At 40.1% G+C, this 72,089-nt stretch overlaps 1 protein-coding gene across 1 annotated transcript; it reads right to left on the bottom strand.

Annotated features, from left to right (window-relative positions):
* Nucleotides 1-2,846: 2,846 nt before the first annotated feature.
* On the bottom strand, nucleotides 2,847-40,014 carry LOC140370981 (GTPase IMAP family member 8-like). The gene is made up of 6 exons (XM_072458262.1): nucleotides 39,689-40,014; nucleotides 39,442-39,504; nucleotides 15,770-15,876; nucleotides 12,638-12,802; nucleotides 6,718-7,686; nucleotides 2,847-3,631 (listed from the first exon to the last, which is right to left on the bottom strand). The coding sequence occupies exons 1-6, from the start codon at nucleotides 40,012-40,014 to the stop codon at nucleotides 2,847-2,849; spliced, it is 2,415 nt and encodes an 804-aa protein (XP_072314363.1).
* Between the last annotated feature and the right edge of the window lie 32,075 nt (nucleotides 40,015-72,089).

Raw genomic sequence — 72,089 nt, forward strand, 5'->3', positions numbered from 1 at the left:
GTAGATGATGTATGGATGATGTGTAGATGATGTATGGATGATGTATGGATGATGTGTAGATGATGTATGGATGATGTATGGATGATGTATGGATGATGTGTAGATGATGTATGGATGATGTGTAGATGATGTATAGATGATGTGTAGATGAAGTGTAGATGATGTATGGATGATGTATGGATGATGTGTAGATGATGTATGGATGATGTGTAGATGATGTATGGATGATGTATGGATGATGTATGGATGATGTGTAGATGATGTATGGATGATGTGTAGATGATGTGTAGATGATGTGTAGATGATGTGTAGATGATGTGTAGATGATGTATGGATGATGTGTAGATGATGTGTAGATGATGTATAGATGATGTGTAGATGAAGTGTAGATGATGTATGGATGATGTATGGATGATGTGTAGATGATGTATGGATGATGTGTAGATGATGTATGGATGATGTATGGATGATGTATGGATGATGTGTAGATGATGTATGGATGATGTGTAGATGATGTGTAGATGATGTATGGATGATGTGTAGATGATGTGTAGATGATGTATGGATGATGTGTAGATGATGTGTAGATGATGTGTAGATGATGTGTAGATGATGTGTAGATGATGTATGGATGATGTATGGATGATGTGTAGATGATGTATAGATGATGTGTAGATGAAGTGTAGATGATGTATGGATGATGTATGGATGATGTGTAGATGATGTATGGATGATGTGTAGATGATGTATGGATGATGTATGGATGATGTATGGATGATGTGTAGATGATGTATGGATGATGTGTAGATGATGTGTAGATGATGTATGGATGATGTGTAGATGATGTGTAGATGATGTATGGATGATGTGTAGATGATGTGTAGATGATGTATGGATGATGTGTAGATGATGTATGGATGATGTGTAGATGATGTATGGATGATGTATGGATGGTGGCGTGTGCATAAAACATCGCTTTTTGGCTGTGCCAAACACGATCCGGGCGTCAGGAGGAGCTGAGTGGAAGTGCAGACGGATGTGTTGTGTTCTGTGTGTTTTACTGAGTTTGTCTAAGGATGACAAAAGGTTAGAATCCGGGCATAAAACTTAAGTGCACACAATGAGCACGTGAGAATAGTGACTGTGCACAAAGTGCCCACGTAGACAAACAACACTATAGAGGAGCAGAGAACGTGTGAATATAACAGCGAGGCTCCTCCTCCTGTCTGCAGGCTCCTCCTCCTGTCTCCGGGCTCCTCCTCCTGTCTGCGGGCTCCTCCTCCTGTCTGCGGGCTCCTCCTCCTGTCTGCGGGCTCCTCCTCCTGTCTGCGGGCTCCTCCTCCTGTCTCCGGGCTCCTCCTCCTGTCTGCGGGCTGCTCCTCCTGTCTGCGGGCTCCTCCTCCTGTCTGCGGGCTCCTCCTCCTGTCTCCGGGCTCCTCCTCCTGTCTGCGGGCTCCTCCTCCTGTCTGCGGGCTCCTCCTCCTGTCTCCGGGCTCCTCCTCCTGTCTGCGGGCTCCTCCTCCTGTCTGCGGGCTCCTCCTCCTGTCTCCGGGCTCCTCCTCCTGTCTGCGGGCTCCTCCTCCTGTCTCCGGGCTCCTCCTCCTGTCTCCGGGCTCCTCCTCCTGTCTCCGGGCTCCTCCTCCTGTCTCCGGGCTCCTCCTCCTGTCTGCGGGCTCCTCCTCCTGTCTGCGGGCTCCTCCTCCTGTCTGCGGGCTCCTCCTCCTGTCTCCGGGCGGCTGTGGCACGGAGCACGGCTGCTGTTTGAGCCCATGATGCACTACGGCTACATCATGGAGAAAGTAAAGGGTTTATCCTACAGTTTGTGAATGTTGTGTAACGGGAAAGGTGCTGCTAAACGCAGTGTCTTGTCTTGTAATAAACACACGTAAGACATCGTTTTAAAGACCAGGAAATACATCCAAGCCCGTTCTTTTGAGTCCTGACCGTGGTGCTGAAAGGGAACCGCTCACGTCACTTTGAATCGGCCCCTAAACTACGACTTTTTTCTCGTTAATTAAGGAGTTTTTTTCTTATTAATTAAGGAGTTTTTTATCATTAATTAATGACTTTTTTTCTCGTTATTTAATGACTTTTTTCTCGTTATTTAATGAGTTTATTGTCGTTAATTTACGACTTTTTTCTGACTTCGACTTTTTTCTCATTAATTAACGTCTTTTTTTCTCATTAATTAATGACTTTATTCTCGTAGTGCAGCGCTTTTTTTTTTTCTTGGTTGGCCCTTATACTCCGTCGTAAATTAATGTTTAGAGGGTCAAAAAAGTTGTTTCTGTTTGTAATTGATGCATAAACTTTGACTGGAATAGATCTGGTATATACTCTGGTCATACGAGTAATTTTGGGCTATCGCTACGGCCACGCCCACTTTTGTGTGAAAACAAAAATTAAAATATTCCCCAACTTCTCTGTCCAAGGCTGCTGTGTCGCCAGTATCAATATTTAGTTTCAGAAGAAAACTATAACATTTTAACAACCTGTTTCTCCCACTTGGCTCTTAACACTGTTTCTTTTCACCCAATAGGGGGCGGGGACGTTCTGATGGCACAGGAAGTGACATATGAACTTGGCCATCTATGAGTGTCCCTTGTGTGATGTCACTTCCTATCACTGTCTACAGATTTTTCAACGTTTTCTCCACAAATACATATTCAATTGGTGTAAAACCACAATTTATACGTACAACAGGTAAAAAAAAACACCCAAGTAAGTCCAAGTTGGAAGATCGTAAAAACCTGTCGCGCACACTTTAAGTAAAGTTAGAAAGTTAGAAAGTCTTAGGGTTTTAGAAAGTCTTGTAAACGTCTCAAAATTAACCCCTTCTCTTCCACTCACTGCACCGCACACGGCTTCTTCTTTGCCCTCGCCAGATCGCCCTGCGACGCAAACGCCATCTCTCGCTCCACCTCCGCCCTCACCCCATCCTTCCTGTGCTGCTCCTCATCCTTTTGCTCTTTGGCCAAATACTTCTTCTCCCTTTTGGACATCTTCGTCGCCGCCTTGAACATCTTCACCGTGTAATACCGCCCCTCGTTCTCCGTCACCATCCTGTCGATCTTGTCCAGCAGCTCGAGCGTCTGCCGCGGGCCACTCTCCTGGTTGTCGAAGACGTGGTACCTCCCGTAGCACGTCTCCACCAGCCCCTCCAGGTCGGCGCTCTTCCCGATGAACTGCTCGATCGTCATCTTCTTCAGCTTGTCGCCGTGCGTGAACAGGACCAGCGAAAACCGGGCGGCGTCCATCCCGAACGTGCTCTGTATCAGCCTCACCGTCGCCTTCTCCTCCTCGGTGAACCGGCCCAGTCTCAGCACCAGCAGGAAGGCGTGCGGGCCCGGCGCCGACATGGCAACGCACGTGGCGATCTTCTTCAACACCTCCTCCTCGGTGAAGTTGGTGTCGAACAGTCCCGGCGTGTCGATCACGGCCACGTCGCGTCCCCCGATGGTCGCTTCCGATCGCTGGCACTGGTACGTCCAGGATGCGGACGACAGTTCCGACTCGAACTCTTGGCGTCCGAGGATGGTGTTTCCCGCCGCGCTCTTCCCGGCGCCGGTTTTGCCGACCAGGATCATCCGCAGCTGTTGGGTTTTCTTCTTTTGCTTCTTGGAGCCTAAATGTGAATAAAGCAGGTTGTTTTATATCATAGCGTACGCAGGTTTTTATATCGTTAAGTGTAACCAGTGTGACTTTTCTGGTGAAGTGTCCGCCACATGTTTGCTTTTCATGGAGATGTTTTTGGTTTGACTGGCGGGCGCCAAAATGAAACAAAAGTTGATTAGAAGTAACTAATTTGCACTCAGGAAGTGACGGGAGCCGGGGCGGGGCGGAGAAAACAAGGCCAAGGGGGGGATTATGTGTGGGAAAGTGCGTTAGAAATTAAATTAAAGTTGATTATAAGTGACTTTTACAATCAGGAAGTCAGCAAAGCAGGGGCGGAGAAAACATGGCTTTGGTGGATTAAGATAAGATAAGATAACCTCTCATTTCTTAATGAGGAATGGAGGGGGAAATAAAGTGTGCTAAAATGTGTCCTAAAATGAATGAAATGAAAAGTGTGCTAAAATGAAATAAAACTTGATTATTAGTGACTATTTTACAATCAGGAAGTCAGCAAAGCAGGGGCGGGGCGGACAAAACTTGGCCATGGCGGATTACGTGGGGGGAAGTGTGCCAAAGCAAAATAAAAGTTGATTATAAGTAACAAATTTACAATCAGGAAGTGACCGGAGCAGGGGCGGTGCGAAGAAAACACGACCAGTGGGGATTATGTCGGGGAAAGTGTGCTAAAATAACATAAAAGTTGATTATTAGTGACTATTTTACAATCAGGAAGTGACTAGAACAGGGGCGGTGCCAACAAAGGTTCCACTGTATGGCAGTTATCTAGCTCCATGGTTACAAGTCAGATAAGTCAAGATTTGAGCCCACTCACAGTAAAATATATAAGGTATTTTAACAGAATAAAAACATCTCATTGTAAGTTTAGTTGTCATACAGAGCCATCCCTTGCCCCACTTATAATGTCACACTTTTTCATTGATGCCCCTGGAAAAAAGTGATTTATAGGTGAAAAAAACAATAAACTGTCATTTTTCTTGCAATTAAATCAAGATTTTTTGGGGTGTATCGGCTTCAGGCTTGTACTATGTTGACACCGATTGCTATTCCAAACTCTCTTTGTGCGTTGACATTGATAAAAAACTAAAAATCAAATGGTGTCATTGGAGATATTATCTATGAGTGCATCAAACCGTGTCCAACCACATTCAACAACTTTGAGCTGGTCGCCCAACGCACAGTGGAACATTCCAGGCAAGGTAAACGATCAGTTTGTTGCGTATGTATTAATGACATCCTTATTGAACTCACATCACATAGAGTATACATGTATTTTGTATGTATTTTGACCGCTAGTTGTGTTAAATGAGGCTTATATTGTAGTTTCAAGCGGCGTTATCGATCAATCTTGGCATCAGAAAGTCTCCAAAACAGCAACACAAGTTTGACGCATCAACTCAAATATATCAGTAGAAATTTAAAGTATGCGCAGTGGATACTTTCGATGAGATTATGAGAAAATGTTCCTGTTTATAATAATATCGGGAAGAATACAAGTCGGTGTTACTTTCCGCTTTTTATTTGAATACAGCTTTACATTTAGCCGTGACGACAGTATTTACAGGAAAGTACAGAAAAAATCACTACTTTTCTAACGATAATAATCAATTAGATTAGAATGTGATTTGTGATGACAGCAGTCGTACTGTAACCGCTTAATATAGTTAAATACATATGTAATTACATAACTGCAAGACAAATCACGTATTCAACAAATAAAAGTAAATGTAATGAGAGGAGTGCATTCAGTAATTTAAAGTGGCACTGTCTTATGTACATATTATTATTAATAAATGCTACATAAAAGGATGTTTCAAAAAGCTGTGTGAAAGTGTGAAAATCATTTTGTTTGCAAACAATTATACAGTGTGTAGTTGTAATACAAAATATTAGTTTATGAACAAAAGATGGCACTACATATTCAGAATAGATCTGATATAATGTGGATGTCACAAAATAACATTTAAAACATCATGATTTAATGATTATCCAAAATGAATTTTCTTTCACACGTTTCCACAAGTTTGTGACCAGCTTTATGGAATTAATGAAACATATTTTCATTTTAATTTATTTTTATGACTCTATCTTGAATCAAACAGATTAAATGTTTCTAAAATTAATCTGATTATTATGTTTCATTTCTTGTGTTTCTATGGTGACCTGAATAATCACGACTGTCAATCAACACAATAATCTTGACATCCCGTCACAACAAGCCTAAATGTTCAAATATTAGGAAATAAAAAAGTAGTTAGTAATTATGTCTTAAAGTTGACCATCAACCACCAGCTCATGGTTTTTAGCTTTCTGTTTCATGTGACAGTTTCAAGACTTTTCACCACTCAAAAGACATCATATTTTGTTTAAGATTGTTAATCGCTGTTGCAACAATCCTAATTCTTCATCATAAATATTACGTTCACGTTCTAGAATTCGATGATGTCAGAATATCAGAATGGTCAAGGGACTGCACTGATCTCTCTCTTTCTTTTTATTTCTCTCTCTTTCTTCCTTTTCCCTCTCTCTTCCTCTTTATTTATTTATTTTAATATTTATTTTTTGTTTTACGATGTGGCGTGGAAGACGTACAACTACAGTAGGGGGCGATAATGTAACACTTGGATTCAAGTAACACTTGAAGAAGAAGAAGAAGAAGAAGAAGAAGAAGAAGAAGAAGAAGAAGAAGAAGAAGAAGAAGAAGAAGAAGAAGAAGAAGAAGAAGAAGAAGAAGAAGAAGAAGAAGAAGAAGAAGAAATAGAGATTGATTGTTTTCGAATAAATATCCAAAATAGAATTGCTCATTAATTGTTTAAGAATGGCTCCTCAAACCTCTGATATTATCCTCACGCTTTAAAATCCTTTCAAATGACAACAATCGCACCTTCGGGTTCGAACAATGGCACCACTATTTGAGGCTATTGCGAAAAAGAATCCGTACCGTTTGTTCACTTATACGGACAGAGAAGACGTAGAACTTTGTGCCGTTTTTTTTGTTTCACGTGCACAGGCCCAGTAATTATAAACCGGGACAGCAAAAATCTGGAATCCGACAGTCAAACAGCGAATGTCCACCGTCTCCTCACTGGATCCGACATCCCTTGGACACGTGTATGGACAGCGCCCCGACCGCCGCCCCGATCGCCGCTCCAGCCGCCACTCCCACCGCCACCCCGATCGGACCCCCCGCCAAGCCCAGGACCCCACCGATGGCCGCCCCGCACCCCGCCGCCACGGCAATAGCTGGCGCCGCCGTGAACTCGTTGGACCTCTCCGCCCTCGTCCTGGCCTCGTTGTGGTACCGGATGTTGATGTTGCTTTCCTCTTTGTAGTAGACTTTTTGGTTCTTGGCATACTTGGTGCGCGCCTCCGCCAACTCCTTGACGCGCTGCTCTTCCAGCTCCTTCAAAAGCCGTTCCTTCTCCTTCTCGATGGCCTCCTCCGCCTTCCTGAACATCTCGTTGGTGTAATATCCACCCCCGTTCCGCTCGATCATCTTCTCGATTTTATCCAGAAGCTGGTACGTCTGCTTCTCGTCTTTGATTTCGTTGTTGAAGACGTGGAAGCGGTTGTGGCATCGCTGGATCAGCTCCAGGAGATCGGCGCTCTCGGCGATGAAGGACTCGATGCTCTGCCTCTTCAGCTGGTCGCCGTGCGTGAACAGAACCATGGTGTAGTCGGCCGCCTCCGCCCCGAACGTCGTCTGGATCATCTCGACGGTGTCCTTCTCCTCCTTGGTGAACCTCCCGAGCTGGAGGCAGATCAAAAAGGCGTGCGGGCCGGGCGCCGAGAGGGAAATGCACATCTTGATCCGCTTCAGGACTTCCTCTTGGGTGTAGTTGGTGTCGAAGAGGCCGGGCGTGTCGATCACGGCGATGTCGCGGCCGCCGATGAACCCTTTGGCTTTGTGGCATTCGGACGTCATGGAGGAGGGGGACAGCTCCGACTCGAAGGCCTCCCGCGCCAGGATGGTGTTCCCGGCCGCGCTCTTCCCCACTCCGGTTTTGCCGACCAGAACGAGCCTCCATTCGCCCTGGTCGTAGCCCTTATAGCCTGTCGGACACAAATATCGGTGGTTTTCAGAGGATGCAACACTCTCGGACGAGGACGGAGATAGCACAGAAAGCGGTTTGCACTACGTAACTTTTCTGGCGTGGAGGCCGACACGTGTTTGTCTCCATGGAGATGGTTTTGTTTTGCCCAGAACGGGGGTGTCCACACTTTTCTCACCAAAGGCCGCAATTTGACTCGGAGCGAGGAAGGCAAGACAATGACAATGACGAATTTTCCCAATTTTACAGTAAAAAAATTCAAATTTAGCAGGAAACTTGAGAGATGCATTAGTTTCGACACTTTGAAAATTCTCACAAGCGTTTGTATAATAAAAATACTTGCCTCGCCACAGATCTGACCTGTAACCTGGTCTGGTACATTCACGTGCTTGTCTCCACGGAGATAGATCAGTTAAATTTCAATTGATGTATTTATTTATTGGGGCAATGTACAATTTATGCTTTATGCAATTGCACGTTGTCCTAATAAATAAAGAAAGTTAATTAAATGGAACTTGTCTTTCTCCACGGAGACAAGCAGGTGACTGTGACGCGGCAGTGTTCAGATTAAATGCCACACTGCGGAACATTCCAGATAAAGACATGACAAGTCCACGGGGACAAGCAAGCGGAGAGACCAGAAAAGTTACATAGTGTACATTAGTGTTTGTGGAGGTGAGAATCAGGAATTTCTCTGGTAAAAATGCAGTTTTTTTACCGATGAGATTGTGGTCAGTATTTGTTGGTTTATTTTAATTAGTTTTAAGAATAAAAAATTCCTGCTTCACCTGGAAAATGAACCCTCACATTCACACACATGAGGTCCTTTCCACTGCTTTATTAATCTAACCACACCAACATCTGTAGATTGTGTTTTATCTTTGGCTCGATGTCAAAACTACAAAACAAGTGAATATTGTGTCGTCATCTTGAATCCATCTTTAGTGCATTCTTCACAGTCATGAGACCAAGAGCTTTGACGGAAACAAATGAAAGAATTTCCGTTTGGATGAATAATACAGGTTTTGATTCTGATTCTCTCTTGTCCTCCTGGTGGTTTGGGCAACGCAAAATAAAAAAATAAAAAAAATAATTAACAGGTAAAGTAGACACAACACAAACATACTTACACATTTTAACAAAAAAGCTCTAAAAGTGAAAGTGAAAAAAAAAAATAGAATAAATAAAAACAAATAAATGAACATGCATTTGATTTTTTCGCGTAATTTTTCATTCATTTTTTTTAGAAAATAAGAACATTTGCTTGCATTAATAGTAATGTTATTCAAGACTTATACTTTGTTTAGTCATACCTGTTGCAAAAGAGTTATTTATAGAACAGCCAAAGCACATTGTTGAATCCTACAGGTTTGTCCTGTTTCCTGCTCGAACTCTTTATTTACATAGTTGAATTCTGCATCACATCAACAATCATTAACTATTCAAACTGTATTATAATGCATGTCGCTTTAATTAAATAGCATACGCATTGAGCTGTAATAAGTACAGTTGAAAATATATACTTTTTTTTTTTTTGCATTTGTTATTCTTGTTTACTTTGTTCTTTTCTTCAACACAATTTACACGTATTGGTAGATTTATTCATAGTTTTGTCAATAAAAAACAACAAAAACCCCACTTTTTGCCAATTTACAAATCTAAATGAGACTTTCACACCCGAGACGTCATTAACAGTATGAAATATGACATTTAAATCCAAGTCTGACCTGCATATCCGCTCATGTTGTTCTTCTCTGTTCTCCTCTTCTCTCCTTTGCTCTTCCTTCTCCTTCTCTTCTCTGACTTGACCTGGCTCTGGGCGTTTCCTCGGCTCTCTGACAAACCAGTATTTCAGATCCACAAACTAGAACATGAGCCACACAAGAGATGACACTGCAAAACTATACGCACACCAGATAAACTACCAATACATAAAATAAACACAATTTCCACTTGTACGTGTAGATACAAAGGACGATAATTCAATGAAAACTGACCACAGACCACAATCTTGACTGATCTGATTGTTTCTGGCTTCAATGTTTAATCTTCAGTTCTATTATTTTGTTATTAGAGCTGTACATCACCATTTTTAATTGATTTATCCAGCACTTGTTGTTTTGATTTATTGCGTCATTGTTTAGAGTGTAAAAGGCCTGTGAATATGAATTTGTTAATGAATTTTTGGCTAAATTTGATTGAAATGAAGCTAAATTGACGCCATTTTAGAACATCATCGCAGCACATTTGTTTTTCGTTAAAAGCACAGATTTTACATGTTTAATTTGGATATTTCCTGCTCTATTTACTAAAGTATTAAAATGTATGAGGTGTTCCAGCTTTTAAACATCTGTCTCCTCCAGTTTTTAAGTGTTTAACAAGTTCTGACTCAAAGACCTCATTTCAATGACAGAAACTCTTCTTTCGGGATTCAGAAAACGATTTACTTAATTAGTTGGGATTAATCAAGATCAGCCCTATTTGTTATTTTACCATACGAATGATCTTGAAACCATTTAGTCAAGATGAATAATGTGCATTTCACTCATTTGTTTAGCAGTGTACTGTGAGGGCCCTGTAACACAAGGGCCCTCACAGTACACTGCTAAACAAATGGATGATGTAACTCAGAGTGTAAAACTGCATATTTCTGAACTGGTTTTGTTTTTACGGCAAAGACTGGTTAGTGACAGGAAATCATGACTAAAGGAAATACAATTTAGTTTTGTTTTTCAGCTCAGTTGGTGGATGAACTGTTTGAATAAAATGTCTTTAAATAAGTAAACAAAAACCTGCAAAAAAACAACAAAAAATGGCATAAATGTAAAATATAAGGTATCTTTTCTTTCTTTCTTTTTTCTAAGTTAACCCTCACTGCAGTCCTGCCATTACATGCATTATCATTATCAACATTATTATTTATATTATTATGATGATTATTATATAAAACCACGATCGTCTCCCTAAGTCCTTTTTTGGCCTCATATCATTTTGATTTGCCACTGTTAATGGAACTTCTTTGGCAAATAAATAGAAATTAGCATCTCTCTCTCGCTCTCTCTGCTTTTAAAGGTAAATTAAAAGACTAAGAAATATTTTAATTTAGCTGTGTATTCATTCAAAGATACAAATACATGTAATTGCTATGTAGCCTATACAAATTAACACCATTAAACTCTTTGCTGCTTGATCCCCTTGACAATAATAGCTAAACTAAAAATAAAGATAATAATAGACCACAACATAACTATAGTCACTGATTGTTTAACAGTGTTAAAACGCGATGTTCCTATTGCGCCATCCACAGGGGAGTAGTGCAAACAGCGAGTTCAGAGGGTGTTGTGTTTTTTGTAACTACGTGATTGTGTTGTCCCTGTCAAATAAATGAAATAAACAAAACATATAAAATGAAATAAATGAAATAAATGAAATAAATGAAATAAATGAAATAAATGAAATAAATGAAATGAATAAAATGAATAAAATGAATACAATGAAATACATAAAATAAATGAAATAAATAAAATGAATAAAATGAATACAATGAATAAATTAATTAATAAATGCAAGAAATAAAAGAAAATAAATATTTCACTTCAGTTTTTTTGCAATAACAACTCATTATTGTTTTTTCTACACTGAATTCTGAGAAAATCCAAATACCCATAAATACGCTGACCGGAGAACTTCACACTTGCCTTAGAGTCACAAAAAAAAACATGGGCAAACTATTTAGATTGACAGTGAGAAATGGAATAATGACTCCCTACTTTCCATTTTGTTTTGAGACATCGACTTCAAATCCAAGGGAGGTTTTGTGTATGTGCAAATAATTCAAATTCAAAAAGTTCAAATACAGCTCAGCATTTTGTAAATAATACTTTGCTTTTTGATGTGACTTTAAAAAACAATACATTATATATGTCATCACACAGTCCCGTAATGCACCACTAAAGGGATGAACTCACCACAGCAAGAATGGGATTTTAAACTAAAAAAATCAAATGCGAAACAACTCACATCGAAGCAAATCATGTTCAATACTAATGAATCCTGGACGTGACACTAAGAATAAGAAACCAGAATAAAAACTTTTTATTCGTTTTTTTTTTAACTTTAAATGTAAATTACACAATGTCTGCAGACAAATTACAGATCAGATTAAAATGAAATAAAATGCACAATGAAAATCAATATGTTTACTTGTCATTATTTTATTTCAATATAATCAAATGTTTTATATTTAAAACAAAAGGAGAAAAATCACACGGTTGAAAAAAAAAACTTTATTTCAGACTTTTTCAGGGAGATGTTTGTTCAGTTGGACAATAGGGGGAAAAATACACTTGACAAACACAAATATATAAGAGCAGGGCTATAAAAAAAAAAAGAACAGATCGTGTAAATGATTTTATATAATTTATGAAATGACGAAAAAAAACAGCCCCCGATGAAAAAAAAGTTTGAGACATTTATTCTAGTTTTAATTTTTTAAATGTGTTCATTTCCAGTCTGTGTGTGATATTTTCCATTGTCAGTTACAGTGTCGGTCGTTCATCATCGGTGCAGTTTGTGTCAACCATTTTTCTTGTGATGGCCTTTTTGCCTCCAGAAGTATGTCCCAAAAGTATCCATCTATATTTCCCATGGCAGGGGTTTAGAGGCCCAGGTCCAGGGTGGGAGGGTGGAGTCAAAAACAGTCCCGACACACATGATAATGGTCAGACTCGTGGAAAACTGTTGGACTTTGCGTCATCGGCGTCGCCTGTGCAGAGATCACACCGTGCGACTTCAGGACGAGTTCACGTGTATGCACAGTGTATGATCGTGGTAGTGGTGAAAGAAGTACTCAGTGTTGTCACATGAAGTACAAATACAGAAAAGCAAAGCAATGACAGAAAATCTACTCTACTAGATTTGTTTCGTTTGTTGTGTCTTGTCTTATTACTCGCTAGCTTTCTCGAGTATCCGAACCGCTCTCCCGAAAACCGCCCCGCCAATCCATCCCGCTAGGGCCCCGGATGGACCCCCAATGACGCTGCCGGCCATCGCCCCGGTGACGGCGGCGCCCACGATGTCCTTTGCGCTATCTTTGACCTCATTCACGACTTCTTTGGCTGCAACACAGAACAACACGACCATTCAGGGCATCCATGTCTCTTTTCTTTACATTGTATTTGAGACGTCCATGTTATAATTTTCTCTTGATTTTGATTTCTTGATACAAAAAAGTCATGCGTATTGAGTCATAGTGAGTAAGAGTTTGTTGCCCAGTCGTCTTTTGTGAAGAAATGACTTAGGCCGCAGTCAAAACGTCTAAAGACCACCTTTGTGTTCAACCATGGACCATGATAATTAATTTAAAAGAATATTTAACAGGAGCAACTTACATTCACAAACGTTTCTGCAAATGTTGGATTAGAATTAATGTCTCCCTAAAACAAGCACATTAAAAGTTAAATACAAATGAGTGACTAGAATAAAAACGGTTTAATTTTAAGATAAGATAAGATAAGATATTCCTTTATTGTCCCACATGGGGAAATTTCATTGGTGCAACGCAGGTAGATACAGAGGTAGATCCAGAAGAACAGATCACTTATAGGAAGTCTGAAAAACACTTTCAGTAGAAGATCTCCTATAAATAAATAAAAACTCCCATAGACAAATAAATAAATACATAAATACCATTGCATGTGATCCCGACAGTAATTGCACATGAATATGTGTCACGACAGCACATAGATTGCACATTAATTTCACAGTAATTGCACATATGACAGAATTGCACATCAGTATTAGGTTAGGTCAGTATTGCGACGGGATAACGTGACGATCTCCGGGTAAGACGACTGTTCTCCGCAGTTTCATGAGTTCCTCCTTTGTGGAAACGCGGTACGGCGCCGGGCGGGGGGCGGGGCCGGAGCCGGGGGGCGGGGCCGGAGCCGGGGGACTCAGAGCCAAGACACATCGCAACGACACGACGAAAACACTCAATCCAGCCGAACAGGGCCCAGCCTATAAGCGAACTAAGCAGCCGCGTAGGGCCCCGAGGCGTTAATAGGGCCCCCAATCTGGCAACCCGTCTAATGCGAAGTGCAAGCGCAGCGTGCGCCACTAGTGTAGTAGCGCTGCTGGCGCGGCAGCGCACACAGCGGTAACATATAACGCACAAACCGCATTTATTTGTAATGACAATCTGGCAACCAAGACACCAAACCTGCGCTGATTGGGCAACTTCATTGTGCGCGAGGAGCTCGAGAGCAAAACATAAACACAACAGAACGTGGTCCCTGCGTGGTCCTCATGTCCAGAGGAATATATCCCCCCGATGCCGAAAAACGAAAGAAGAAACTTCTTGACGATGTAAAGAAACTGCAAACTCAACAACACTCTCCAGGTATTGAACTTCTCTTACAAAGAGACGGTTAATGCTGCTGTTTGAAACAACACGATTCTGTCACGTTAGTTCGCTCAGGCTGGAGGCGACGAGAGCTCTGCCCCGCGCACAATAATATGTCTGAATGAAAGATAATAAGCTTAACATTTACACCAGCCCGGGAGTGTTAGCTGCAGGTGAGGCCGGTGAGGGGCGTCTATGCCCCGGGTCACTAAGAGGCGGAGATCCGGTCCAGACGAGCGCCGTCTCGTCCAGAACCTCTGACGTGAAACTTTGGAGTGAACAGTGTGCGGCCCCTGTCCCGGGCCGGGCCCCTGTCCCGGGCCGGGCCCCTGTCCCGGGCCCCTGTGCAGCCTCAGTTAGAGATGAGCGGGTTTGAGTTTGCGTCCCTCTCTCTCACATCACCATGTGTGAGATCAATCGTGACTCGTGATGTCTGTTTTACTTTGACTTCTTAACGTGCAATGAGAGGAACGTAAAGGTGCAGGAGTCCAGTGTGTGGTGTTCTGATCAGAACAAACATTTATATTGTAATTCACTTTTAATAGAGCAATAAAACATTTCAATTTATTTAAAAAGCATCATTAGACTATTTGTTATAAATTATAATAAATTGATAGTGAAAAATAACCAGACATATTATGATTACGTCTGTTATAGAATAATACTATATATTTTTATACAAAAGTGGCAAAGCTGCAGAAACACAGTCTCTTCACTATAGCGAGGTTTGGACCTTCACTTCTAGTTCTGGTCATTCTCTGGGAATAATATGTTTGCACTGTTTTATCAGTGTTAATTGTTAATCAAGCAACGCTTATGCCATTTGTTTAATTTAATATAACTTGTTTTGTCACTTTGGCAAGAAGGAACAGTTGGGAGCTGTAAAAGATAAATTAGTAAGGATAACTATTACTTTTACATTTTCAGTTAAAATGAATCAATTTGATCATAATTATTTTTCATAGCCAATATTGTATTGAGTAATTAAGTACACTAATGTATTAATAACTGGCTTTAGTCATTTTCTCCTGGCACAGTTTCATCACATCATCATTTTATAGCATTACAACCTCAACATTTTACTCTTACTTTAGCCGGCTGGACCACATTAAAATGCACCAGAATACCCAAAAAAGGTCTGAAAATTTCTGGGGGAGAGCCCCCAGACCCCCCTGTTCATTTGTTTAAACTGCTAATCTGGCTGTCGACCCTTAACGCCCACAAATACGCCCAAAAACATATCTGGGACGTGTGTTATTTGTACAGGGAGTAGAGGTGATGTCAGCGGAATACCAAGTTGCATTGTGGGATTTAAGTTATCAATATTTGAGCTTGTGAGGTGTTGAGAATAAACTAACTGGCAAACAGATGCCCTGGAGTTTTGGTGCGCTTTGTTTGCGTTGAAGAAAGTTCCCATATGTGAATTGTTTACTGACAATGGCAATAAAACTGATTCTGATGACGTGGTGAGGGGCCCCCAAAAATGTTTTCGCTTAGGGCCCCCTGAAGGCTTGGGCCGGCCCTGACCAGCGCCTTATGACCCAAGTATTGTAAATGTGACTGTTTGGTTTTGTATATTGTATTTAAACTGAGGATTAAAATCACACACTCTTGTATCACAAGTACAAATCCAGACATTTTAAATGTGCAGTTTAGTCACACATTCATGTTAAACTCTGACCTGGCATGTTGAAATAGTCTTCAGTCGACAGCTCGTCCCCTGCTCTGGTCTGGATCAGTGTCTCCTGCTTCTCACTTTCTCTCTTATAAAGTGGCACTGGGTGTTTCCTATGACCATATAAGGGCCTCATGAAAGTAGACCAAAGTTTATGTATTATCTATAATGTTTATTACTCTTATCTCCTCGTGGACAATTCAGTTATTCAATAAGAAGACAAGACATTTTAAATAAACAGGATTAAAGCCAAAGCCAAAAAGTAATAATTTTACAAGAATAGGAGATGAATTTTGCATTATTTCAAAACTAAAGAATAAAGTTGAAGAGCTAAGATTTTATAATACAATATGTTTTGCCCCATATTGAAAAGAGCTGTTAGGACCCTCTTAGGACGCTCCTCATCTTCCTTGAGGCTCCTCATCTTCCTTGAGGCTCCTCATCTTCCTTGAGGCTCCTCATCTTCCTTGAGGCTCTTCATCTCCCTAGACCAGAGGTGGGTAATTATTTTCCTCCGAGGGCCATATTCGAATGCAGGCAAGTAGCAGAGGGCCGGCCCGCGATCATTGGTGTGAAAAAAAAAAAATATCCGAAAAATTAAATATCAAATAAAATATCACTTTTCTGTCAAATATAGGCTATTTAATATATTATTTAATTAATTTCACAACATATTTATTAAGGATACAATTGCAGACAGATGCCTGAGGCCAAAAAAGAAAAAAAACATACACATTTTTTTTTTATTAAAAAAAAAGATATATATATATATTACTTGTATTATCACAAGCTTGGCAGGCCGGATTGAAAGGCCCTGCGGGCCGGATGTGGCCCGCGGGCCGTAGTTTGCCCACCTCTGCCCTAGATGCTCCTAATATGCATGGACGCTCCTCATCTTCCTGACGCTCCTCATCTCCCTGGACGCTCCTCATCTCCCTGGACGCTCCTCATCTTCCTGGACGCTCCTCAACTTCCTGGACGCTCCTCATCTCCCTGGACGCTCCTCATCTTCCTGGACGCTCCTCATCTCCCTGGACGCTCCTCATCTCCCTGGACGCTCCTCATCTTCCTGGACGCTCCTCATCTCCCTGGACGCTCCTCATCTCCCTGGACGCTCCTCATCTCCCTGGACGCTCCTCATCTTCCTGGACGCTCCTCATCTCCCTGGACGCTCCTCATCTCCCTGGACGCTCCTCATCTCCCTGGACGCTCCTCATCTTCCTGGACGCTCCTCATCTCCCTGGACGCTCCTCATCTTCCTGGACGCTACTCATCTTCCTGGACGCTCCTCATCTCCCTGGACGCTCCTCATCTTCCTGAACGCTCCTCATCTTCCTGGACGCTCCTCATCTCCCTGGACGCTCCTCATCTTCCTGAACGCTCCTCATCTTCCTGTCATAAACACTGGATTGAGACGAATGAAGCTCTGACTGTTTTAAACGACTTTATTCCATTTGACTTTAAAACTGTGAATCTCGTACGTAAAACTATGAGAAATCTGCAGTGAAAAGGCACGAACGAGATGGAGCCGACTGAAATAACATTGGACAAAAGGGAAAGACTGATTTTGCACTGAATTTGAATATATCTATGTAGCTAAAACATCTTAAAAAGGAAGAAAAAGTACGCCGTAATTATAAAAAACTTGTGGGAGACCGGATCAAACAGGCGCATAATGGAACATACCGTATTTTCCAGACTATAAGTCACACCTTTTTTCATAGTTTTGGCCGGGGTGCGACTTATACTTATATTTATACTTATATACTTATACTCCGGAGCGACTTATATGTGATATTATTTTTTATTTTCACACTTGCAACCGCATTTCATACTCCAGTGCGACTTATCTATGTTTTTTTCTTTTCTATTATGCATTTTTTGTCTGGTGCGACTTATACTCCGGTGTGACTTATAGTCCAGAAAATACGGTATTTTAGAAATGTTATGGGGTTTTTGATTTGTTTTTTTACATTCAGATTTAGATATAATACAAAATTTACACATGGAACTGTTGTAGAAATGATTCAAGCTCGAAAGTGGGAGGAGACCGGCTGTCTAACACATATTATATTTACTATATTTAAAATTTTTTAAAGTCATATAGTCACTAACTTATAAATGTATAGTAAACAAAAATAATGAAAATAGTAAAAATATACCAGAGACTAAGAATTATGGGGTTCAAAATGGTTTAATAAAATAAAACTAAATCAAATAATAATAAACCGTATAAGTAACAAGATACTTATTTTATTTTTTGTGAGTGTGTTGTGCATTTATTGCCATCACTATTATATAAGAGTGATTTATACTGCAACATGACTTCAGGGTGAAGGTCATAGAACATTGTGTAAGTGGGGATAAGCTTTAGTTTTTCTTTCAGTTCTGTTTTGTGTCATGGGGTTTCATGTTATCAATGTCCAGCTCACCACCTTTGAAAACCTCGTAAATATTATAATTATAACTATGACACAAACGGTTGTTAAACATTACCCTCATGGCCTGTTCTTCTCTATCTGCACGACAAAGAGATAAAGTGAACAAATACTTTATAAAGTATATGTTGGCTGAGAAACATAACTGGCAAAACACAAATAAATCATTATTATGGTGAACAACATATATAGATTAACATAGGGCAGAATCTTAAAATTAAGATTGTATTATTTTATCTTTTATTATTATTTTATTTCATGGAACATTGTAACATCAGCGTGTATTTTTTTAACCCACATACGGACATGAAGATGATTGCTTAAAGTCGTGTCCAAATAGACCGCTGCATGCTGTCTGCAGTAAATAATACTGTATTTTATGTCGAGTCCAGGAAATAACAGATGAACGCTGCGCTCTGATTGGCTGTGCTTGCGGCGGTCTGCACAGGTTTCAGTCCGTCGTCTGAAAAAGCTGCTCTAAAGCCAAATCTGACCTGAAAATGAATTCTTGTGGATATTAACAATGAGCCAAAGGGTTTGTGACAGCGACACATTGACCTACTCCTGGTTTTACTGTGTCAACATTAGATACACCAGCTTTAACAATATTTTAATGGATTTTACCAACATTTTCAATCTATTCTCCAAAGCCTGATTCATCAATGATTTCAAATTTGCCTATTTTTTACTTTTTTATCTGATTTTTCAACAACAAAAAGAAGCAAGACAATGAAAACCTGGCTCTATTAATGTTTCAGATTAATATATCCACAAAAAGCTTTATCTTGAGCCTATAAAAACATTCCACGCATATATATTTTTCCCGTCGTCTGAAAAAGCTGCTCTAAAATCAAATCAGACCTGAAAATGAAATATTGTGGATATTAACAATGTGCCAAAGGGTTTGTGACAGCGTTAAGAGTTAAGACACATTGACCTACTCCTGGTTTTACTGTGTCAACATTAGATACACCAGCTTTAACAATATTTTAATGGATTTTACCAACATTTTCAATCTATTCTCCAAAGCCTGATTCATCAATGATTTTAAATTTGCCTATTTTTTACTTTTTAATCTGATTTTTCAACTACACAAAGAAGCAAGACAATGAAAACCTGGCTCTATTAATGTTTCAGATTAATATATCCACAAAAAGCTTTATCTTGAGCCTATAAAAACATTCCACGCATACATATTTTTCCCATCATTAAATGTAAGTAAGATTAGATCAGTACTTTATTGATCCTGTATGAAGTTCAGCAGCAGTGACACAATAAAAGACATTTTGGGTTGATCTTGTGGCTCTGTCAGACTCTGTAGAGACGAGACAAGAGCCCAGAGGTGTTCTTGTCTGAAGGTGCAGGGGTCAGTGTTTGTCCAGAGGAATGAAACTGCTCTCACACAGCTCTACGTCCACTAGATGGCAGCATTGACCATACATTTCTCCATTATGTGCACCATCTCCATAACCTGCTAACAGCCTCTCACTGCCCCGCTGCTCATTCAAGTGTCCAATATTTACATTTGGTAATTGTGCCCCTGTCGCCTGATTGGCCTCTTCATGGACTCCAGCCTCTGCATCACAAATTAATTTCTCTCTCTCTCGGTCACGGGGTTATTTACTCAGTCTGTTGTGCACTCAGCTCTAAACGGCCTAAAACACTCCGGTCTATTACCTGCCAGTCAAAGATAAAGGCTGGAATGACTGCGTGGCCGAAATGAAATTGCGTTGTCGAAGTACATTTTTATTTTTATTTTCTTATTTTTTTTTTAAACCACGCTGCAAATATTTGGCCAAAAACATAATAAATAAAAAAGTAAAAAAATAAATAAAAAACAAATGAAAAATAATTAAGAAAGAAAGAAAGAAAGAAATAATAAATAAAGAATAAAATAAATAAGCCTTTTAGCCCTTCTTTTTGATTTTAGAAAATGTCTGAAAAAAATAAAAAAGTTAAACAAATGAAAAATTAATAAAATACAAATGAAAAATAAATAATAAATAAATGAAGAATAAATTAAAAATAAATAAATAACAAATAAATCAAGAATAAAATAAATCAGCCTTTTCCCCCTTCTTTTTGATTTTAGAAAATGTCTGAAAAAAATAAAAACAAATGAAAAATAAATGAAATACAAATGAAAAATAAATAATAAATAAATGAAAAATAAATAAATAAAGAATAAATAAAGAATAAAATAAATCAGCCTTCTCCCCTTTCTTTTTGATTTTAGAACATTTCTGAAATTTTTTTAAAAATATAAGCCTGCGTCCTTGCTGTGAGCCAGGCGTTTCCTCTGTTACTTCTGTACAACTCCTTTTAAAACTTACATGTAAATGAAAAGTATATAATAGTCTCTGCAGAAGTTTTCATTTTAAATCTTCATTCAAAGTTTGTATTTAGTAGTAGAGGAATCAAACGGTACTTAAAAATCTGTGTAAAAGTAACATGACTTCCATCGCTCATATAGCCTCATTTGAGACCGTGTGTGACATGTGTACGTATCAAAGGGCGTCAGAAAGTTTGAAGTTTGATCAGATTTTGAGCAGAAACGGTTCTCATGGTGCGACTGGCAGTTGCTATTCACCAGGTCTCGGTGTTTGAAACCCACCTCTGTATTCAGTCTGTCCTGTCAGAGGCTTGAGCCGTTAAGTGGAGCGGCTTTTATTCACAAACCATCAACTCGCACGCAATTGTTTCTTGTCTTGAATTTGTCACATTTCGCCGATTTTCTTCCCCAGCAAAAGAACGGATCAAATAATATCGATGGTGAAGTGAAGAACGTAAAAGCTCACTCACACCGGGGATGAAACGCTATAAATGCATGTTAAAAATTCATATGGTTTTATCGTTTTGAATTGAAAGAAAAAAATCTGAAGCGCAATAACTGACTTTAGAAGCTGGAGGAGGATGTTTGAATGACTTGTCGAGATGGAGAACAGAAAGATAATAAAAGCTTAGAGTTGGAAGGTTTAATTAACTGCCACGCAAAGATAAAACTTGTCCTTTGAGGTTTAATCATCAGTATCTGTGAAATGAATAAGGAAAGTGTAAAAATGTCATCTTAGTTTACAACATATACAAGAAAAACAGTTTTTTTTGTTAGTTTTTTTATGTTTTTTTTTTTTTATAAAGAAAATACTGAATATTCAAATGTTGCATATCTTCCATACAACATTCACAATATGATCTCAATTTTAAAACTGTCCTTTAATGTCTATGAATTAATAAGAAAATATAATCTTATGTATAACCTAAAAAAACAGATCGGATTTATTTTTTATCAGCATATTTTGTAGCATTTTTCTAAAAATAAACTCTAATAAGTAGTGTCTATGAAATGAATAAGAAAATATCATCTTATACACTTATTTGAACGCTAACAACATAAACAAGAAAAACAGATACGATTTTTTGTTTGTTTTCTTTGTTTTTTATCAGCATTTTTTTTAGCATTAAAAAATAAATAAATAAAGCAATATACTCAATATTCAAATGTTGCATTTCTTCCAAACAATATTCACAATCGTTAAATTTCAATATTGCCCGCCTCTATTTCTAACTGGATATTCAATCTACTTTCATGTAGTTTTAGTTAGTTAGTATAGTTTAGTTTAGTTAGTATTCCGTTAAGAGCAATATAGATCCTGTCACTGCCACAACTTTAGACTCGAACGATGGAAATGAAGCCGTAAAGAAAGAGGATATCTCTATTTAACGTTGAAAGACACTTGCAGGACTGGTTTAACCCCGCCGTCCTTGAGGCTAAATCTCCTCTGCGTTTAATTAACCCATCACGGTGCCCAGGGCAAGTGTACTTAATGGTGGTCAGCGCCGCAGCCAAGGGCGCCGGGTCACAGCCATTAGCCGAGCGCAGACCGACACCAGGCGCTAATTAGGATTCACATGTTTGTGCGGGAAAAGGCTTCGAAAACAATTGCGTCTTGTGCGTTTGTATAATGAACTTTATGTATAGCTTTAAGTTGATTTCGATTATTGCTTTTACAGGAAGTGACGTCACACTAAGGACACTCATTCCAGCCAACGTTGATGCATAAATTACACAAAGAAACAACTTTTTGGACTCTTTAAACATTAATTAAACACAATAAAGTTGCTCTCATATGTTTTTATGTGTCAAGTTTTAATTAGGCCGACTGAAAAAAATATCAGCATTTTGTCAAAACAATGCCAATTTTTTTTTGTCTTTCTTATATCTCGCTGACTCACCGACAGTTAAAAAAAAAAAAAAAACGCCGTGTTGAATAATTTTGTACTACTGGAACTCAATAGACATATTTTAAAGCCGAAAATGAAATGAAAATGAAACTTAACACAAACTGAAAACGTCTCATTGACTGTTGAAGCCTGACCCCTGGCGGTCACTGCGGGTCACTGGCAGAATCAAAAAATGGCAACAAGCGTGTTCAGTGTGGTTCAGTGTGTCAGCGAGGAAACAGAGTGAGAATGAAGAATAAGTTGATGGTTTTAAGACGGACTGATACGTGGCGGGATGTGCTAGTGGACTTGGTAGGTGAAAAGATGATATTGATCGCTATTCTGTGACGCTGAGTGCCAACAAAGCATCCGAACATTCAAACGGAGTGGAGCTGATTATCATTAAATGGGTGGATTGTATATACAAATTAGGATTTTTTTATGCATTCAAAGTTTAAAAAAAAAAAAACTACCTACCTACCCACTTGAAAAATGTTACAGCAAACATACAATTAATTTGCCTTATTAGGCTGAGCAAAATAATTATGTCTGTTTGCCGTAACCCAACCGACCCGCTATGAAACTAGCCGACTGGAAAAAAAATATCAGCATTTTGTTGAAAAAACGTCAAAATCTTTTATTTTTCGATTATTTCGCCGACTCACCACCAGTCTTCCCTGAACCACCGTGTCGAATATTTATATTACGATTGTTAACCTATCTTTCATCTCTAAGAACTGATAACGCACTGCGCACCGCATCGCGCATAGGAATCGTCTTATTGCTTTTTCAAGTTGGTTTGCCACTGTCGGCGCCACTGACGTATCCATAGTAATGCCAGGCTCTGTCAGGGTGTGAAATTTGACTTACGCAAATGCATTCTGGGATTGAAACACCCCCAGCAGCGTCATCACAACAAACATGGCGGCGCCCGTGTCCCCCGCGTGAATATTTTTTTCGTAGTTGAGTTGGGAACTCAGCCAATCAGAAGGCGAGCAGCTTCTGGGAGGGAGTTGACTTAAAATCTGGTCTCCTCCCAGGAGATCGCAGCGTCACAGAACCTGAACACGTGAATGAACTTAATAGAGAATGACAATGGACATGATAGCCAGTGTTTGACCATAAAATAAATAACCATAACCCCTAAACCTAACCCCTAACCCCTAACCCCTAACCCTAAACCTAACCCCTAACCCTAGCCTCTAACCCTAACCCTAGCCCCTAAACCTAACCCCTAACCCCTAAACCTAACCCTAAACCTAACCCCTAACCCTAGCCTCTAACCCTAACCCTAGCCCCTAAACCTAACCCCTAACTCTAACCCCTAAACCTAACCCTAAACCTAACCCCTAACCCTAGCCCCTACCCTAAACTTAACCCCTAACCCTAGCCCCTAAACCTAACCCCTAACGCTAAACCTAACCCCTAAACCTCTAACCCTAAGTTTTTGTAGTAGTTAGGGTGGATGAAGGGGGAACAAAATTAAACTTAATTAAACTATAAATTAGAGGTGGGAGCGGGAGTCGAACTCAGAATCTCAAGGGTCTTGACTGCGCGAGACAATAAATTACCTCACATGTGATCTGGGCTGCCAATGGGAGTAGACCAGATTTAGGTCAACGCCCACCTTCAACGCCCACCTAGAAGCTGCTCGCCTTCTGATTGGCTGAGAAATCTGCCCTGTTCCCAACCCATTTACGGAAAAAAATATTCGCGTCCCCCGCATGTTCCCCCCGCTCGCCTTCGCTACCAAAATAAAGGATAGCGCTTGATTGAAATATCTTAAAATCGTGAGATTTAGTCTCCCGATCGGGTTGATAGAGACGTTTTCCGTCATTGACTGTTGAAGCCTGACCCCTGGTGGTCACTCCGACTCAAAAAATGACAAAACATTTTTGCCTTCAAAGTAAAAAAAATAAGAATTTGCCTACTGTCCGACCCACTTAAAAAATGTTGACTCGGGTTACAGCAAACAGACAATTTATTTGGGGTAGCCTTATTCTTTTTTTGTTATTTAGATGAGTTTTTGCTGGGTGATTTCCTAGTGTGATGTCATAAATTACAAACAAGAAGTGAAATTGTAAAACTAAAAAAATGTGCTATTCTGTGATAACATTTGTATACTTTTTTAGCTAAATTCAAAATATATTTATCTTAACTGCATTTCAGTTCAATGAGTCGTGCGACCTGTAGGGGGCACTTTAATTGGTACAAAAACACGATAAATACTTCCAGAGCCATAATTGAGCTCTCAAAATGCCCTTTGCCATTAGTTAACTTTTATTTATTAATGTTTCCACAAAATGAATAATGTCTTACAAAAAAAAATAAAAAAAAATACAAAGCTTTCGCAGCACAATATCTACAGTTACGGTCCACAATAATTCCTCTGTCAGACCAGCAGGGCCGGTGTATAGCATCTCATCGTTAGGGGGTTGTCCGGCGGCGTCTCGTGCCTCCCGTTATCATCATCATCATCCCATGTTGGCGCGGGTCCGGTGGCAGCGCCCTGATGCCAGTAATGATAAATGCGGGGCCGGCGGGGAAAGTGACATCCCCGTGTGAGAGTCTGTCATCCAGCCTCACCGTGGCCTCAAAATAGTCAAACCTATAATAAGAGAAAAGTCCCAGGGAGAAATGACAAATTAGCTGTGGCGGAGCTGTTTGGGGGCCACGGAGGTCCACAATTCCCCTGGGGTACGAGCGGAACGGGTAACGGGGGGGGGGGGGGGGCGCTGCTCCCGCTGGGACGGGGAATAGCGGAGGAGACACCCTTAATTTAAAGATGGACGTACTCCAGTTGTACGAGCTGGAAAATAGGAGCTGCCGCTGTTAACGGAGTGTTTTTGGGCAAAGCTTCAGCTCAAGTGACACGGTAAAGTTGTCCTCAAGGGCTAAACAAGACACAGCTTGAATATAAAAGAAAGTAGAGGTGCAAATACGCAGTAGATTTAGATTATTACAAAAAGTACATGGGAATTTTTTTTGTAAATGCATAAAAAAAAAAAACTGTGTAATATTTGTCATGCCTCAAATGTTTCCACTTAAAGATTAGGGTGAAAGGGTGTTAAAATGTGTCTGTAAATGTGTCTGTAAATGTATTGCACAAAACATGAACGGACCATCAAATATAAATACTTTACCCTTGTTTGGAAGATGTTTGTTTCCTTTTTGCGGTTATTTTTACTACCGTATATTCCGCACTATAAGGCCCACTTAAAAGCCTTCAATTTTCTCAAAAAACAGCAGTGTGCCTTATAATCCAGTGCGCCTTATATATGGATTGATTTTGGTTGTGCTTACTGTGTTTTGTTTTGCTTAATGTGCCTTATTGTTCGGTGCGCCTTATATATGAAAAATGTTTTAGAAAAATATAGAATTCATTGACAGTGCGCCTTATAGTGCGAGAAATACGGTATCTTAAATTATAGATTATAGACATTCGATCTTCAAAACAAAAAAATTCAAAAAACAATGGACAAAATGGGACAATTATTTTGAACCAGATAGGCTATTCATATTAGTATTATTTATTTTACTTTGATGCCACTACTTTCACCTATGTTCTCCCTGGTCCAACTCACTCTTTTTTGTATATAGATGCAGGTCCATTCAATATTTAAATTATAGATTACACATGTCATTTCTTTTTCATTTGAAGCCCGTGGCTTATTTAATCATCAGCGGGGATATGCACGGTCGAAACGAATATGTTCGCTTACCAGGGATGAAAAAAGAAGAAAGGAGACCAAATATCACAGGGGGACAGAAAAACAAAACGGATTTTTGCGGTATGAATGAAAAAACTGCTCATCTGAGGTCACAAAAAGACACAACCTGATTGCACACTTCTGATTGAGTTTGTCCCGAGCAGAGTCGTGTTGACCAAAACTGAGGCCGCGAGCCAATCTGCCACAGCGCCCCCCATTTAGCATTTATGTTGAGTACGCGAAGCAACAAAATCATTAAATTGATCAAATGTTATATATTCAGAAGTCCACTCAGAGCAGTTCAATTTGCGTGGTGAAGACAATGGCGCCGCTTTCAGGCACCGCTCCCCACCGTGTTATTATTCTGCTCTGTCTGATTATTAAAGCCATTCTGCTGACAGGCCGGCTGGGGGCTGTCAAGCAAGTTTGAATAAAATAAATTGTAATTTGCGGAAAAACAAACAGACAAGGAGGGGGTCATTTAAAAAAGATCCTCTGGGGGGGAAAAAAATAAAGAAAAGAAAAGGTTACAAAATGAATTATAATTTACGTTGCTGCTCTTTAGCAATAAACATATGGTGGAGCCTTGAGGAGGAAGTGTAATAAAGTGTATTTTTTTGTACATATTATTAAAATGTACATACCGTATTTTCCGGACTATAAGTTGCACCAGCCAAAAAATGCATAATAGAGAAGAAAACATATATAAGTCGCACTGGAGTATAAGTCGCATTTTGGGGGGAAATTTATTTGATAAAATCCAAGAACAAGAACAGACATTTAAACTTGAAATACAATTTAAAATAAAAACAGTAGAGAACATGGTGAATAGGTGTACGTATGCTAACGCAAAATCCTTGAAAAAGTTGTAGTAAAACAGCTTTGTCGCCACCTGCAGGACAATAGCTTATTTGAAGTTTTCCAGTCAGGGTTCAGAGCCCACCACAGCACTGAAACTGCACTAGTTAAAGTCACAAATGATTTGTTATTAGTTGCTGACGATGGACTGGTCTCAATCCTGGTTCTGTTGGACCTCAGCGCAGCGTTTGACACCATCGACCACAACATTCTACTGCAGAGGTTAGAATGTGATGTAGGTGTTGGAGGAACAGCCCTCAGCTGGTTTAAATCCTATCTATCTGATAGGTTCCAATTTGTTAATGTAAACCAGAGCTCCTCACCAATCTCTAAAGTAATTTACGGTGTGCCACAGGGTTCGGTACTCGGTCCAATTCTGTTTACTCTTTATATGCTGCCATTAGGCAACATTATCAGGTCACATGGCATTAACTTCCACTGCTATGCAGACGACACTCAGCTGTATTTATCAATGAAACCTGATCAGAGCGATCAAGTAGACAGACTTAGTACTTGTGTGAAGGAGATAAAAACCTGGATGACACTAAACTACCTGCTTCTTAACCCTGAAAAAACCGAGGTCATTGTGCTTGGCCCTAAGCATCTACGAGACGCTCTATCTGAGCAGATAGTCACACTGGACAATGTCAGTGTAGCCTCTAGTTCTACTGTAAGAAACCTTGGAGTCTTATTTGACCAGGAGCTCTCATTTAAAGCTCATATAAATCAAGCTTGTAAAACAGCCTATTTCCATTTGCGCAACATCGCCAAAATCAGAAGAATTCTGCCTAAAAGTGATGCCGAAAAACTTATCCATGCATTTGTAACGACTAGATTAGACTACTGTAACTCCCTGCTTGCAGCGTGTCCTAAAAGCTCCATAAAAAGCTTTCAACTGGTTCAAAATGCAGCAGCAAGATTACTAACAGGAACAAAAAGAAGAGAGCACATTACGCCAGTGCTGAAGTCTCTTCACTGGCTCCCCGTCGAGTCTAGAATCAAATTCAAAATTCTACTCTTGACCTACAAAGCCATAAATGACATGGCCCCATCCTACCTCAAAGATGCTGTAGAACCATATCATCCAAACAGAGCTCTTCGCTCTCAGAATGCTGGCCTTCTGGTGGTGCCAAGAGTCTCTAAAAGTACTGTAGGAGGTAGAGCGTTTAGCTACCAAGCTCCTGTGTTATGGAATCAGCTCCCGACCCATGTTAAATATGCTGACACAGTCTCTTCATTTAAGTCCAGGCTTAAAATGTTCCTCTTCAAAATCGCTTATGGTCAGACTAGTTAGGAACAGAAACATAAACCCACAGCTTTAGCTACGCTGCCCTAGGAGTAACTATGCTGGGGGAAGTATGACAGCTTGAGCACTATCCTCTTCTTCTGACTACTTATGCTATCAAACAATATTTATTTTTTGATTCCACTTGCAAACTGTTCACCGCCTTCTTTTCTTTCTCTCACTCCTGAGGACCTGTGGACCCAGATGCCCCTCCCCTGGTGAAGTGGTCCCTGCCCTGTGTGGACGGTCCCTCATCTGCCTGAAGAGTGGCTCCAGCTCGCTTCCGACGGTCCCTCATCTGCCTGAGGAGTGGGTCCAGCTCGCCTCCGACGGTCCCTCATCTGCCTGAAGAGTGGGTCCAGCTCGACTCAGACGGTCCCTCTTCTGCCTGAAGAGTGGGTCCAGTTCGCCTCAGTCGGTCCCTCATCTGCCTGAGGAGTGGGTCCAGCTCGACTCAGACGGTCCCTCTTCTGCCTGAAGAGTGGGTCCAGCTCCAGTCTCCTTGTGTCCGTCTGTCCGTCTGTGAGAGTCGGATCTCTCCTTCACTGGAACTCCTCCAGGTTTCTACGCTTTTTTCCCAAAGAGGTTTTTTTGTAGTTTTTCCTGGCCGAGAAGGAGAGTCTAAGGACAGAGGACCCTGGGACATCGTCCCTCGCCACCACAGACATTGTCTGACTTCATCGCCACCACAGACATTGTTGATTCATTTCTCCCTGTGGCCCTCAGAGGCAACTGTTGTTGTGATTTTGGGCCTTACAAAAATAAATTGATTTGATTTGATTTGATAACGCTAACACCTTCAGCTACATGACGCACAGACAGAACTGTGGTAAGTGTCTGGTATGTTAACGTAACATATGAACAGTTATTCAGGAAGTGCTGATTCTTCTTCTGCGTCGCTTAGAGCCTTGAGCGCCCTCTTGTGGTTGCCAGTGTGAAAATAAACAACATGTGAAATGCAGTTGTCAGTGTGAAAATAACTAATAATATCACATATAAGTCGCTCTTGAGTATAAGTCGCACCCCGGCCAAAACTATGAAAAAAGTCCGGAAAATACGGCAGTCATAAAAAATGAGGAGAGATTGTTAATTCTGTGCCACCTACTTTTCCACACTCACTTTTCCTATTGGTTTAGCCTGTGTTATGATTTGAGCGGATTTAACCAATTGCAGGTTTGGTTTTTGAGCAGGAAAGCAATTAAATCTATGTAACTCATTCAAAGCTCTCACGAACTCTTTGGCGCGTCCCGTAGCAGGCCAGACCGCCATCACGGCCACCATCAGTCACCATCAGCCACCATCAGCCGTACAGGGAGCTCCTAAAGCCTGTAAAGCAGCACGTTTGTCCGGCGTTAGAGCGAACGCTCCGTGCCCAGGAGGAGATGGGCCTAAGCGCACGGCTCAGTCGCTCGTGCATTTGCACAACTTAACTTTACGAGCCCATTGAACGCACGCTGACGGTCCTCTTGAAGCAAAACGAAGACGCTTTAGTCACAGAGAACTCCCCCTGCAGGTCCTTTGAGGAAATACACAGTCAGAGAACATAAATAAATTGTATTTATTTTATTTAAACACATTTTACGTTGCCAAATATACTAAAAAAAAGAGCCAGGGTTTCCCAGCAGAGTTATCGGATGCTTCAAACATCCCAGAAATACATATTTAACCATCACAGGACTTAAAAAATATGTTTAATGAGGTGGAAAATGCTGCGCTTCCCTTGAAACAGTGACATGTTTTGCAGTCTCCAATAGATGCAGCCGTCTGTCTGTCTGTTTGTCTGTGTGTACATTTAATCAATTACAAGAATAAAGTCAGGTAAACTGTGACCTTGGTAATCGTGATATTATTTGCTGCACAAAAGGGGCTGATGATGTGCTGTTTTGGTCTGTATCTGAGGTGAGTGCTTTGCCTCGTGCAGCACAAACACAAACATTCAATAGACAGATGAGGCCATGGTCATTTCCTTTTATAGCTGTCGCCGAATAACATCCGTCACTCACTTGTATTTATTGTCAAATGTTGTAGACATATTTGTTATGCTTGAACATGTTACTTTTAAGCATCCTGAGGTGATACATACGCGTTACATTCACGTATATGTATTATCTTGGCTTGCATCATTTTGAATTTACAACATTTTCATTCATATTCAAATAAACCTGATTCGCTGTGCCTAATCTGTTATAATTGTGTGATAGATCATTAGATTTGTACTGCAGGAGGAGCGCCGCTTTCTTCACCTCGCTAATTAACCAAAGGCCTTTTTCCGATGTGGCATGAAATTAACTGCTTAATGTTTATTATTTACATCACCGCCAAGCGCACCCTCCACCTCTGTAATTACTAGGTCTTATTTTATGTTGCTCTTGATCCAACGTAAAGCATTAAATTAATGACTGAAATAAACAAGGAGGTACAGGTTCAGTGAGGTTTTTCACATAGTACAGTTTATTCGTCATTATATTTCATTTCATTGCCAATAGTCGTGAGTGTTTTGACAGAAATTAACGAGTTGCTTCTCCGTATTACTGTTTTATGCGACTCATTTGAATATTTGCGGCCGGTAATGGAATCGAAAATGCTTTGGCTTGTCGGTGTTAATTGGCAATAATCGTTTTAATGGCAGCGGTAAAAGCATCTCAGTGTTATGTGTGAAATGATGCGTGAGTATTTGAATAGCATCCAATGGCAAGGTATAAAAAATAAAGTATTAAAAAAAACAAAAAAACTGATAATGCTTCAAAATATGAAAAGAAGGTATGGCTAGAAAATTAGGCAATATTTTCAATTATTTTTTTTATTGTTTTATCACAACAAGAAGGACATTGAGGTTTTCCTTTGTTAGATTGTATATTGAATTGTACTGACTTTTTTTTGCATATATAAAATACAGGGTTGACTGCTTGCGTTGTATAATTTTTTTTGCAATTTGTAACTTGGTTTATGGACAATACATGCAATATTTTACACAATGAGATTATGTATTCACACCTTAAATCAAACTGTTATATTTTTAATCATACTGTATCTCTTATTGATATTGTCTTGTTGAATGAGATTCGAAAGTTAAGCCTAACCCATGTTTTTGTATTTTTTTCATTCAAGTTGTAAGTTGACTGGGTAAACATGTTGCTCTATTATTGGATAAAAACAACTTTAAATATCCCCAGGCAATTGATATACACTGCTTTGACCATAAACAGTTCTCTTTTGCTGGCTAACATCCTTGTGCTCGCAAAATAACATGCATCGAGCCGTTGAAGTTGTGAAAACAGGATACATGAGCTCGGTTTGGACATAAATTGCGGGGGAAACGGACAGAATGAGCAGGTTGTGTTCACAGACGGCGATTTTAGGCCCACTCGATGGAGACGTGCGACAATCCAGAAACAACGGCAATTTGGACACAACACGGCGCGACTTGAGCCTGTCACAGTCCCACGTTTCAGGGTTCAACCACGATCAGGTTTAAATCACTTTATTAAAACAAAAAAAAACACTGTATTATTCTGTGTGTCATTTGTTAGTGAAGTTTGTAGGAGTATTTGAGACTGTGCAGTATTACAATGTGTTATTCTATTACAATTAGCTGTGTGTAGGTAATGTTAATTCTTGTGTATTATTAGGGGCACCAGCTGGGTAATGGTAGTGACGTTTGTAGGAGTATTTGAGACTGCGCAGTATTAAAATGTGTTATTCTATTACAATTAGCTGTGTGTAGGTAATGTTAATTCTTGTGTATCATTAGGGGCACCAGCTGGGTAATGGTAGTGAAGTTTGTAGGAGTATTTGAGACTGCGCAGTATTAAAATGTGTTATTCTATTACAATTAGCTGTGTGTAGGTAATGTTAATTCTTGTGTATTATTAGGGGCACCAGCTGGGTAATGGTAGTGCAGTTTGTAGGAAAACTAGAGAATCGTCACGCAAGGGAGCTCCAATCTGTTGTGGCTCGAGACATCCTCGCACGGCGGCACCAGATGTTGGATTTTCGAATTGCTCGGAGGAAAACCTGTAGTATTTGAGACTGCGCAGTGTTACAATGTGTTATTCTATTACAATTGGCTGTGTGTAAGTAATGTTAATTATTGTGTATTATTAGGGGCACCAGCTGGGTAATGGTAGTAAAGTTTGTAGGAGTATTTGAGACTGCGCAGTATTAAAATGTGTTATTCTATTACAATTAGCTGTGTGTAGGTAATGTTAATTCTTGTGTATTATTAGGGGCACCAGCTGGGTAATGGTAGTGAAGTTTGTAGGAAAACTAGAGAATCGTCACGCAAGGGAGCTCTAATCTGTTGTGGCTCGAGACATCCTCGCACGGCGGCACCAGATGTTGGATTTTCGAATTGCTCGGAGGAAAACCTGTAGTATTTCAGACTGCGCAGTGTTACAATGTGTTATTCTATTACAATTGGCTGTGTGTAGGTAATGTTCATTCTTGTGTATTATTAGGGGCACCAGCTGGGTAATGGTAGTGAAGTTTGTAGGAGTATTTGAGACTACGCAGTATTACAATGTGTTATTCTATTACAATTGGCTGTGTGTAGGTAATGTTAATTTGTATGTATAATTAGGGGCACCAGCTGGTCATCGACAAAAAAACAAAATAAAAAACAAAAACATATTAATAAATCTACTCATTTTCAGATGGGAAATTCTCGATCTATTGATTAACTCCAAACAAAGTGTCAAGACAATTATACATTTGGGAAACAGCGCCTCCTTTGGACAATTAGAGCTGTCCGGAGCGTGCCAAACTTCAGCCACTAAAAGCAGACTTTTTAAAATATATTTTTTGGTAATAATTTGATACAAAAAGTAAGGAAATACAGAATTGTATGCATTTTTTTTTAAGGATAATGTCATACAACTGTCCTTCTTGGCTTTTTGCTGAACTTATTTTTAGAAAATGACTAGTCTATTGTTCTGTAGTTCTTAAAAGCCACATTGTTCTGTGTCTTATGCATCCAACATGTGAAATAACGTACATTGTAATCCTGTGGGTCTTCTTTGTTCTGGATGCTGTTTTTGTGCCTGGAGCAAAGCTGAAAATAAACCCTTAACGTTGAACTCAAAGCAGCGAGTTAACACGTTTCGTCGTAGAGGTTTTAGATGTCACTGCCTCGTCGCTGCGTCGGAGTTTTCCCCTTCGTAAACACGAGCGCGGTGCGGTGTGCGCCGCGACAAATGGAAAGTAAGGAGTGGAAAACAAAGTATTTGAGATGCAGCCACACTCGAAAGTCTCTTCTTTCTTTAGGAAACACGGAGCGGCAACTTTTCAGACATCGCCGCGGAAGATGGGAAACACAGATTGGGTATTGTGTTCAATTGGAGTTCTTTCAGCAAAGCATTCAGAATATACATCAGCTATGAGGCAAGCAATTCTGCTCTGCATGTCAGCCACTATCCATATATAGGGCTACACACTATACGGGGGAAATAGTATTCGTATGCATACATATTTATTGATCTATTTGGTAGAAGCAGCTTTGGTTAAAGTGGTCTTTTTATTCAAAGGTTGGGGGTTGTGATCCCAGCCCTCACCACATTGAGCAGGACACACACATTTTTCCGTCGGACATTGTGAGACTTCGACATACCGTTTTTATGAGTAATTGAGTTAAAGTGCATGTCATTTTGAGTAACAAAAATAGACTAACTCAACTGATTAGCACTTTATCTTTGACCAAAACACTGCCTTTTCCGATTTGTACTCAAAAAAAACAATGAACATGACACAGGAATCATACAATTTACATAAAACATCCAAATAGTCCTGTACGTTTAGTCTATAGCGTGCCAATTAGTCCAAAGTCTTTGTCCATTTTCAAATTGAGTCAGATTCCATTTCGCAAAAGTCCTTGATCATTTCAGCCCAGCCATTAATCGTCTAACATTTTGTGTCATAAATGTTTTCGTGAGGGCCTTTTTCCCCTTCCGCTAAGAGTATAGTCCATGGCAGGAGCTGATTGTTTCCATGGCAGGCGCTAACCGTCTCTAATGCCAAGGGAGAAATGATCAATACCAAGAAAAAATAAAATGGACCAACTAAAACAAAACATGGGGGCGTCCACAGCAGTGTTTGGATTGCTAGAAACGAGCAAAGAAAATGAGGTGGGAGAAGCATTTATTTGTATTTTACAGTTAAGTTAAGCTTCCACTGTGCTCACTACTGTCCCCAGTGGCCAGCACATGCACAGCTCCGCATACTAATCTATAAGCTGTAACACATTATGGACAGAACAATGGATAGGATGAAGAAAAGCTTCTGTGCGTTTGGAATATCGCACATAAATGAGCCTTTTGACAGTTAAAATTGCCATTATAATTACTCTTGACAGCTCCCTCACAGAATATTATCAGCTTTCAACAATACTATCAGCATTAAACCTTCCACCAGTCCGAGGCATTTCGACACAGTTTAAACAGGATTGATGGATCTTCCGTTGTCCACTTGTTACAGAGGCCACGGGGCAGTATTCAGACCCGCCCACAGGGGGCAATCTCAGCGTGGTACAAGCTTAGCCCCCGGAGATGTCTTTAACAGCACGGCCTGTCCTCCGCAGGCTTTGGAGATAAACTGAGTGTGCACCGCTACTTCAGGCAGCAAGCGGAGGTTTTCAGAACAGGATACGTTTTTTTTGTTTTTTTTCAAGCATTGTTACGTTGTCCCGGATGAAGTTGGTTAGAATATTTATTTCAAACCTTGGCACAGATACACAGACGCGTGGTTTGACAAAAGGGCGGATGCATTTGACTTCTAAACAATGTATCTCGGATGTAAAACGGCAACAATGGAAGCGGTAAATGGACCTGTGGAATGTACTTTTGGCTGCAGCGGGAAAAAAGAACAAAAAAAAAAGAAGCAATAACAAGGAGATGGATGACAGGAAGAGAGTCGACTGTCAAGGACTGGGCTAAAAGAAGATTGGACAGTTAGAAAATGGAAAGACTAACTTTTGCAGTGAATTTGAACATGGATAAATTTGCCAGACATTAGGACAAATTGGACATGTACAAAATGCCAGTCTGACTACTTTTTTAGTTTTTGACTTTGTTTTATTTTCTACTAGGCCTATATAAAAGACCAATATTTAAAAGAAAAAAAGGAGAGTGATGATGTGACACGTACACATTTCCAATCCCCTCCTGCCCGTATCGATACACATAATTACGTAAAAGCAATTAACTGTTAACTTTAAATGTAGTTAACAGTTAAATGTAGTATCGGTCTCCGTGGGGACCAGGGTGAGACACCATCAGACCGTGACAGGTCAGATCTGTGGACTAATACGTGGCGATCTCTCAGAATGCGTGTCTAACATGGAGGGGCGCTGTAACCGACTATTACTGATGAATCACGTCGTGGCCACATTTGTAAAACACGTCACATTGATTGAACAGAAGACGGACAGAAACTATTTGTTTTCCCAATGACAGATTTTTATAGCACAGCACTTGGGTCCAGCGGTAATTGTTGGATGTGTCGTGTGGACGGGATGTACATTTTGTCGTGGAGTGAAACAATAAGATCAGTCATTCGTAACAAGGTGGCAGTGGTGACGACATCTAAGGGGCACTGTTTTATAATATAATGCTGATAATAATGAAACTGTCTTTAAAAATGGGAGTGTCTACAGAGCCGCGGCGCGCGGCCGAAACTGCCATGTTATTTTGTGCTGCGGCTCCTGAAACTGCTGCGCTGGATTAAGGTTAAGGTTAGGGTCAGGGTTATGGTTAGGGTTGAGGTTAGGGTCAGGGTTAGGGTTGAGGTTAGGGTCAGGGTTAGGGTTGAGGTTAGGGTCAGGGTTGGGGTTGACGTTAGGGTCAGGGTTATGGTTAGGGTTGAGGTTAGGGTCAGGGTTGAGGTTAGGGTCAGGGTTGGAGTTAGGATTAAGGTTAGGGTTAAGGTTAGGGTCAGGGTTATGGTTAGGGTTGAGGTTAGGGTCAGGGTTGAGGTTAGGGTCAGGGTTGGAGTTAGGATTAAGGTTAGGGTTAAGGTTAGGGTCAGGGTTATGGTTAGGGTTGAGGTTAGGGTCAGGGTTGGGGTTGAGGTTAAGGTTAGCCATGAGGCTATAATATAGCCTCATGGCCGTGCCACGTTTCCTGAAACTGCTGGGCCATTTGACCGCGCCGCGGCTCTGCAGCATCGGCCTTAAAAAATAAGGCATGTTGTGTAAAAATGAGTCAAAATATTTTCGACAAATAATTTTTACTTCATTTTGGTGACATTAAAGATACAAAACCATTTGAGGATTTTGGATTTCTCATTTTATATTGATCTTGGACTAGAAGTGGATGTCAACATTTAAATCTTATATACATATTTTGTTATCTTATGGTTTATATTTATTTAACTTAATTACCTTCCTTATTTACATAGTCCATCATTATTTTCTCTTTGTAGTAAAAAAAAAAAAAGTTATAAACATTGGTGCAACATTTAAAGTCATTATATATTTCACTTCCTATTTATACTTGATGACATCACACTAGGAAATTACCCAGCAACCATCAGGCAAAAACTCATCAAATGTCACATGTATTTTTGTTCGACATATAAATATACCAGAGAGCGACTTGCATTAATGTTTAGAGCGTCAAAAAGTTGTTTCTTTGTGTAAATTCTGCATAAACTTCGACTAGAGTGAGCATCCCTGGTGTGATGTCACTTCCTGTCATTTTCAACAGATTTTTCTACATTTTCTCCACAAATACCTACTCGATTGGTGTAAAACTATCATTTATATGTACAACAGGCATGAATACACCAAATAAAGTCAAAATTTGAAAACCGTACAAACCTGTCACGGGCCCTTTAAATCTCTACCTAATAATAGCTCCTCAACTGCACTGACCAACAACTAAGTATGTCAGGTCGAAGCGGGGCCACAAATGTTCCTGCCAGTCCCTTTTCCAAATCCAATACATGGACGAAAGCTGGCTCCAACTCCTACGGAGACAGTTATTGTGAGTTATACCATTTCACAGCTATGCACTGAGAAATATTTGGCCCGGGGCGGACCCGAGCACGGAGCAATGAGAATGAAATAACAGTCAGGGTTTTATGAATGGATGGCCAAGTCGCGGCAGAGTTGATTTCATATTTTTTATTTTTTCCCAGATTATAATGGGCCCCTTCGCTGACACGTACTGATGGCTTTGATAAACGGATGGGACTATAGCGATGTGGGATTGGGCCAATTGTGAGGGTTTTTTGTCATTGGGGGAAGAATAAGAGGTGAGTGTGAGGCGAAGATAGTGGGAGAGGGAGAGAAGAGCGATGGGTGCAGAGGAAATCGGGGATATGAATCTGTAAAATGTAGATGGATTTTTCCTCTACACCTTAAACTGGAGGAAAGAGAGATGTATTAGTGTTAAAGGTATGGTTGGAATAGTGGTACTTTGGTGTGTCATAGTAAAAGAATTGTTTGTGACGTACCGTATTTTCCGGACTATAAGTCGCACCTTTTTTACATAGTTTTGGCCGGGGTGCGACTTACACTCCAGAGCGACTTATGTTCAATATTATTCGTTATTTTCACACTGACAGCCACAAGAGGGCGACGCAGAAGAAGAATCTGCACTTCCTCTACTTCTGGAGTTTGTGGAGTTGTTTAGAAGTGACACAGAGGAAGAAGAATTCAGTGGTTTTAGTGATTTGGGGTAATACTGATGCTTTGGTAAACTTCTTAGCATGTTCTTTATGCTATAGTTATCTGAATAACTGTTAACCCTAACCCTAACCCTACTCCAGAGCGACTTATATATTTTAGTTTTTTTCTTCTCTATTATGCATTTTTTGGCTGGTGCAATTTATACTCCGGTGCAACTTAAAGTCCCAGAAAATATACTATGTTCTAATTATAATTGTAGTAAAAATACAACCTGACAAATGTACAGTATGGAGACAAACCTTAATTAAAGAGGCATATTCTACTGTTTAACGCTGTATTTTGATTGATTGGTGTATGTTTGATCAATCCTGCACGGTCCTGCTTTCGAGGCTTGTACGCTCATAACATTTTTACATTCCTAGCCTTTAATCGTGCAGTCGATTAATTGATCGATGACGTTTTAGTGGATCAAAATGAGCTTCCGTCTACAGATTTCCTTTAGGTTATAATGATCTATATGAGACAACAGCAGAATGAGACGACATGGAGCGAGCTAGCAAACGATTTGGTATTGACTCTGCCTTTTTCGATGTAAATGCACTGTTTCCGAGTCAAAATGAATGGTTTGAATAAATAGTAGATTGTAGATACTGAAAGGTTTTGAGAGCGTTCTGCCCTGGGAGTTCTTATATCAATTTGCTGCATGTCCTTCCCTCCTTCATCCCCATTTCCTGCAGTGTTCAGAATCAGAATCAGAAAGGGTTTATTGTCAATGAACAGAATTCACAAATATAGGAACTTGTCTTGGTGATTTGATGCAACATAAAACAATGAATATGTCAAAAAGAAACAGTTTGAATCTGCTATGGAATAAAAATAACAAACTATAAGATAAAGGCTTAATATGAACACAAATTTAGAGTTGAGTTTACATATCACAGGTCTTGCGAAGTGCTGTTAAGGTAAAAAAAATACGTGCAGAAGAAAAGGTTAGTGTCAAATGAAAGTCCAGTATCTGAGGATTCTCAAGAAATTGCATTTTGAAGATTTTCACCCAAAAAATGTGATTTCTTAGATCTTTGCAAAAGCACAGTATTGCAAATTTTGGAATCAAAGGACATTTAAGACATAAAAATTTATGTTTTAAGGGCCACTTTGTATAAATATTCTCAAAAGTTTTTAGTTCAGAGGAGTTACACACCTCCTGAAGCCCATCTACCACATCAAGGGACCAATCACGGACAGGTTTTTTATAATTATTATTTTTTTCTTTAAAAAACTTTTTTATGTATGTTATTCATTCTGAAACATGAAAGAAACAAGCTTAAAATTCTAACAGACAATGAAAAATCACAGAAAGACATGAGAAATGAGGCTAGAAACAATGACTGGTGCCGTGAGTTGTAGGTTACTTGTGCAGCTGACATAGTCCTTATGCCTCATGGTTCTTTTGGAACTGCTTCCAACCCAGAGACTATCAAAGGCTGTCAGTCTTGGACAACAAAGTCCTGCACTGGTTGAACTGCCCTCCATAGTGGGCTGACCTGGCCAGTCTCAGGGAAGCTGCCCAATCTTTTGCAGTGATGGAACTTCCCTTACTCTTGAGTCTTCCATCAAGACAATCATAAAGATTGTTGACAACACCTAGCATTAGGCGCAGTTCCATCGGTGGCATCAAGTCAAGCACAAAACAGAGTCATTGTCGAGATCACAGAGGGGCATTTGCTCACAGCCGTAAAAATTAGCCGAACTTCTTGCCCCTGTGATTAGCTGCTGCAGCTTCATACATACAAGAGGTCGCAGTCCGCCACCATCAAGCAGAAGGTTTGGTCTGGTAAAGTCTGATTTGGGCAGCTCACACCAGGGGCATGGATATGTCGAAGCAGCTGTGCCCAATCCCAAGAATACATTTGCCTGTAACTGGTAACTTCTGATCTCAAGGCTGTGTTCAGTTCAATAAGATCCAACAGAGACTTGAGATTACTGCAGCTCTCACTAGCCTCCTCAACCATGGCCACAATCATGAGCTTACAGACCCCTGAGTCTTTGAACTTGTCAGAGCCCCTGCTGCAGAGGACCACTGAGCCTTTTGGCAAGCTGGGCTGGTAACTTATCATCTTGTCTCTCAAGGTTGAGACAATCCTTGAGGAATGAGCTTCCGCCATCAATGCCAACCTTGACAAAGAATCTGGCCAGAGTTGGCGGAGATGGGCAATAAGACCAATAAGGTTGTTGCAATGGACAACAGTTCTTTTGACCTGTCGGCCTCCAGCTCTCTCCTCCAGAGGAATCCATTCCACCTGCCCTCAAAGTGAAAGAGAAGAAAAAAATAATAATTGAAAAAAAACCTGTCCGTGATTGGTCCCTTGATGTGGTAGATGGGCTTCAGGAGGTGTGTAACTCCTCTGAACTAAAAACCTTTGAGAATATTTACACAAAGTGGCCCTTAAAACATACATTTTTATGTCTTAAATGTCCTTTGATTCCAAAATTTGCAATACTGTGCTTTTGCAAAGATCTCAAAATCCCGTTTTTTTGGGTGAAAATCTTAAAAATGCAATTTCTTGAGAATCCCTCATCAAAAGATTTATTGTTTTAAATTTTTCTAATCCTCAGATACTGGACTTTCATTTGACACTAACCCTTTCTTCTGCACTTTTTTCTTTTTACCTTAACAGCACTTCACAAGACCTGTGATATGTAGTGCAGAAAGTGAACAGTGCAGTGAGTAGGGATGTGTACCGTTCCACAGGACCGGATCCAGACTTGTAAAAACTTTTCGGTTCAGGTCCAAAAAAAAACGAAACCCCGGTGATTCAGTTCTGGACTCATAAGCAATCTAGCGCTCACAAACTATATCCATAGATGGCGAAATTCGCGCTGGAAAAGACATCGCTGTCAATGGCGCACCCGGAGCCATCAGCGATGTTCGCGTCTTCCGCGCGGCAGAAGTTGAAGCCGGCGAAATGAGTTTAAAGACACGAGAGACCGAAGATTGAGGCGGCAGCTGTAAGATCACTGACTTTATTTGAACCTTTTAAAGCCGCCGCCTGTGTCGTCGCTTGTGCCGCTCCGTGTGTTAGTTTAAGACGCTTGTTAAAGGAGCGGGTTGTGCTTTGGTTTGGGTGTAAATATTGTAACTTCTCGCTCAGGTCAGTAATGCTGGTTTAGTGCTCACAAGTTGTCACTTTATTTCTTGAACAGAATTGGTTAATGTTGATCGCAACCCAGAGACCGCACACACAAACACATAATATGTAATGACCTGGACTCCACACAATAACAATGCATTAACAACAGTGTGAAAGGAACATTTAACCAGATAATGCTTAACATTAGGGTCGCTACAAAATGAATAAAATAACTGTTATGTTGTGGTGTGATGTAGCATTTATTTTAGTGGTTTAATGTGCAATATACATATTTATACATCTAAGTAAATACTAAGTCAAAGTAATATTGTTTAATTGCTGGATTCATTAATTGGAGCTTATATTTTGTAACAGTATTTTGTATTCTACAGTTGTTAAATATGGGCTGGTGTTTATTGCTGCTAATATGATGTATTGTGTGTTGTGTAAAATATTTTCATATTCTATTTTTGATACTGCTAAGTTGACTGTTGACTGTTCAAGGTTTTTACCTGACTTTGATGCCACTTGATTTGCAAAATTAAAGAGTGGAAATGTATCTAAAGCATTAAACTTCATGTGTGGGGAACAGCCCAGTCAAACCAGTAACACACTTGACAAACATAGTATCAGCTGAAATGGCCTGGTTTCAGGTCCGGACTCATTAGGTCCGGACCTGAACCTGAACGTGGGTTTAGGTATGCATCCACAGCAGTGAGTGATTCAATTATGGTTAAAGTAATTGATTGATTCTCATGTCTAATGAAGCCTACGGGCCCAAAATGTCTTTAAAAAAAACATTTTTTCGAGCTTTTGCTAGTTTCATGCTCTTTTAGTCGACTAATCCATCGGCTCCAAGTCTTTAATTGATCCATTTTTTCCTTTCGTCAACTTGAGCCGTAGACATGGCTGTGTTCACTTACTCCCCCATCCCTGCTCACAGCCCTGTATAAAGTCGTGATTATTTTGTATGACATGTTTCGTTCCAAAATGTCACGCCACTTTAAAAAAAAAACACATGTAAATGACATGTTACGGTGAAATGTCACAACAACTTCCTGTTCTGTGAGAAGTTCATTTCTATTTCCAAGCCATTTTAAATTACAATACACAAAATGGAAAATTATTATGTCCTTATATTATATTTCATACCTGAAGAAAGCATAATATCTTCTTTAATGCTGCTTTGTACCTTTTGGGTGAAGGGTCTGCCGCCTGATTGTCTCCATGGAGATGCTTAAATGTACCACAGTATTGCTAGTAGTGCTGGGTAGAATACTTTGCACATTTAGTCAGTTACAGAATACTGAATACCTCCTTTAAAAAGTATTTTGTAACATATTCGGGCCCAATCAGAGTACTGTGGTCCAAATACTAGGACACATTTACATTGACAATAATGAAAATCAACACGAGATTGAAACAATGTCATATTTTTATTGCACTGATTGTTCTGCATTTATTTACCACTGATTAGAGATGGAGACGAACACACACACACACACACACACACACCTCACGAGCAGCGCTTTCTATTTTTTCTCAAGTACTGCAATGTATTCTTGTATTTTCGGTATATGTATTTAGCAACATCCCAATACGGGCGGAAACTTACAGGTCCGATCTACAGTGAAGAGTTTGCGAAATCTATACGGCGCCTACAAAAAACTGCTCCCAAACTTTTCTAGACAACACGTAATTAATTCAAGACCCAATCACAGAGGGACGAGTGCACCTGGCCCCTCTCATTTCCATACACGGGGACACGACGACTACAGCCTCGCCGCGCTTCAACCCAGTCTGCGCGCGGCAATATCAAAAATATATGAGGGCTTTTGAAACTAGAAGTCGCGTATTCCCACATACTCGGCCCGCCGCTGTTTACTTATTCATCAGAGCAAATAAAAGCAACTCAGCGCAGTCGGATTCAAGCTTGACAGCGTTTGCAGGTTGTCAGTCTTGTACTCGCGGCGAGCCAGACACGGATTCCTCATTGAGTGAACGACGGCGAAACGTCTAATAAAACTAGATGAGACGCACATCACTCACGGATACTTAATTTCACAATATTTGCAAGCGGAAAGCCGACCTACTTGTTTACGCGCTTCGGTGTGGAGTGTGTTTCGTGCCTTTCAAGTGCATGGGGAGAATGTACCGGGGTAATAAGAGGCTTGGTGTGCGCTGGATCGGCCTGAAATGTTGCACGGTATGGCATTAAAGGTGTTTGTCTCGTGTTATTATGTCTTTATTTCTCAAAAGATACTGTGAAAATCATGCACTGTTACTGTGAGATCTGAGCTGTATCTGTCCTGGGGGTGTTTCCACGGATTAACGTGTTTTTGTTGTATTGTTTACTTGATAGCGACAGATTCAAATGTAGTAATTGGATGCAGATATGACGGTGTTTACGGCCTCGGCTACATCACAACGCAAGTCCCTACGGAAGCTTTCATCAGATGGAATTTCACTAAATGCAATGCTAAATGGGTTTAGTAACAATAACAAGCAATACATGTCAGATTGTTAATAGTTAATATGTCAAAGGTATCCAACTTAAGCGTATTACAAGAGCCTAAAAATGGTATATGATGCTTTAATTTTATTGTTATTAGCTTTTAAACATGGTCTTGAGTACTTTTAGTTTAGCATCATGTTTTAGAAGTAAAAAACTGAGAAAAGTTTTAAAACAAACAAAATTCCCCTGAGATCTTTGGCTATTTCCAAAACTTCAAATGGTGTGATTTCCCCTCGCAGCTACTAGATGGCGCCACCACTCAACAGTGCAAGTGTGAGCTTTCCCTCCTGGTCTCAGCACATAGTTGTAGTGAACATGTGACCGAAAAGCACGGAGTGAGTCTGGAAATGATTTATGGACTTAAAAACAGCAGAAAAGATTCTCAGTGCCATGTCAAGAGCCGTGTCAGAGCCACGCCAGAGCCGCGTCAAGATCCATGTCAGAGCCACGCCAGATTCACAACAGGGCCACGTCAAGAGCCACAACAGAGCCACGTCAAGAGCCATGTCAAGAGCCACGCCAGAGCCACGCCAGAGCCATGTCAGATTCACGCAAGAGCCACGTCAAGAGCCACGCCAGAGCCACGTCAAGAGCCATGTCAAGAACCACGCCAGAGCCATGTCAGATCTACGCAAGAGCCACGTCAAGAGCAATGTCAGAGTCACGCCAGAGCCATGTAAAGAGCCACACCAGTGCCACGCCAGAGCCATGTCAAATCTATGCAAGAGCCACGCCAGAGCCACGCCAAGGGCCATGTCAAGAGCCATGTCAAGAGCCACGCCAGAGCCACGTCAAGAGCCATGTCAAGAGCCATGTCAAGAGCCACGCCAGAGCCACGTCAAGAGCCATGTCAAGAGCCATGTCAAGAGCCACGCCAGAGCCACGTCAAGAGCCATGTCAAGAGCCACGCCAGAGCCACGTCAAGAGCCACGCCAGAGCCACGTCAAGAGCCATGTCAAGAGCCACGCCAGAGCCAAATACAACATCGACAATCAACATCAAGTCCAATTATTTTGTAATTAAAAACAAATTAGCATGACGATTGGGCTCAGCAAAAGCATTATCTGATTTGAACAAATATGACTCTCCCTACAGCTCCCACATGCTCACACTGCTGTTGCTGTATAAGCCCGGACTTAGTGTGCCTTTTGAACGTGGTGTGCCTTTTGAACATAGACTGTCTGGTTTTATTCTACAGGTTAGCTCCTTTCACTGAAAAGGAAGTCCGAGCTAATAAGATTTTCCACAAAGGAACTCTGCAGTCCTCATATGTGGTGACCCTTTGGACAGTCTATTCACAAACCGACCGAACGGCATCGCGTGCGTAGAAATAGTAAAATCCCATATCTATTATTGTTGTTCGAGACAGGATTTTCATCCTCAAACGCCCCCAGAAAATGTGAGGACAATATCGCTGCCGTCTGTTTTGGAGTCCATACAAAATGCATTCTGATGTCTGTCATCCTGAGGCTATTTGAGCTCAACTGTCAGACCTGGTCAGTCCTTTGTTATTGGAAGACAGGTAAGGGACTTTTCTGCTTTTTTAACTTGTTCTCTTCGTATGAAACCATGTATTAAGCCTCTAAAAAACTAAAGTCCCTGCATGCATTTCCTACTTTTTAAACATTGGATCAAGGATGATATGATTTGGCTGTTTGACAAGGTTAAACAATGTTTCAAAATGAAAAACGGAGATGTCTAAATTGCTGCCAGAATTGTACATGCTGTAAAAATCAGGGTTATTTAAGTACAGTCCACCACAGGCGTACAGAAAAAGCATCTGCAAAGTTGATGGATTAGTTCCACCAATTACTGGCACAACAATCTGATTCAAAATGGCCAGTAATTTAATGAAACGCGAAAAAAGATCCAACAGCTACGCCACAATGATAAAACCAGCCAACGCTGCAAAACGATTTTGTACGTTCCACATGTTAAGACTTCGGATGATTGAGTGTCTCTTGGAGCAGTGTCTATGTAAATGGTACAATATGACACATACTAGGCCCTTTGTAACTGAAAACCTGTGGGAAATAAGTGGATGTCTAACTGTTAAAACCACAATCAAGATCCCATTCTGTGGTAATAAATCATTTTGAAGAACATGTCCAAGACGCCTTCATGGCAATTTGGGGTATCGTTTTATCTGTGCTGCTCGCGGTAACACGCACAGAAAAGGTAAAAGTAAAACATGACAATACAGCAGTGTTTTGATGGGACACATTTCTACTATATTCCTTCAGTACAAGGACATGAAGGTTAAGTTTAGGGTACACTTTATGCCCTAAACTTATTCAGCTTTGTCAGGACTATATTAGCAGAATATTTTTACCTATTGTTCATGTTTTTGGTTGATGAGAGACCATGCGGAACATTTTCAACAAAATCACAATTTTTGGAAATATAAAAAAACTAATCCATTGTTGACAAACATTACTTTCAAAAGATTTTAATGGGGCAAATGGAGCATGCATGCAGAATTATGAACTGGAGGTAATGAAATGCAACTTAAGGTTCTATTTTTTCAATATGGCTTTCTGTCGACCCCTTTTTTTTTTTTAATTCACAAAAGGCAGTTTGAAAAGGACGGAGAGAGTGTTTGGGTAATATTTGGGAACAATCTGACAAAGTCACAATGTTCTAGCTTTTATCGTTTACGAGTAGGCACACAATTAGGGCTCAAATTGAAGTTACATAAAGTTGAAAAGAATTCGCAAAACGGCTCAGTGGCGCCCTCTTGAAAACAAAAATACATTATGCCAATGGAGAGGGCGGAGTCATTAGAAATGACTCTCCAGTGCCCCCTACGCATTTAAAGTTGGAAAACAAAAATGTGTTTGTTGTGCACACAAACACATTTGTGATTCGGAACAAAAAGCCACACCTTAGCACCACCCACATTTGCATGGCCACACCTCAAAAAAGGCGTTTGTGTATTTTGATGAGCAGGACATATTGATTTGTAAATGTTACAACTATTTTTAAAAATGGCTCACCAGCACCCTCTGCAATGTTATGTTACATAATGGAACGAAAACTTGACACCTGCCATTTTTCAAATCATGTAAAGCCAGGGATGGTGGGCACCCCTCCCACTGAAACGCCCTCCCACTGAAACGCCCTCCCACTGAAACGCCCTCCCACTGAAACGCCCTCCCACTGACGCGCCCTTCCGCTGAAACGCCCTCCCACTGAAACGCCCTCCCACTGAAGCGCCCTCCCATTGAAGCGCCCTCCCACTGAAACGCCCTCCCACTGAAACGCCCTCCCACTGAAACGCCCTCCCACTGACGCGCCCTTCCGCTGAAACGCCCTCCCACTGAAACGCCCTCCCACTGAAGCGCCCTCCCATTGAAGCGCCCTCCCACTGAAACGCCCTCCCACTGAAACGCCCTCCCACTGAAGCGCCCTTCCATTGAAGCGCCCTCCCACTGAAACGCCCTCCCACTGAAGCGCCCTCCCATTGAAGCGCCCTCCCACTAAAACGCCCTAGCACTGAAACGCCCTCCCACTGAAGCGCCCTCCCACTGAAGCGCCCTCCCACTGAAACGCCCTCCCACTGAAGCGCCCTCCCACTGAAGCGCCCTCCCACTGAAACGCCCTCCCACTGAAGCGCCCTCCCATTGAAGCGCCCTCCCACTGAAACGCCCTCCCACTGAAGCGCCCTCCCATTGAAGCGCCCTCCCACTGAAGCGCCCTCCCACTGAAACGCCCTCCCACTGAAGCGCCCTCCCATTGAAGCGCCCTCCCATTGAAGCGCCCTCCCACTGAAACGCCCTCCCACTGAAGCGCCCTCCCATTGAAGCGCCCTCCCACTGAAACGCCCTCCCACTGAAGCGCCCTCCCACTGAAGCGCCCTCCCATTGAAACGCCCTCCCACTGAAGCGCCCTCCCATTGAAGCGCCCTCCCATTGAAGCGCCCTCCCATTAAAACGCCCTCCCACTGAAGCGCCCTCCCATTGAAACGCCCTCCCATTGAAACGCCCTCCCACTGAAACGCCCTCCCACTGAAAATGCAGTTGCCAAGAGAGCTGGAATTGCATGTAAATATAGTAAATGTCAGCTATAAAAATAAAAGACTTCAAAGGGCAAACGTCTTAACTAAGAAGACCACTGTGATATTTAAGAAGCCTGCTCTCACACAGGATTCAAGCCTCGAAAAGAAATAAAAGTATAAACCTGGAGTATGTTTCCAGTACCTGAGGCAAAGCTGCAGGGTAGAGGATCATCACTGTAGTTCTGCTTTCAAATAGTAAAAGCTGTGAAGTATTTTCAGACTTGTGCTGTAAATTCTTGTCGATTTTATGTCTCACAGAGTTTTGAATCTTTCTGTATAACCAGATCCTCTTGTACTTTTATGATGACTCCAAAGCCTTCTCCATTTTAATATTGCTAAAATCCTCAGCAGCCCAATGTTTTTGCAAGTTTATATTAAGTTTACCTACTTCTTTTCTCGCCTGTTCTTTTTTTAGATGAGGGTATAACTGGCTTAATACCTCAAATCCATCGTGGTCAATACAACAGAACGGTACCATTGCTCTATTACTATCACGCTCTGTCACTACAGGATGGAGATAACTTGCAGAGGAATCGATGCCAAACAAACAAACTCTCAACTTCCATCCAAAAGTAATTTTCTATCAATTTTGGATGGATGTTGAAACGTCTTGATTTTAAGAACACAGTCCAGATGTCAACCTTTGAAGCTTTTACCACTTCAGACCACTCATAGTTAATGATGAGGGAGCACCAGCACAGTTTTTTGTGCCTGAAAAGCCAATAAAATGTATTTGGAGAGAGCTTATAGCAGTTGTTCTCAAACTTTTTACATAAACTTAAGAAAATAGTTGGCCCTCCAATTCTGTCCAGATCTAAACCTGGATTAAATTAGGGCAAAAAACTACAAAAATAAGGGAATTAGATGCCAGAAACATGAATGGATTTGCTTCTAAATAAAGCAACCCTCCACAGAGCCGCTAGTACGAGAAACACTGGCTTGTACAGAACATTCTTTATCCAAAAACAGGTAGTACAACATACCAATCACGAAAGGCGTCACCTCCGAAGTTCCCGCTCCTGCCTTCACCAACATTTCCCTGACCTTCACAGACACTTCTTCTCACCCGATCCTCGTCCGGTCGCTCCAATCCCGCGGTGACCTTTCCGTTTCCCCCTCTGCCGCGGACACTACCACCCTTCCACTTCACCAGGGTGGCACTCTCCGGCTCAGGCCTCATGTCGCCTCTATGATTGTGGGCAACCTTTTAAACCCCTGACATTTCCACAGCGCGCTCAGAACATGTTCCCGGGAGCCGATGGAGAGCTGACCCTAAGTGTGGACGGAAAGTGTTTGCATTCATTGAAATTCGTTTAACATATTGCGATGGTCTCTGCTCTTCATGTTTTAACGCTAATTACACAGGTTAAGCGTTCGGCGACAGAAAGGACTATTTAAAATGAGAGTTAACCCCGAGAGAGATCGTGTCTGGAAGCACTAATGGAGGTAAATTGTTCCACCAAGAGAGAGGGACATTCAACAGTTATTTATATGCTAAATTATGCATATGTCACATTAAAAACAAAAACTGTGTGACTTTAAGCATAAATCGGTGGAAATACATTTAAATTCCTTTGGCACGTATTAATTCATAAATACTTTTTTTACAATTCTTTTCTATTTGTGCTCGCAAATATCTTAAATTTTAAGAAGTATTCATCCGTACATAGTCACATCAATGTACTCACACATGGTTTTGTGTGGTATGTGAAAACAATAGAAAACATTGGGTGTCTTGACAAAAAAAACAGTATCAATCAATCAATCAATCAATCAATCAATCAATTAATTACATTTATTTATAGAGCACAATTTGTACAAAGCGCAATTCAAAGTGCTTTACAATGTTAAAAGTGCAATAAAAAACAACACAATACACTTTTCTAAAAATATAAAAACAGTGTATGTCAAGATAAACAAATAAAAACATAAAAGCAAATTAATATGGAATTATCCCCAGAACCACTAAATTATGCAAACATATTGATTGATTTTTTTTTTTTTTTAATATCAAGCAGTGCAAATATGAAGAATGAATGTGACAATCCTCAGCTGATAACATGAGGTGATCACATTACATTTTCTTTGGATGAACTAAAACAACACACATCCTGCAGTTGTGACATCCCTTGATGCCCACACACGTTTTTATTCACTGATCTGTCCAAATTTGGTCTGGACAACTTGATTAGAATCCTAAATTCCCCATTTCTCTGTAATTTCAAGCCGACTAGACAGGGTTGTGCTCGGTCACCTCTTTAGTTCACATTTTGTTTTCGAACCTCTGGTTAGTAAACACAGAAAAAAAAACTAGAATCAAAGGTGTGTACGCAGGAGGTATCACAAACCATTCTTTAACACAAATTATTTTATGGTATTGACTCAAGACCAAGCCAATATCACAACAATGATGGTTGGTGAGGTTATTGAGAAATATTCAAAATTTTCTGGATATAAAATTAATTGGCACAAATCAGAAGCATATCCAATATCCCTGATGTACAATTCTAGACAATTTATTATTGAGTTTCAACTTGTGGGGGACGTGAAAGGGATGAAGCACCTTTGAATTACTTTCATTCAGCATTTTAATTATTATACAGGAATGTTACCTTAATATTTATTATGTTATTGTGTTGCACAAAGTAGATCATCTGATAATATAACAATATAATAGAGCATTTTCTTTGGAATAGTGGAAAACCTTGAATCAATATTGCTGTATGTGAAGAAAAAAAAATGAATGAACGTGAAAACATTCTTATTTTTATTCTATTAGTTACGTTTTGTTTTCCTCAAAAAAATGAAAATAGAAAAAAAAAAAATCATTTGAATAAAAAACAATTGTTTGTTTGCTTGTCACAAGCAAATAATTGAAAATAAACATGACTAAACACATGTCTCGCAGCCTGGCAAATAGAAGATAAGTCTCTTTTGTGTCAGACTATTGGCTCTGGCCTTTAGATGCCGTTTAGTCGCTCACCGAGGGAAGAGTGGTTTACCCACGCAAGCTTCTGTTTCTGTGAAGGCAGAGGTTATGTTAGCACACGGTATCTTGGGCAAACTACTGTCAATATGGAAATAAAGTAGGGTCCGGTGGCACACATTGACAGCCTTTCTTCTGAATGGGACTTGAATGAAAAATGCACTAATTGGTAATGTTCAGCCTGGATAGGATTCAAGTGTCAGTGCACGTCATTAGGTGTAGATACACAGAATGTTACACTAATGTGCCCATGGGTTTCATAATGGTGAGATATTAGGGCCGTTGCTATAGTGATGGACAATTATATATTATACCTTTTGAGAGAAAAATCCTCAACATGTTGCAAGCATTGTGGAAGGAAGCATTAAGGCACTTACAGCATGTGGACACGATGCTCTGAGGAAGATGTACTGTAAGATGTAAGATGTAGCACTGGTGATACTTTCAATGACTATTATTGCTTCTCAGTGGTTCTCATGTTCTTTTACTGTTGGTGTTTTTTTTTTTTAATACATTATTTTATTAATAACGGCTGGTGGAGCAGATAATCTTCTATTTACATATACACTAAGCCTATTGTGTTGCACTTACCGTATTTTCTTTTTTATTTGTCTTTATTATTATTCTACCCATAATTAGATTCCTCCATTCCACCTAAAGACCAATTCCAGCAATAGGTCTGAACATCTTCCTTGTTTTAGAAGCTTGAAGTTTGTAAAAAAGAACTAGAGAGAGAGAGAGAGAGCGTCTGGATCCCAGGCAACTCCGGAAAAAGATCCTGGCTCGGACATAGAAACATCCCCAGTTGGTCTGGTTGGCTGGTGGCACACATGATCAAGCTTAAAGTTTATTCATAAAGCACATTTAAAATACAGTCATCACCGCCCAATCTGCTGAACAAACGTATAAGCAATATTTCAATCAACAAAAGCAGAACTAAAAACTGCATTTAGAAGAAAGAAGGGAGTGAAAACAACAATAAATACAGTGTAAAGAAGTGCGTTTTAATGAGACACGTACAGAGAGGCTTTTCCTCGGTTTGGCTCCAACGCTCAAAACGATGGTCGAGATGCACATTTACAGCGGGAACATTCAACCTCAACTTTACTTTACCGCAGACTTTGGCCGTTTGTCTTTTTCCTTAACAATTTGGCTTATAAAGTATAGTTGTTTTTTTGAAGACATTAAGTAGTAATTCTTACCTAAGTGCCCACTGGTACTTTTGTTTACCCATACATCTCTCCCATCATGAGTAATGAGTACACACTGTTGTTATCTCTACTTCGGTTCTATAGATTGGAGAAACAGGGCCAATCGACACTCCTGAATTAATGCCGTTGTGGAAAAGTAAACACAACCGTCGGAGAACGCGCCATCCTTCCACCGCCGTCTCCAATTTATATGATTTATAAACTCCGTGCATCCACAGTGTTGTCAGAAGTCGGGATTATATATTTTGTGATAAGTCTGAAAGTTGACTGGCCTCATTTGAAGAGCACAGAATGTAGTGTTTTTCTAATCGCATAAGCTCGGGTATAAAATGTGGGTTTAACACTAGATCAAGGGGACTTTGATACGGAGTTGACAGTGTCATTTCAAACATTATCAGAGCTGGAGAACGCACAGAGCAAGTCCACTCTTTGAAGTCTGCCCTCATTATCTGACGCCGAGCTGGATGGGAAACTCGGGGATACAGATTCAGGGGGAGTGCGTGATCCGGGAACGTCTGACACAGCGCAACGGGAGAGGGCCGAATTTGGGAGGAAATAGTTTGGAAAGTACAATGTCAAACATGTAGATAGTGCTTAGGCGCGACGCACTCTGCACGTTTTCAAAGGATATTGACTTTGACATCAAAAATAGCTCACATGCTCACACAATGACAAATGTACAGATATGTGTAGGCTGTGTACGAGGAAAATAATGAACGGAAGCGAAAAGATGAAAAAGGTGGCGGTGGCATAACGTTTTTATTCTATCTATAACATGAGAGTAAATGTGTGCCAAATGTGGGAAGTCCGGCAATTACTAAGATGCTTTGTCTTTCCTGAACAATTTTGTGAAAAAAATAAAGAAAAGAAAAAAAACCTTACTAGATAAAACAAAGGAACCCTGTCTATAATGTCTGATAATGTTCACTTATTTGGATTGATTTACCTTTACTCACGACTTTCCTTCAGTATTGATATTAAAATGAATCTTTACAAACACCTTTACACTTAATTTGACTCACAATAGCTGTGTAACCTTCATCATGAATTCGCACATGCTCAGTTGAGTTGAGCCTTGAAACACGTCTAGACAAGTCCAGTTTAAATGATGAAAGTCATAAATTACATATTTACTCTCAACAAAACATTTGCACATATTTATTTCTTGTTTGAGCGTGTGAGATGGATGTATGAAAAATTATAATAATAATACTACAAGAATAATGCATTTAATAATGGCATTTTTGTGTGTATGTTTTGCTGAGGTATTGAAGCAAGTACTGAACTGGAACCATCATCTCTCACCAGGTAAGCTGACATTTTAAACTAACTGTGTCTGCTAGTCAGGACTATCAATGACTAAACTGTGAATCTGCATTCTCTAAGCGTAGATCCTGTCCCTTCATGACTCTCTGAACACTATAAAGAACCGTGGGACACAACACAACATGTGGAGAGTCATATTTTTTAATGTCCTCCTACACAGACAGGATTGTCCCACACCCGGCTGTCCTGAGTCCTGCCTGCTCTGAAGAGATACAGGCTCAGCAGAATCATTTCTCATGGTTTGTCCTGGTTTGGTCTCAAAACCCTCTACAACATCTGATTCCTTTGTGACTGTATATTTATGTGTTTTGGTTGAAGAACTCGCTGACATCAGTCACTGTCTGAAGAGCCCTGGACCTCCAGACTCTCAGCTGCAGCTGCTGTGAGGACATTACGTCTGATGGAAACTCTCAGGCACATGGAGGGGAGTGTGACCTCGTCCATGCTCTGAACCAAGTCTCAAAGACCTATGGACACTAGAACTGGAATCACTCAGTAACTACCTGCACTTAAGCTCCTGCTCAGTCTGAGCTCATCGCTACTTCACTTTTCTGGGTTTATTTTCTGGATGGACCATGGATGTATTATGGGATAGACTCTGGGGCATTGGCTCAGTAAGCGTGGTCCTCATTTGTTTCTTAAGAAGTACAGGAAAGTGTAACATTCATGTAAAAACTTCATCAAATGTAAGAGTAAAGGTTACTCTAAGGACAAGAGTAAAGGGTAAATACCTTTACTCATTTCTCTGAAGTTATATTAGTTCATGAAGGCAATAGATTTTTAAGTAACCTTTACATTTCGGATCTTATAGTGTATACTCTGGGCGCTTGGCAAATCTATCAATTTTTCTTTGTTGTTGTTTGATATATACAACACTTTTCAGATATAACCCCCATAAATCTCACAACTAACACATTCATTTGATGTCAACCGTAATAACTAAGCCATTTTACATTTCCATTACCTTTTTATAACAAAAGCACAACACAGGTTTGCACACATTCAAGATATCAACCATTTGCAATTCTCAAATCCATGTTCAGAAAAATATCTGAAATACAGTTCAATACAGGCTGTTTTTTTTTTAAATATATTTTTTCAATTCCGAGTTAGAATGCAGTTATTGCTTTGTGATGTTACTCAATGAGCTGAAATCCTGTGACGTCATTCATTTCATCTTTAAGGACACAAGTAAAGACAAATCCATCAACAATACTGTGCAGTGAGAATAATATATGTACAGTACTAGAAGTTAAGTTACCAAATACATTCAGGAGCACCTCCACAGTTTAGAACCTCTCTAATCCAATCCTGGAACAAATCTGTACAATAACATTCATGCAATCTCATGGTTTATGAATTTATTTAATACATTTTTTATTTAAACTCAACAATACAAGACTGTTCCTAATATTTAACAACTTTGCAGGTCTTATACAACGCTGTGTTCAGGCCGCGGTGTCAAAGGCGTTGAGTCCAAGTCATCCTGTGTTTCTGCAGCGTATTTTAAGCGTTTGGCACGGTGCAGCTCGAGCGTTCACACGTCTGCCGCCGCCACGTAGCATCCCAGGTGTCAGACGCCAGAGTTGGAAAAACTGAACCGTCGGCGTCAACCAATCGGGTGCTTCCTCCAGAGCGGCAGTCATTCCTCCGAATAACAGTCACGGCACGAAGCGGCGAGAGGCGGATTTGTTTCTTTCAATCGTGCGTCCAAGGAGTCAAATAGTCTTCAGCGTCAACGCAATCGGAACGTAGCATAAGCCTTTTGCCCGCATCAGCTGCCAAGCAATCGCATATTATAGATCGTGGCTTGTGTGAATTTAATTGGCTGCCATTGTGATGTCGCAGAACCAACCTAAGGCGAACCACAACTGCTCTTACCACTTTTCTGACATATTATCTGATGACGACTTTGTAACTTCTCGTGCAAGGATCCTCATTGACTCCGTATAGCTCATGGGTTGCTATGTGAGCCGTGTGCGCTTACATGCACAGCACCCTTTCCAATTCAAAGTGTTGGAAGAAAAACCTCATTGTGCGAAATGTGGGACAGGCACCTTGAGGCCAAATGGAAGTCTGTCGGGGGATCAAGTCAAGTCTGGAATCCAGTGAAGAGAGGCTGTTCTGGGGCGAGTGGGTGAGAGCCTGGCGTCCCCGAGGTCCTAGGGCAGAGCTGGAACCAGGGCCCAATTAATCACAAATCTGTCTAACGTTCAAACACTGGAGCGCGATGTCTTTCTTGGGGGAAAAAGTCATATTCACAAAAGAGACATCACACGTGGAGCTATTCTTTCGGGTCCCTGAATAGTTGTGGAGGTGACAAATTGGCAGGAGGTACAAGAACGTGTCCCCACTTCAACTAAGGCTCTCTTTTGTAGATGAATTACTATTCTACAATTCACATCACATGGTTTTTGCCTGGAAACTGATTTCCATATAAAAAAAAGTATAGTACTAGTCGCAGTTATAAAATCTGTCAGTGAGCAGTACAAATTGTGGCAAGAATTAAGTATTAACAATAACAAGACTGTATAAAACGGTTCATTTGTACAATAGAAAACTCCTGGACGAATGAGTAATTACACCGACAATAAGAGACTGTTTCCAAAGGTTATCTAAAGCAAAAGCTGTAAACAGGGCTATAGTTTTATGAGTGAATTTTCAAGTAGTCTGTTCAGTTCCTTTAACATAGAACTGATGCGTCACTGCCTTAATCTGTCTGAAGGGGGAGCTGCACTGAAACTGACAAACTTTGTATATTATCTATTGTTAGTTAAGTCTATTGAATTACCCTACGCTGTGCATATTTGTATAATTTTTCCCCATTTCTGCCTTTTCTGTCAGATATAGCCTCTCTTAAACCACCTCGTCTCCTTTGCCAGGATTTGTACTTCACTATCATCAACTTTTGGACGATGGATTACACGGACCTTTCACCTGTCATTTACTATAAAGTTCTATTCAGCATTACACAATCAAATACTTTGATAATTATTCAGCACTTTCATTGTAAACCATGATAAACAGTTGAATAGAAACAGGTCCATTGACTTCCTGTTCAAAACTGCAGAACTGATAAGCCCCGCCTCCTCATGACGTTTATCGTAGCAAGCAGCAGATTTTCATTTACATAAGCCCAACATGTATGACTTGGATGACTTGGAATTTTTGAATATTCGCAATTAAGTACAGCAAACTGGGCGGAGATTTGGGGGTAGGTGAAAACGGAAATTTTCTGAGCACCTATTCTTCAAATGCAGGTGTAGTGGCAGAAACGACCCCAAAAATGCGCATAGGTAAGTCTATTTAGAAATATATGCTGGCCAGGCTCAATTTAATTTACAAAGTCTTTATTTATCAATGGTTTCTACACAACACGAGCAGAAAATAGTCCACCAGCTCAGCACCATGAGGTAAGAGTTCCTCAGCACAGTCTTTCCACAACTGCAAGCATCAATACGCAATACAATAAAACTCATTTGTAATCTTAATTGAGACATTTCTACAGTAACAGTGCTTCCAACAATGCCATTTTGTTGTAAATCAAATTGGTCGATCGAGTGTCTTCACAAAAAGCCCAACGAGGGACGAACGTTGAGAATTTGTCCCGACTAAACTGTTGTACGTGACATGAGCTCATGACACATACTCGCCCTAATCAAAAAAGTATGTAGTATGGCTTGTAAAAATGACGTATTACAAGAATCTAATCATGTTGAGTCGCCGCAGCGCTTGAGTCGTTGGACGTCTTCTTGCGCTGCACCGTCGCCATCTCCGACCCGCGCCACACGTCAGTCTAAAATGGCCGCCTCGCCGTCGACTCCCGGGGCTGTGCCGGCGGTACTCGCTCGACACCTTCCTCCTCACCTCCTTCGCCGCTTTGCTTTGCTTCTCGCCCCCTCAGAGAGCACCGGCGAGCCCAGCGAACCGCCCCGCTTTGTCCGCACCTATTTCCACCATCCGAGCGCTGTCACGGGGGACGAGCCCGGCGCGAGTGATGGAAGCGGGAGAATGAAATATGGGCCTGTCGAGTCGGACGAGGCGAGGACAAATGCGCATTCTCCTCTTGGATATAAAAGGGAGGGGGGATAAGTAGCGTCCTCCCTCTAGACAGTCGGGGTTAATAGCCGCGCGCCGCTTTCCGACCTCTATGATTAAAGTCCACTCTCGGCTGGAAGGATGCTATTTACACTCCGTTCGCTACTCATTTAACCACTGCCTTTATGTATCAAGCCCTGCCACTGTACGCCGCCTCACCGCAATTGGTCGTGTTTGCGTTCCCATCAAGGAAATTGGGGGCAAGGCGCGACCCGTTGCTTGGATGTCGGACAGGCGATGACTACGGCGGAGGCTTCGCTAACGGGGGGGGGGAAACAGCATCGCGGCTAATGCAAAAAGAAAGGTTGCAGATGGGGAGGCTAATGCTAACCAGCGGGTGATTGATGTTTGGCTATAGAACACAGTTTGACCTATTTGTTTGGGAATTATTTAAAGTAAATGCACTGATTAAAGAACAAGTACATGAATTTAGTGAAGAGAAACGCATAATTTACAGCGATGAATTAGGTTCAGAGATGACTTTACTAATGCTCAAGCTTGAATATACAAAGAAAGGAGGGTTATTACACTTTTGAAAGGTTAATACGGTATTCAGCTCTTCTGTCTCCATGGAGATGCCACCAAGCCAAGTTACACATTCCACCTGTGTCTCTCGATAAGATAGTAATGTATTTTAATGCAATAAAAACACCTGTGTTGGAATAAAGCGAGAAAGATGATAATCCCATTCTGTAGATGCGTGTGTGTGTGTGTGTGTGTGTGTTTGAGTGTGTGTAAACTTTTAATTGCATAACTGAAAAGACATGTATGATTTGGAGAAAATGCACAGAAGAAAAGTAATTGAGATGTGGCGCAGTGTGTTTTGGTTAATTTTATGGATAGGTCGACAAATGGCAAAATTAAGAAAACTACAGATGGAATTAAGCAGTTTTCCTATAGTGTTTCTGAAACGTGTGATTTCTTTGACTAAACACATACATTTAGGTGTTTTACTGTCCATATCAAGAGCAACACATGTGTAACAGAGAGGCCCAATCATTGTTTAACTCAATTAAACATTAGCAAGCTTAATTAAAAATGGTAGGATGTTTTCTAAAAGTCCAGAACAAGTTGTGAATCCGACAATGAACACAGCATTTGTCAGCACACAAAGAATGACAGTTACCGTAGCATAAATGTAAGTAAAGGCATGTTATTAGAATCTTTATTGCCTTAAAAAACTTTCTATAAGTTATCTGTTCTTTTCCTCTGTATCTCTTTGCATTGTAACACAGAAATTTCCCCATGTGTGGACAATAAAGGCTTATTTTATCTTATCTTATCTTATAAATAAACATATATATGTACGATGTTCTGATTTGGATAGTGGAGTGTAAAGGTCTGTAAATGTCTTGGGAGCAATCTGTTGAACCTGGTGAGTTCTACCACAAGAGAAGGTGAGCGGATAGAACCAGCAGCACAAATACTAATGCAAAATGAACTTTACAGATGGAGTTGCTAATGCCACGCAGCAGTTATCTCCCTGCTCTGAAAACCTCAACACACAAAGAATGATAATTAGCGGTGCATCTGTTGGCGGCGCAGGGTCCTGTATTAGCGGTGAGGGACAGAGGGAGGGAAGGGGAGCGAAGGGGAGAGGGTAGTTTCAGGGCTGCAGACAGCTCATTTCATGCTGCCTGCCACGGGTTTTATTAAGTAGCAACTTTCCCACATTCTGTGCAGTGGAGGAGCAAACTCGTGTCCTGCCTCAAAGTGGAACCGCATTTAAGTTTACCCTTGAAACACTCGCCGCATGAACGGCAATAAATCAGATCCACTCTCGAAATACAAATGTGCGCACAAGTAGGTATTGTGTAATGTAATGTCAAGTAGGTATTATGTAACGTCATCGAAATGTGGTTATTTGTTTGTGTTTACCTGTATTTAACCTGGTAAGAACATATTGAGATCAAGGGGAAATTGTGAGGTTTTAGCAGAAAGACACAAAAAAAATGTGACAAATGGTTTTATTGATTGAATAAATGTCGGCAAATCAGATGAAATAATGATGTTTAGTTGTGAAAAACGTTAGTCTTGGATATTGGTGGCGGTGGTGGAGGGAAGGAGATGGAATAATGGAATAATAAAGGAAGGGGGAGAGAGAGCGGGTGGAAAACGGGTGATGTTTGCATTTTCTTGCTTGTTGTTAGACGTTTTGCTTCCACTCCAGTTAAAGTGCCCCCTACAGGTCAGACGACTCATTGAACTATAATGCAGTGAAGATAAATATATTTTCAAATTCTCAGAATAGCAATTTCTTTAGATTTATAATTTAACTTCTTGTAATTGATGACATCACACTAAGAAATTACCCATAAAAAAACTAATTTAGTGTCAATGTAATTTTTTTCATTTGACAAATAAATGTATGGGAGCACCTTTATTTTGTTGAATTCATGTTTAGAGGGTTAAAAAGTAGTTTCTTTTGTTTAAATTATGCATAAACTTTGACTGAAGCGAGTGTCCCTAGTGTAATGTCACTTTCTGTGATTTTTCGACAGATTTTTTTAACTTTTCTCCACAAATACCCACTCAATTGGTGTAAAACTATTATGTATATTTACAACAGGTATAAATACACCAAATAAAGTAAAAATTTGAAAATCGTAAAAACCTATCATAGGCATTTTAAATCAGTTTTAGTGAGTCTCCACATCAGTGCTTAAAGACGTGCGCAGGTAAATCGGCTAGATTTGATTTATTGAGAAAGTGTTGCATTACCGCCACCTACTGTAGTTGTACATCTTCAAAGTAAGTGTTTTAGAGATAAGATAAGATAAGATAAGATATTCCTTTATTGTCCCACATGGGGAAATTTCATTGGTGCAACGCAGGTAGATACAGAGGTAGATACAGAAGAACAGATCACTTATAGGAAGTCTGAAAAACACTTTCAGTAGAAGATCTCCTATAAATAAATAAAAACTCCCATAGACAAATAAATAAATAAATAGATAAATACCATTGCATGTGATCATGACAGTAATTGCACATGAATATGTGTCACGACAGCACATAGATTGCACATGAATTTCACAGTAATTGCACATATGACAGAATTGCACGTCAGTATTAGGTTAGGTCAGTATTGCGAGTGTTCAGTACTAACAGTTTTTGTTATAAAGTCTGACAGCAGCAGGAAGGAAAGACCTACGAAACCTTTCCTTCACACATCGAGGGTGGATCAGTCTCTCACTGAAGCTGCTCTCCAGAGCGGACAGAGTGTCCTGCAGGGGGCGACACTCATGGTCCAGCATAGATGTGAATCTAGCCAGGACCCTTCTGTCCCCCACCTCCTGCACCGAGTCCAGAGCACAGCCCAGGACGGAGCTGGACTTCTTGATGACTCTGTCCAGCTTCCTCCTCTCCCTCTCTGTGATGCTGCTGCTCCAGCAGGCCACACCATACAGGAGCTGATGCCACCACAGAGTCGTAGAAGGTCTTCAGGGGTGGCCCTGTCACTCCTGAAGACCTGAGTCTCCTCAGGAGGTAGAGCCGAGAGAAAGAGAGAGAAAGAGCAAATGAGAAAAAGAGAGAGAAAGAGAGACCGGTTACATGCAACACTTCAGTTCTTTGGTGTTTTATGGCGGTTGGAATCTATAAAGTGTTACATTACCGCCACCAACTGTAGTTGTACGTCTTTAAAGTGTGTGTTTTACAATATAAGGAGAAAGAGAGTGTGAAAGAAAGAAAGAGGGAAAAAGAGATAGACCGGTCCCATGCTACACTCTAGTTCTTTGGTGTTTTATGGCAGTTGGAATCCATAAAGTGTTACATTACCGCCACCAACTGTAGTTGTACGTCTTTAAAGTGTGTGTTTTACAATATAAGGAGAAAGAGAGTGTGAAAGAAAGAAAGAGGGAAAAAGAGATAGACCGGTCCCATGCTACACTCTAGTTCTTTGGTGTTTTATGGCAGTTGGAATCCATAAAGTGTTACATTACCGCCACCAACTGTAGTTGTACGTCTTTAAAGCATGTGTTTTACAATATACAGAGAAAGAGAGTGAGAAAGAGAGAAAAAGAGAGTGACCGGTTCCATGCAACACTCCTCTTCTTTGGTGTTTTATGGCGGTTGGAATCCATAAAGTGTTACATTACCGCCGCCTACTGTAGTTGTACGTGTTTAAAGTATTTTACGATATACGGAGAAGGAGAGCGAGAAAGAGATTAAAAGAGAGTGAGAAAGAGAGAGAGAGCGCGGTGCACACTGCAGAGCGCATCCAAGTAGCACCCGAACACTCCAACAACACAAACGATCGCTGAGGCCATAGTAAACATTTCGCTGCATCAATACTCGTATCGAACACTTCTAATATCCCACTCATCAGGCCATTGTTTACCATTGCAAATGCCCTGGGAAATGGGTTTAACCAGTGTAAAAACAGACTCTCAACGAGGACCGCGCCGTGCATTTTAATGAAGATAAAGTCAATTCGGGTGATGCATTTTACAAAGCAGTGCAGTGAAAGTGATCTATGGATGTGCCGCTGATGCACTGTTGGGAGGAGAGTTGAGGGAGAAGGCCTTTTCTTTGCCAAATACATTATGTGCAAAAGCTTTTTTTCCTGGGTTAGTTTGTTACTTAAAAAAAAGAGAAAAGACTGGTTTATTGAGCTGTGATTATTTTGGCGAGATTTTGACAACTCTTTACAAATTTGTGTTCAAAACAGGTCAGCAGCAGGTCGAACCAATTTGCAACATTGTTTTTTTTTAGAGGTTTTATCACATTACTTTTAAGGTAGTGTCTTGAAATGATGCCTTTTCATGGTTTATTAAAAAAAAAAAAAAAAAAAAAAAGTCACACTTATTTTTCCTGTAATAAAGACTTTGGGCCAAAAAATATATAAAAACAAATAAATAAACTGACCGCGAGTTACAAATATATCCAATTTTGGTTCATCCGATTGTTAATGTGTCAAGTTTTTGAATAGCTGGAGGTAATTTTAGTCTGCCCATGTGTGGAGTTAATGGACTGCCAAAGAATTAAATAATAATAGCAGGATAAAAAAAAAAAAAAAAAGAATGAATAGCAGAATTAAATTGCGAGGAGAAAAGGGAGCTCCTTATGCTGGTAATGGAAGTTTAAAATAGGCATGTTTCACACCTCCCAGCATGCACTTGGCTTGGGTCGGGGCAGAGGAGGAACCTACTTTATGGCTCCTCCATGCCCCGTGATTCAGCCTCATTGTCGGGCACAGCGTGGAGCCAGCGCGGAGCCAGCGCCGACCGGCCTCCAGCGCGGGAAAAACGCCCAGACATTTTAAAACTTCCAGGCCGTATTTCAAATTTACATCGTTACATTTCCATAGGCTGTCCTCGGGCGGGAGCGGCCAAATGAGTCTGCAACAAAGAAAAAAGAATTGGATTGTTGTGTTCGAAGGCACATCCTGTTTTCTGTCTGAGGGCCAGCAAATAATGAATAATACAACACAAGCCACGCAACAAAAAAAAAAAGGTGAAATTGCCCACATGTACAACACAGAGTCGCAATATTTAGATACTTCAACAGAAAGTGAGGATTGACTCTCATAAATGCGGGAGTGAACAAGTAGAATGAGGAGTTATTTTATGTGATGAATCAAAATTGGGACAAAACTGGGACTAAACCTAGAATTTAACCCGAACTAGGACCTAAACCAGGACTAGAACAGGACCGTATCAAGTCTACATCAGGATTAAACTGGGGCCAATGAAGAGCCAAACTACAGAGGGCAAGGGTCAATGAACACAATTAGTTATTTCAAGTACCCGTATCGCACCTTTTTTCATAGTTTTGGCCGGGGTGCGACTTATACTTTTTATATAGTTATATTTATACTCCGGAGCGACTTATATGTGATATTATTTGTTATTTTCACACTTGCAACCACATTTCATACTCCAGTGCGACTTATATATGTTTTTTAATTCTCTATTATGCATTTTTTGGCTGGTGCGACTTATACTCCAGTGTGACTTATAGTCCGGAAAATACTGTTTAAATATAAATATGTGAGATATATCTAAACATTTATGGCATTGTAATAGTTGTTTTGGAGATATGTAACATCAGAATATTGATTATACTGTCTATAATTAAAACTAATACTAAAAAAAATACTGCAAAAAGTATAACCGTATAGAGTATATACCCAATAGAGTAAAGTGGTCATTTCGTTCATTCTGTGATTCATTTTATGTCCCATTTACAATTTATGCTAGAACTGAATCTAAAGCAAGGCAGTTACAGGAACATTTGAGCACATTTGTGATAAACTGTTTTACCAAGATTTTGTCAATATCGCCCATTAACTTAATTATCTGTGAAATCATCTGATGTATGCAGATGATGTACTTCTGCGAGGCCCCTACAGCGTTTGAATATCTTCTCCTGGTATAGCTTAGAAAATTACATCAAGTACAACGCCTTAAAAAGTCACATTATGATTGTAAAGATGCCCAAATGTTGTCTTTCCCAGATGTATTTCTGCGTGGAAAAGCTCTCTCTCTCACAGATGAAATCAAATATCTCAGACACTACGTTACTTTCGACCTCTCAGATGACAGAGACATGTACAGGCAGCAGTGTAAACTATGGGCAGATAATATACTCCAATGATGTTAAAAATATACTTTTTAAATCGCTCTGCTGCTCACACTGTCCACCTCTGGCACAGATACGGACGTTTGCAGAGTTTGACTGTGGATTGCAATGACCCGAGGGTTGTGAAATGTATGTAAATTGTTGTGTTACTATTAGATATTGTATATATTCCTCTGTGTTGAGCCATGAATCTGTCAGTTTGTCCTGAGAGGAGCGCTGTCAGATTTACCTCAAAAAATGTGGAGAGATCCTGCTTGTATGTCAAATAATACAATGTCTTTGTTATTTCTTAATATTTCACATTTATTGCTATTTTTCTTTGTTAGAATCTATGAACCGCTATGTGTTCTTAATGCAGAATTAATTGGATTGAATAACGTACAAATAATGTTAAAAAATAAGATAAATAAAATAAATAATGGGCCAATCATGCATTTGTTTATTATTCTATTGTATTTTAAAAAATCAGCAGTGTCTCAGGACCTACTTAGCATAAAAACTCAAACACAATATGTTTTCCTTTTTATTCCTATTTTTTTGTGGGAAAGGTTGCACTGGGACATACCTGTTATCCAAGCCCAGCCAAGTCAGAAGTGTAATTACTGATAAATTACTGATTTGTTTACGCTCAATATTCAGTTCTATATAGTTTGTGACGAGCATTCTAATTTTCTTCTATCACGAGCCAATTCCACAGACCTGGCACAGTCCCGTGTGTATTGCCCTATACACAGATGGATGGCTGTTATCTCCAAAGCGCTTCCTTCCAATCTGTCGGCTCTAGATTTCAAACAGGAAACAGGACGCGAGTTCAAACTTGTACTTCCATTATCCCTCCATCCCCTCCTCGCTGTTGACAAAAGATAAAGCATTGAACTGCGTATGTTTAATCTGTTGCGTTTTGTTGGATTTTTGGCACACCAAGTCGCATTTTTTGAGTCCATATGTTGTTTTTGATAAGCGGGAACAAACTCTACGGTACACTGTACAACTGTTTGAAGAGATGTGTTCTTTGGCGTAATGTCCCACGATGAGTAATTAAATGAATCCATCTCCAAGTAGGTCAATAAAGTTACAGGTCAGATCTGTGGCGACGCGACACCACTCAGTCTTTTGAAAAATATTAAGTTGTAAACACGAGATGCCACAGATAAGGAACTCAAGGGCACGTTTAAAGGCCAATAACAATACAAATACTATTCATTTTCGATAGAATCGACTACTAGAAATCCAGATGTTCAACCTAAAACGCCCAGGCATTTATTAGGCTCAGTTCTTTGTCTATATCCATGGCATCCGTTACCCAGGGAGCTGTTTGCACTTCTAGTTAAATATGAAAGCCCATACAATATCGTGCATTTTTCCATTACTCCACTCCTTGGCTTGGTCTCTCTGAGGATATAGGCCCATGCTCTCGCCTTTCACTCGCAGCAGATTGCTTTCCTTTGTGGAGGAGAGTTCCCTCGGGTATAAAAAAAAGAAGAAAAAAAATACATGAACTTAAGATGAATGGAGGAAAAGCAGAAAAAAAAGAAAATAATGCAGGGTAAAATATTGACAAAGTGAGAAAAATGTGTTCATGTGAGTTGTAACATGTGGTCAGAAGAGGAATGGTCCAGGCAGTGTTCCCTGGTATGGTACGGGCAAATAGTGCAGCTCCAACTCGAGGTGCATTGTGGGAAGTGTACTGGGGGAAAGTAGACGGGATTAGGAGTCCGCAAAGTGGGTCAGTCCCAGTGGCTTGGACCGGCTGGGGCCCGAAATGCTCCTGGTTTTACGCCACTTTGATTAATCGCAAAGTGAGGCTTGGAAAGTTGGAGTAGCTCAAACAAGTGTTCCCTTTGGACACAAAACACATAACCTTTAATGAGCTCCATACACAGTGCATCTGGAATGTATTAACTTTTTCCACATTTGTTTACGTTACGACCTTTTTCCAAACAGGATTGAAGTCATTGTTTGCCTCAAAATTCTACAAACACTACCCCGTGATGACAACATGAAAGAAAGTTGTTGGAATTCTTTGCAAATGTATTAAAAATAGAAAACTACTAAAAAAGCATATACATAAATATTCACAGCGTTTGCCATGACACTCAAGATTGAGCTCAGGTAGATCGTTCTTCCACTGATTATCCGTGAGATGCTTCTACAACGTGACAGGAATCCAACTGTGGTAAGTTCAGTTGATTGGACATGATTTGGAAAAGCACACACGGTTTAAGATCCCACAGACAGAGCACAAACCAAGAGCAAGGATTGTCTGGACACATCTGAGACAGGATCGTATCCAAGCACAGATCTGGGGAAGTGACAGAAACATTTCTACAGCACTGAAGGTTCCTCTGAGCACCTAGACTCTTCTAGACCTGGGCCCGGCCAAACTGAGCAATCAAAGGAGAAGGGCCTTCGTCAGGGAGGTGACCAAGAACCCGATGGTCACTCTTGACAGATCTCCAGCGTGTCTCTGTGGAGAGAGGAGAACCTTCCAGAAGAACAACCATCTCTGCAGCTCTCCACCAGTCAGGCCTGTGTGGTGGAGTGGCCAGACGTAAGCCACTCCTTAGTAAATGGCTCCTGAAGGACTCTCAGACCATGAGAAACAACATCCTCTGTTGTGTTAGCATTATTTTAGCATTAATAACCAATGCTAAAATAATGTTTATATAACAGCTTCACACCTCAAAAGTAACTCTGAAAAATTACATCTGAATTATGCATTAAACAAAACAAATGGTTAATATATAATTATAGCAAGAGCAATAAAGTTAGTCAAATAAATGTATTATTTCGCCTACAATTTACGACCCTGGCTCTTGTGTTATGATGCAAACCTCTGTACGTAAATTGGTTATTTGAGACAGCACTAGAAGTTAACTAGGCCAAAAATCTAAAATGATACGACAAATTCATTTTGCATCTTCCATTTTTTGCAACGGGCAAACACAGGGCGAGCCTCAGACCGTGTCGCTTCCATCGAATCAGCACAGTTAAATATCACTCACACAAAACAACATTTTAATCTGATGGTATTACGATATTTGATTGGTTGAAATGTGAAATAGCAATGTTTAAAATCCCAGCCTTTAATCCTGTTTGAACTCATGCTTGCTCATGCTGGAGAAACATGCTATGGATTAATGACATATCAGTTACATCAGTGGAGAGGCCAGTGCAAGCCAGAGCAGCTCAGTTTAATCATCCGGCATGGACATTTTGCAACATTGATTGTAGAATTACTAAAACACATAATGAGCCTTTAAAATACAGAAAGTATCAGTATTACATTTTTTTTTTTTTTTTTTAATTTTCTTTGGATGAGGCCGGTGAGTGATGATGAAACAAAGACTGAACTCTGGCTTTAATAACAATGTTTGTTATTTCAGACCTGTTTCACAATCATATTTCCTGTAATGACTAAGATACAAACTGTTAATGTTTTAAAGCTGCTGAACGTAAAATATGCAATCAAAAATATGCTCTCCCTTAGCACTCTTTCAACTGTAAACTTGTTGAGCTGGGGTCGCTTGTTTTATGCTTTATTTTTTTTCAAAGGCTTTGTCGCTGGTTTCTTTCTGAAAATTTGGCGACCCTGCACTTGTTTTTCATCCAACAACGCACCTGATTGTGCAAACATTTGTTTCTCTGGCAGTTGCTTTCATATGTTCTCATCCAAAAGCATCCTTCTGTGAAATTGTGTTTCACAAATAGCTGCTTTTACCGAACACCGCAGAGTGCAAAAGGTGCTTTTCTGAACTCGACAAAATAAAACTGAGGAGCAGGGCCTTTAAGTTAGAACACTACTCACTATTGACAGCATGACTGAAAATTTAAAGAGCCTGTGATTTTCTCATTTTGACTTTATTTGATATATTTATACCTGTTGTACATATACATTATAGTTTTACACCAGTCGAACAGGTATTCGTGGAGAAAACGTTGAAAAATCTGTAGAAAATGACTCATTCCAGTCAAATTTTATGCATAAATTACACAAAGAAACAACTTTTTTGACCCTCTAAACATCAATTCAACAAAATAAAGTCGCTCTCATGTATTTTTATTTGTTTAATCAAAATTTTTTTGACATTAGATACATTTTTGCCCAGTGGTTGCTGGGTAAATACCTGTAAATAAGAGTGTTCTATTTTGTTTTTATTCGGTTTACTTACCTGCTAATAGTATTACCTTGTCTTGTGCTAGCTATTTTCACTTTATTTTTATTTGATTCTATTATCATTATTTTACTATCTTATTTTTATCTTTATCTTTTTATTTATCTATTTTATTTTATTTCCCCCCCTCCATTCCCTATTAAGATAGGAGAGGAGTTTTTGTTAATAAGAGATTTTTGTTTTGTTCATAAGAGTTTTTTGTTTTGTTCATAAGAGTTTTTTGTTTTGTTCATAAGAGTTTTTTGTTTTGTTCATAAGAGTTTTTTGTTTTGTTCATAAGAGTTTTTTGTTTTGTTCATAAGAGTTTTTTGTTTTGTTCATAAGAGTTCTATTACATGGCATGACATGGCCCCATCCTACCTCAAAGATGCTATAGAACTATATCATCCAAACAGAGCTCTTCGCTCTCAGAATGCTGGCCTTCTGGTGGTCCCAAGAGTCTCTAAAAGTACTGTAGGAGGTAGAGCGTTTAGCTACCAAGCTCCTGTGTTATGGAATCAGCTCCCGACCCATGCTAAATATGCTGACACAGTCTCTTCATTTAAGTCCAGGCTTAAAACGTTCCTCTTCGAAATCGCTTATGGTCAGACTAGTTAGGAACAGAAACATAAACCCACAGCTTTAGCTACGCTGCCCTAGGAGTAACTATGCTGGGGGAAGTATGACAGCTTGAGCACTATCCTCTTCTTCTGACTACTTATGCTATCAAACAATATTTATTTTTTGATTCCACTTGCAAACTGTTCACCGCCTTCTTTTCTTTCTCTCACTCCTGAGGACCTGTGGACCCAGATGCCCCTCCCCTGGTGAAGTGGTCCCTGCCCTGTGTGGACGGTCCCTCATCTGCCTGAAGAGTGGGTCCAGCTCGCCTCCGACGGTCCCTCATCTGCCTGAGGAGTGGGTCCAGCTCGACTCAGACGGTCCCTCTTCTGCCTGAAGAGTGGGTCCAGCTCGACTCAGACGGTCCCTCTTCTGCCTGAAGAGTGGGTCCAGCTCCAGTCTCCTTGTGTCCGTCTGTCCGTCTGTGAGAGTCGGATCTCTCCTTCACTGGAACTCCTCCAGGTTTCTACGCTTTTTTCCCAAAGAGGTTTTTTTGTAGTTTTTCCTGGCAGAGAAGGAGAGTCTAAGGACAGAGGACCCTGGGACATCGTCCCTCGCCACCACAGACATTGTCTGACTTCATCGCCACCACAGACATTGTTGATTCATTTCTCCCTGTGGCCCTCAGAGGCAACTGTTGTTGTGATTTTGGGCCTTACAAAAATAAATTGATTTGATTTGATTTGATTTGATATTAAGAGTGTGTTTTGAAACTTCCTATAATCTGTCCTTTCCTCCTGTTTTCTACTGCGTTGTAACAACAAAATTTCCCCTTGTGTGGATATTAAAGGATTATCTTATCTTATCTTAAACCTAAAAAAAATTGCTATTCTGTGATAACATTTTAATATTTTTTAGCCAAATTCTAAATATATTTATCTTAACTGCATTTTAGTTCAATGAATCATCCAACCTGTAGGGGGCACTTTAATTTACTTCCATTAGTCAGATCACCTTTGTTTCCATCAAACTAAATGGAAAAAAGAATGTTAAACTTGTTCTTTTAGGTTTGCTTTTGGAACATGTGGTTACGTTGCATCTTAATTTCTCTTCATTTATAGTGTTTTAACTCTTAATAGCTTAAAGACTTTACTACAACTTGTCCACAGAGAACAAATATAAAGCTGTTGGAATAACTTATATAACACTGCTTTTGATTGAGTCTGTTCATTTTAAAAAGTAAAAAAAAAAAGTGAACATGCTGTTTTTTCTAAACTCATTTTCCCGACACTAATTTAACAACTGAACAGAATATCCCTCCGCACAGACTTTGCAAAATACCAACTTTTTCCAATTAACTGCCTTCGCCTTAAAAAAAGAATACTCACTAAAATTATTTGCAGCAGCATCTGACAGCGCATTCTGTCCATAGCATCTGCTCACACAAAATAATACAATATTTGGAGGAATAAATTAATTTGGGTCTGAAACATGAAAAGTAAAACAACACATTATTATTTATGGTTTTTGCTCGTTTTAAATACCGGTCCATAATCCTAATGTAACAGCAAAGACCTCAAGCTTTCATTTTTTTTTATATCCTCACCACTTCCTTCAAACTATACAGGAGAAAATGTCTTGTAACTTGTTCCATTTTCCACAGAATCACAGTTCCGCTCTGGGGCATATGCCTTTAACTGACTTTTCAACATGATTTTGCACATTGTACCTCTTGAATAAGAAAGTTAAGGCATGAGACAAATGCAAAATATTTGAATATGCGGAGAAATGTTGAGGATGGTGTTCATATTGTGCACGGTCGTGAAGAGCACATCCCTGGCTATAGTACGCTGTAGGGCTGCCATGGATACAGTCACTAATATGCAATGGCTGTAGGGTTGCCATGGATACAGTCACTAATATGCAATGCAGTATCGCCAAATTTATAACTCTAACTATAGCTGTTGCTCTCACTGCACCGGTAATAATGAGATTCAGGTCCTGTCGCCTTCTGCTTTACCTACTGTACATGCCACAATCTAACCTTTCTGGTGCACAGTATGACATTAAACATATGTGTGTGTATTGTATTTTATTATATTTATTTAATTTAAATTTATTTATTGAATTTGTCTCATTTATTATATTTCATTTTATTTATTTTATTTATTTTATTTATTTTATTTATTTTATTTATTTTATTTATTTTATTTATTTTATTTATTTTATTTATTTTCTCTATTTTCTCTATTTTCTCTATTTTATTTATTCTATGTTATTTGTGTTATTTATTTTTTATTTATTTTATATTTATTAATCTTTATTTAACCATGTAAATCCCATTGAAATCCAACTTTATTTTTCAAACCAAAGGGGAAAAAAGTGCACAAATCATTTACACATTTAAAAGAGACAGATTATTATTGTAATTCCTTTTTTTCATTGATTTATCTTCATTAAGTCAAGCAGGAGGAACCACCAAACCAAGCAACACATCTGCAGAGAGGAAAAGATATTTTTTGCAATTAAAACAACCGAAAAACAACCAAAATGGAAATGTTACTTGGAACTCTGCAGATGCCATGAAGAAAAACTGCCTTTAAACTCTGAAACGATCAAAACAAATCAAAGCACGTTGGATTCTGAAACGCGCAACACAACATGAATAAATTAAAGCTAACAAATAGGTCAAGCGTTCGGTGTCCGCAGCGCACTACGAGCCGTTTCGCAAGAGCAACACGTGTCTTTGTAAAGTGGGAAAAAGCTAAAGAAAATATAAACTTACTAAAGAACCGACTCCACACAGAGAGAGCATGTTCTGGTCGTCGAAAGTTATAATAGCGAACATGTGCTAAAGTCGTGAAGCTTCTCTGTGAAACGTGTTGGGTTTCATTATTCTGCGGAGGAGCCAGAGCCCTTCAAGGCCCAGACTGACCGCTGGGACTGACCGCTGGGACTGACCCACTTTCACAGCCTTAATCCAGCCTGCTTTCTAAAGTTACTACAGTGAACAGGCCTGAAGCGAAAGGCACGAATCATATGTACTATATCTACTCTCGACTTTATTTAAGGAGGTTAAGGTTCAATACTGAACTTTTTGGTTTGATTTTTGGCATGATTGATAAACTTGTTTCCTGGATCATTCGGTTAATCGATAATTGTGATTATTCAGGTTGAAATATAGTCGTAAGAACCAAAAAATAATCATTGTGACCATTTTAGAAGCAAAATTAAGTATTTTTCGTTCAATCTGTTGTTCAAAAAATAGACCTGAATGTAAATACTTTATTTGTCTTTCTGTTTTTGTCAAGTGTAACTTTATTTTGTCTTTCAGAAAGTTATATTTGATAAAGTTGGTCACAAACTTGAGGAACAGTGACATTTCAGACAACGGGAATGAAAGAAAATTAAAAATGTCACTGTTGTTTGGTCACAGACTCAATCATTGTGAACATTTTTTAAATCGTGATGTTTTTTCTCACAATAATCATAACACTAAAATTTGATGTAATCTTGTTTTTTGATTGTCTTTTTTTTTTTTCTCGATATGAAAAATTTGACATCACAA

This window comes from Eucyclogobius newberryi, unplaced genomic scaffold (genome assembly GCF_026437365.1).
Source record: "Eucyclogobius newberryi isolate DKJ021-1_F unplaced genomic scaffold, fEucNew1.0.hap1 SCAF_21, whole genome shotgun sequence".
In the NCBI taxonomy this organism is placed as follows: Eukaryota; Metazoa; Chordata; class Actinopteri; order Gobiiformes; family Gobiidae; genus Eucyclogobius; species Eucyclogobius newberryi.

Excerpts from the sequence above, each read along its gene's own strand:
- LOC140370981 (XM_072458262.1), bottom strand. The coding sequence starts at position 40,014 with ATGATAAGTTACCAGCCCAGCTTGCCAAAAGGCTCAGTGGTCCTCTGC. Across the intron at positions 15,877-39,441 it reads GCTTCCCTGAGACTGGCCAG|GAAACACCCAGTGCCACTTT; the intron begins GTCAGCCCACTA and ends ATATGGTCATAG. Across the intron at positions 7,687-12,637 it reads TCGGATACTCGAGAAAGCTA|GCTATAAGGGCTACGACCAG; the intron begins GCGAGTAATAAG and ends TGTGTCCGACAG.